At 35.6% G+C, this 72089-nt stretch overlaps 3 protein-coding genes across 4 annotated transcripts in view; 1 reads left to right on the forward strand and 2 right to left on the reverse strand.

Moving 5' to 3' along the window:
• Window positions 1-27287: 27287 nt before the first annotated feature.
• Window positions 27288-42496, forward strand: LOC136807932 (neurexin-3-like). Of its 2 annotated transcripts, none has more exons than XM_067064553.1 (10): window positions 27288-27963; window positions 29376-29473; window positions 31267-31401; window positions 31939-32148; window positions 33988-34099; window positions 34817-34985; window positions 35736-35841; window positions 36494-36591; window positions 38317-38441; window positions 41757-42496. In XM_067064553.1, the coding sequence occupies exons 1-10, from the start codon at window positions 27422-27424 to the stop codon at window positions 42274-42276; spliced, it is 2115 nt and encodes a 704-aa protein (XP_066920654.1). In that variant the 5' UTR covers window positions 27288-27421; the 3' UTR covers window positions 42277-42496. The 2 variants fall into 2 exon arrangements, with proteins under 2 accessions (XP_066920654.1, XP_066920655.1); XM_067064554.1 differs by lacking the exon at window positions 41757-42496 and adding an exon at window positions 41265-41342.
• Window positions 42497-43366: 870 nt separating this feature from the next.
• Window positions 43367-51682, reverse strand: LOC136807931 (transmembrane prolyl 4-hydroxylase-like). The gene is made up of 11 exons (XM_067064552.1): window positions 51504-51682; window positions 50646-50727; window positions 50135-50275; window positions 49374-49453; window positions 48750-48811; window positions 47240-47277; window positions 46531-46696; window positions 46106-46163; window positions 45155-45288; window positions 44324-44414; window positions 43367-44067 (listed from the first exon to the last, which is right to left on the reverse strand). Exons 1-11 carry the CDS (start codon window positions 51618-51620, stop codon window positions 43720-43722), a joined length of 1317 nt encoding a protein of 438 aa, XP_066920653.1. The 5' UTR covers window positions 51621-51682; the 3' UTR covers window positions 43367-43719.
• An 11263-nt stretch (window positions 51683-62945) lies between these two features.
• The window catches only part of LOC136807856 (secretagogin-like), a 10501-nt gene continuing 1357 nt past the window's right edge, over window positions 62946-72089 (reverse strand). The window contains exons 4-8 of the mRNA XM_067064476.1: window positions 66460-66515; window positions 65682-65724; window positions 64896-64952; window positions 63743-63814; window positions 62946-63065 (exon numbers count right to left, since the gene is read on the reverse strand). Of these exons, the coding sequence (XP_066920577.1) occupies window positions 62946-63065; window positions 63743-63814; window positions 64896-64952; window positions 65682-65724; window positions 66460-66515 (348 nt within the window). The remainder of the gene's footprint in view (window positions 63066-63742; window positions 63815-64895; window positions 64953-65681; window positions 65725-66459; window positions 66516-72089) is intronic.

The raw sequence follows: 72089 nt of genomic DNA on the forward strand, positions 1-72089 counted from the left end.
GTTTAACATTTGTATTCAGACTTTCGGCTGGTAGTATATTTACATAAAGTAAGTCTCTCTGCTGTCGTCTTTTAATAATTTTTCCAAAAAAAATTATATAATAATAAACCTATGCCTAAGCCAAATGATTGGGCTGTTCTATTTGATATCCATAAATGGGGGTAGACGAACCTTTTCAAGCCAAAAAGATTCTTGAAAATGTGTACATGCCCAAAAGGGCAAAATTTGCAAAAAAAAGTATTTGGGAAAATTGTTCTTAATATCTTGAAGTGGGGACCGGATCAACTAAAATCCATCTTTTATTTAATTCACTTACTCACGCCCCTTGAAGTTTTAGAATAAATTTTGACCCCCTGGAAAAAGGAAAAACTATCCTCAGACCCCCTGGAAATCCGTTTGGGTTTCCCCCTCAAAAGGTTTGTCCCTTCTGTTTGGTTATAAAATGGAATGGCCCATTACAATGTGAGGAGATTTAAAAAAGATAATCGATCATCCGAGTCCTCCTTAGCACTTCGAGGTACAAATAAGATCGAGGCTGATAATTGATTTTTTTGTTCATTCAATGTGTCCTTTTGACAAAACGTCACTGGGACTAATTTCTTGAATTTTTGATAAGCCACATGTCGTATTTCATTGTTACTTAACCCGTACAAAATCGGATTCAAAGCAACAGACAAATAATTTATCCCGTTTCCAATCCAGGGTGTCTCTTGTGGTAAACAGATCTGGCAAGCAATATTCGTGATCACTAACGTTAGGTAAGGCACCCAACAGAATAAGAAAATAGCCACTAGGATGACAACACGTTTCGCACCCCTTCGAAACAACATGAGCTTGCGTTTCCGTTTAGAACGTTTACTAAACTCTAGATATGTTTTCTCGATACTCTTCTCGTGTTTTCGTGCAATTAAAAATATAGAAATGTTTAATAAGACGACAACACTTATGGGTATAAGAAAATTGACTATACCGTGAAACAATGAGAACCAGGCTGGGAATTCATACAAACAGTGCCCATTGTCTGACGTCATCGCATTCGAATTTAAAAACAAGGGGAATAGAGCTACCAGTAATGGGTGTATTACAAAACGTGGTGCATTTTCACAAATTTTATTTCTTCTTAATTTCCACAAAAATTTTTTTCTCCTGCTTTGATTACCTTTTGGAAAACTATTTTCCACTACAATAATCCAAATAGTTGAAAAATTTTTGAAAATTTTCAATTCTTATGGTGTGCTCTGGAAAGTTTTTATGTCGGACGGACATTTGGTAAATCATAGATGGGTTCTGATGGAAACTTCAAATACCTGTAACTGCATTAGATCATAAGTTAACATCACTAACAGTTTCGAATTGTTCAATGGTTACTTCTGTCGCAATCAAGATTTCGCCGAAAATGCTGCTTCTTATTACAATGTCCGTCCGACATAATAAAAGACACCTACAATATTTTTTATAGAACGAAAAAAACATGTGCATGTCTTACCACTACTCTGGAGCTATCAACTAATAGGGCTTAAAATACGTCTTCAAACATCAATTTTCTAAAGGAAACTCAAAATCAATGCTATTTTCGATTAAATTTTATAATGTCTGTCCGACATAAATATCAAAATGCCATGTATGTTAGTCCTCTGACGGTCAATAGCTCGATTCAGGTATCACTTAAGCTCTTTTATTCATATCGAGTATTAACCCTTAACCCTTTTTACTTCATTTCGTCCTTAGTAAAGATTTTATCAGCTTTTCCTCTGTGTAAAAGTGTCTGTCCGACACTGAAAAAAAGAATAATTACACACTGAAATTTACTTCTGAAGCTGCAAATATTACTTTTGATATTAGTATGTCGCACTTTTGTAAATCCTAATGTTAAAAAATATGTATAAGTGTAGGCCCGCGTAACTCTTTAAACTAATCCTGCCCTTAAATTCAACAAAAAATTTCTGTGTCCGTCCGACATAAAAACCTCTTTTGTATGTATGCTACTTATCAAATCAGATACAATGCGAATAAACTTTTCGAATATTATTTTCAAAACACACGTCACAAACTTGCGAAATTATTCTATTGCACGTGTAAAAAACTCTTCCTTAAACGCGAGTGATTACTTTACTTTTCGAACGTTTTTTAAGTTTCGAACGTTCGAATAGTCTAAAATTGTCGTGATTTATTCGCAAAATGATAGCATACATGATCATTTGAAGACAAACTGCAACGGAAATCGGTCACAAAAATGGGGCGTCCAAGAAAAGCTAATCCGACAACAAATGCTGAACGATGTAAGAAATACAGAGAAAAAGATCTAGAAGCTTCCAGAGCGAACGATGCATTGAGGAAAAGATTGGCCAAGGCTGAGAGCAAAACAAGATCTTGAAAAAACGTAAGGCGACGCTTAAAAAAGAAGCTGCAGCCAAAAGGGAGAGAAGACTACAAAAAAAATTATTACTTGAACAAAACGGTAAATTCTTTCTTTATTCTCAAATTCTTTGTTTTATCTTTTTTAAGTAAATAACTGAATGCAATAAGAGTCTCCCCCTTGGATACCAGGCTAGCAAAAACCAATTCGAAATCAAAATTGAAAATGAAGATTCCTCAGGAAGCAAGAATCTTTTTTCCATCTCGGATACAAAAATAACTTAACTATCTTGTACATTTAGAACAATCAAGTGCCAGCAACGTCAACGACACAACCGACACGACTCAACCACCGCCACCGCCATCTTCACCGCCGCCATCCACCAACAATAATACAGTAGACCCTGAAACTCCAGCCAACCAGCCATCGAACTCATCTTCTTCCATTAATTCGGCATTTAAGCACCGTAGCACAAAATATCGTTCTTTATCACAAGCTGAAAAGAGCCTGCCGCATAGCCCACGAAAAAGAAACGAGATTGTACAGCTGATGGCCTCAAAGCATTTGAAAATCAAGTTTAACAAAAAAGGAGGTCGCATGAAACAAACATTGCTGAAGGCTGAAGAGGAGTGGCTATTAACCTTCTTGGACCGTCCGGACATCTCCCGCCAAACGCCAGGCCGAAAGGACAATGTTTACATTGGGAAGGTTAATGGTAAAAGGGAGTATGCGCAAAAAAGATACCTTCAGTGGACAATAAGGGAGCTACTTGACATCGTGAATGGGAATAGCGAAGTTGAAGGAAGCCCGACGTTTCAGGAAGATTTCCAAAGGGATTTGACATTTAGACAGCTGTACGATTTCCTGAAAAGCGCAAACAGTACAAGTTTTCGAATCAAACTCCTCACGAATCCTGTACGTGTGAAATTTGTGAAAACATTCGCCTCCTCGTAACGGCTGTTAATAGGAAAATGAAAAACATCGACGCAAGATTACCATCAACCGTAAACGACCTGATAGCTGAATTTACATGCCAAAACGCCGGTGAAAATTGCATGAAAAGTCTTTGTGAAGACTGTCCAACAGTCAAAATCAACGAAGAAGATTTCTTGGATCAAGACTCCGCATCGGCAAAATCAACCAATGACGACAACTCAGACAGTGAGACGGAGGAAGATGATGATATCACGTTTTATCAGTGGGTGAACGTAGATGGAAAAGCTGCCAAAACACAAAAGTCCGTCATTTTTGACAAAATCAGAGAAGTCATGGTCTCCAGAATTGAAGAACTGAAGCTTCATATTCACATCCGAAATGAACAATACATTGTTTATAGCAAACTAAAGGAGAATATGCCTGGGAATGCAATTCTCGTGCATGTGGATTATGCTGAGAGTTACGAAAACAAACAACAAGACGAGTGCCAATCGGCTTATTTTGGACACACTACTTTCAGCATTTTCACAGCCGTCTTGTACATAAGGCGAAACAATGAGTTGATCCACGAAAATGTTGTTGTTATTTCAGAAGCAAATGATCATTCCAGAATTGCTGCCCATAGCTGTATTGTGAAAGTTGTCGATGTCGTGATAGCGAAACACCCTCATTTTAATCATTACGATTCAATCGACCTCCATATATGGAGTGACGGGTGCAGCAGCCAATTCCGCTCAAAATTTGTCTTTGCACTCACCTCACTGTTTCCCAAGCGTTTTAACGTAACCAGATATTATAACGAAAAGGCACCATGGCAAAGGACCAATGGATGGCCTTGGCGGATGCATCAAGAACCTCGTCTACCGAGCAGTGATGACTGGAAAAGAAATCATCAAAACCCCAGAAGAATTCGCAAACTGCGCTCAAAAGCTGTCAAAAAATGTCAACTGCGTGTACATGCCAATCGAAGAGGTTATAGCAGAACCTGAAAACATCGAAAGAGCACCGTACACGGCGGACATGCAAATTCTCAAAGTGCATATGGCGAAATTGCAGATTACATGGCTCTGAGTTCCATTGATGAAGCTTTATCGGATCGCGTCAGACAAGGAACCCTTTTATGTTCAATGGTATGAACGAGAGGATGGTACCACTCCTTGTGGCCATTTCGATACCGTTGATCAAGAGGAGATCGAAACCACGTGCGCCAAATGCATCATGGGGGAAAATGGTGACGGCTGGTTGAGATGCCCAATTGTAACCAGTGGTACCACGAAGGATGCTTTCTGTCCTTTAAATACCTTATTTGACATTCATTTAGAGTTCTTTCTGTATTTCTATGTTTATGAAAATAGCTTTTAGTTTTTATGTCGGACAGACATTTGTAATTCGTTTCATATAGAATTTGGGTAGTTCATAATAAAAAAACACAAGCAAATAGTTTCAATTCGTGTCTCAAAGTTCCGGTGTGTTTTGTTTAGCCTGCAAAAATATTTTAGTGAGAATAACACCACTTCTTTCTGATACTGATAGTTTTTTATGTCGGACGGACATTATTCTTTGATTTGAATTTAAAAAAGGTCTGTTCACTTTCACAATTTGGAATTTTGAAGACAGTTTTCGAATATTAGGAAGATGGTTAAAAACTCTAAAGGCAATAATTTAAGAACCATCTATGTTTGTTGTCGCAAATGTCCGTCGACATGTCCGTCCGACATAAAAAAATGACTTGCCTGTCCTATCCAATAAACTTTGATTAATCCATGGCGATAATAACCTAATTTCTTCCATCCTCTAAACAATATACGAATCTTGATAAATCCCAAAAATTGAGTCGGTGCATCTATTTTTGAGATAGCAATGCAAGATTTCATCAAAAAGTAGAAAATCAGTGTTTCTATCGTGTCCGTCCGACATGAAAAAACATTTTTGCAAAAAAAAAATATTCATGTGCTGATATTTCTGTTTTCTTTTTACTTTCATAAAATATAGCACAAGGCAAAACTTTGGCCTTAGTTACAGGTCCTAGGTCCTTTGAGTTCACTTTTAATAGGTTGGCAAAGTATCGATTTGTCCGTCCGACATAAAAACTAGTTTCGTAACAGACCCTAATGTATAAGTCCACGTGCATACCAATGCTAAGATAATGGTGCTTTTCTTCAAAATGTTGGTACGATGAAGTGGACAATGTATTGTAATTACGCGTTCTGCGGTTAATAGGACTAGGTTCGAGATTGCAAGGGGTAGAGACATTAAGAATACAATATGCATTATTCCACATTCGATGATATTGTAACTGAAGTAGCCTTTGACCATGAAATTCACATCATAAGGAATAACAAAACATGCTGTACCCAGATCCACGACTGCTAAGTTCACAATGAAGGTGTGAGCTGGAGAGTGTAGTTTTTTTGTGGTGCAGATTGTGATAATTAATATACCATTAGCGATAATTGATATGATTATAGTTAAAATGAATATGCATGACATAGCGGTTGGAAAGAATCCTTCAAATTTACCGAACGAGTATAAATAAGGGTCGTCTTTGACGGTGTTTTTGTCTGGTTGGATGTGTCGGTGTAAGAAGCTCAATGATGGTGAGATTTGTGAATGTTGTGTTCTGCATTTTAAAGCTCTCTTTCGTTGTTTTTCCTTTCCGGCGATGGTATGTTTGTATTATTTATCCTAGTAATGGTTTGAAATATTATTATTAAGACAAGTTTGAAATTTGGATGAAATTTCCACTTTAGGCTTCTTGAAATGTTTTAAAAGGTTGTTGCTGTTTTCACAGCATGCTATCAGTGGTCACCAGTTCTTTGATGTAATTTGTTTTTTATTTTAAAGGGTTGAATTTTAATTTTCAAAATAAATCGCTTTTATCAAGCGAATTTTAGTAAGGTACCTTAAAAAACAAATTACATCAAAGAACTGGTGACCACTGATAGCATGCTGTGAAAACAGCAACAACCTTTTATAACATTTCATGGGTTGGATATTATCATGTGAAAAAGAGAAAAAAGAGGATAAAGATACATCCCTACAGTGGCGTTGTGGGGAAATTTTTCTGGAGGGGCCAAAGTCAATTTTTTATAAATGGCGCCCCCCCCCAATTTACCAAAGTGGTGCCCCACCCACCAGTTTCTAAACTTTTACTAATTCATTTGCCTAGGCATAATGAGGAAGGAAGTATTTAGTGGGGAAGAGTAGATATATCTTTGATGAATGGAAAAGGGAAAAATAGGCCCCACCATGGTTAGGGCCGACTAGAAAATTTTGAAAATCGACTGCCAAGATACCTTAAATCATTAAATAAAAATAGAAAAATTTGACACTGGCTAGAGTGAAAAATAACTTAAAGAAACAATATGCGAGCGAACCGAGCGAAAAAATTTATGTTTTATGATTTCAATATTGTTGTCAGCAAATTGGTCTTGGGGCGCAGTTAGATTTTCATTTAATAATGCTATATTGTACACACAAAAAACTTGTAAATTAGCTAGATTGCAAAGAAATTACCAATTAACTGTATTGCGAGCGAAGCGAGCGAAAAAAATTGCAATTATCTCAGTAAAATTGGTCCTGGGGCGCAATATAAGGAGCATAAAGTATGATTTTTAAGATTGGAGCGTTTAAAAAAATCTCTTTTGGCGCCCCTTGCTCTTTGGCGCCCCTTCAAAAAAGCTCCGCTGGGGGGGCCATGGCCCCCTGGCCCCCCCCCCCCTCTGCCACAACGCCACTGATCCCTATGTTGGTCACTAAGTGACCCAAACATACGTCAAAAACAGTCAGTTTTTTAAGTCAGCCTGCCGGACATTGAAATAAAGTTCCAAAAGTTTTTTGTATTATTTTATCTATTCCACTTACGAGTATCTTTTCAACAAACACATAATCGCAACCTAATCAAAAGTCTATCATTCAGTCTATCAAAAAGCCTGCCTATAAGTTTGTCTAATGCCGACATCCCTCTTCTAATTCCGTCATCTTCTTCAGTTTAGAGAAAGGAATAAAGGAAGATCGAAATCACTGATTGAAACTAATTTGTAAGCCAAGGCAGATAACATATTTTTTCAGTGATTATTCTGACCTTCCTTTTATTCTTATCGTTCCTATCTCTCTAAAGAAGAGACAGAATTAGACGAGGGGTATTAGACCATAGTATAAGAAAGCCGCGGCTGGAATATGTACCACATTGTCTTCTCAGTTAATTGCTGTTCTATCTCTGTCTCCGAGCTTTATAAGAACATCAAGATGCTCAGTTTATTATTGGTAGATAGTTTTTGAAATTTTTCTCTTATTTGCCTTCACAAAAAGCTTTTTTATTGCTCGATAGCTTTGAATCTGTACCCAATAGAACACTTGAACTAATTTGGACATATTTTAGGGGTATTTTGTGGAAAAAATAGTTTTTCGCCAATTGAAATTATAAGAACTATATTCAAGATGACAACTTTCTTGTCAGTTTGAATAATAAATTTTGAAGGTGCTGGCTTGAAACTTTCACAGTATTATCTAGATGTACTTTTTCATTGATTTCTAAAAAGATTTCACTGAAATATTGCGAAGGCATTCGAGGCACTTTGTTTATTTTTGAGTTCTTTCAGCCCAGCCATTTTGTGCTTGTTTAAATTTCTTATTGTTGCTCTTTCCTTTACAATGATTTTATAATGCAAGTGTATTATCAAGGGTATATCATTAATGTCTAAAACACACTGAGAAGTAAGTATTAACGAAAAACCAATAAAATTTACCTTTAAAGATGCTACACTACTGATCTCTTGATCAAAAAATAGTCATCAAATACGACAGAGATAGAACAACAGAAGTTCAGATGTTATCATTCCAGCCACGGCTTTTTTATACTATGATTAGACCAATTATTACGGAAAGTGGCCTCTAACTAAATTCGCATTTAATACCGAGAACTAACTAGGCTAATTTAAACCGGCCAATAATGTAGTCGACTAGCAAGCTAGACGACTAATTCAGACATAGTAGAAATAAAGCAAAAAGTAATTAAGGGAACAATAAAAACTAAATCCCGTAACAATAATCGTATTATTATATAACGCCTAAACTACTGTATTACACACATTATAAACGACTCTAGTCTACCTATAATGAGGAATTCATCTTTCTCTAAGTTGTTTTTAGTGATTTTAGCGCATATACATTTAAACGATAAGTTAAAAGGCTTTCGTTCATTAGACACATGTCATTATTCTCAAGTAAAAAAAAGTATGAAGTAGAAAATGGTTACTGAATAAGGGGGAAAAGTAGCGTTTAAAACCACCACAAAAAGAGGGAGGATTCGAAAAAGTAAATTTTGAGTTCTTTCTATTATTCTCTTTAATTGATTTTTTTTATCCTTTCATAATCAAATACACTTTCTCCTCGATAAGAGTTGTTTCATAAGAACGCAATTTCGTTATGAGACTCGAAACACCAAAAAATAATTAAAGAAGAAAACTGAAGAAATAAAAAATTGGGTAAAAAGCTTTAAAATACCCCAATTTTGTCCTACAAATAAAACAGAGCAAGAAAAATACGAGGCTCCAAGTTCTGAAAAAAATAAAAAGCCGAGCTTCCACTAAAATGTATTTGATCTTAGGCGAATATAAAAAAATGTAGTGTTTCCGGAAACCGGCCGGTTGAAAAAAAGATTTTTTTTCTGACCCGGCTGCAGACTTTCGTTAGTAGTTGATACATTAGTATGCAGGGCTTACTTCATACTGTTTGTACATAAAAGTTATCTTTAAAGTTCTATTTCAATGATCTTAAGTTATCAAAAATAGCAACAAAAAAATTTTTTTTCCGGCCGGCCGCATGAGACTTTTTTTCCTTCACCCGCATTCCGAAAACACTACATTTTTTTATTTTCGCCTAAGATAAAAACTAATGTATACAGACAAGGTTGGCTACATGTTTTTTTTTATAAGCATACAAAAATCCGAAAACAGGCTCAGAGATGCTTAGGTCGAAAGCTTAATAAGGCTGAAAAATGCTTGAGGGGATATGCTTAAATCTAAAGAATAAATTTAGGGAAATACTGAAAATCCGTAAAATTTCAGCCAAAAAAAGCCAAAATCAGGAAAACAATATTTTTCGTAGGTCCAAGTAATGCTTGCCATATGCTTAATTTTTCCCCATATCTGAACCTAGATATGCTTATAAGTGCAATGCTTATAAAAAACATGTATTTGGAGAAACGATAACAGACGATAATATCAAAGTGGAAGAATACTCCATTTAAAGTTTGAATTAGATAAGTCAACTGTAGCACAACATAATAATAATATGAAAAATAAAAAGGACGATAGTCCATTTGGACCCCCGAACATGTATCTACCATCTTTATTTCAAAAAAAAAACCTATCCATATTCTTCGATAATATAAAAAAAACATAACACCTATTTTTTGAGCGATGTTTTGACCCATATGTTTCTTCGTCTTCGATCATTCATAGTGGGCAACACCCCTCCAACCCCCACCTGAAAAAGGTCACCCCCACCTACATAGGGTTACCCCCACCTGAAATCTCATATCAGCCCAACCCCCACCTTTTTCAGCAACCTCACCTGTAGAAAGGGGCTACACCATACTCCAACTCATATGCGCAAAACGGCGCAATCGAATCACACCTTCGAATTTGGAGGTCTTGTTCCTTTTAGGAACACTAAAGATCCCAGTTAAAAGTCCTGAGGACTACAAACTGGAAAGGAAAAGACTGGAGAAAAAATGAACTCTTTTTAGCCTTCAGAACTTATGACAGTCATTTGTTTATATTTTTATCTAGTATAGTATGTGGAAAGTTGAAAAAGACAAAAAAGTACAAAATCAAACGAAGTTAAATACAGAAAACTTGACAACCCCCACCTGAAAAATGTTACCCCCACCTACATAGGGTTACCCCCACCTGAAATTTCTCATCAACCCAACCCCCACCTATTTTTAAAAATCTGAAAATCCTCAACCCCCCCCTGAATCCAGGGGGGGTGCCCACTATGTCATTATTGGTCAGCCTAAGCTGAGCATTCAAATAGGTAAAATTTTCTTCCAGTTCCTCCATCATCATAAGACGGCAAAAAAAAATCCGATTTCCCGATCGATCTCACTTTGTTTGATTTCTAAACTTTCTTCCGATCGGGTTAACTTTTTGGGTACTTTTAGCGTGCGTTGTTTTTACAGACCATAATGTAGTTTCAAGATGGCGGCTCAAGCGATAGTAAATTGTGATAAGTCAGTGTTGTACCAAAGTATTTCCAGTGTAAATCTGTTGCAAGCTTCAATTTCTGTCATTTATTTTTTTAACTCGGCAAATCAAACACATGATTTTCATCAAGGGGATTCTTTTTCTACATCCTCTGAAGGTTTAAAGCCGTTTTATTTGCTCAAGTTTTTGTTTATGTTGAATTTTCTGATACTTTTTACTGCTGCTTTTTAATAGTTTTTGCAATAAAAACATATTTTTCTTGTTTGCCTCTAGGGGGATTGATGGTGTTATAATGTTATTGGAATTTGATAAAGTTTACAAAAGTACAGCTATTGTATAAATTTGATATAAAGACTGGATGCAATCGTGCTTTTTTGGACTTGGACGTGTTTGTAGTAAAGGCGAATCGCAAAAAACTGTTTGGTTCCCGTCATTTTTACTTTAAAAAGTGGGAGTCGTTCGGCCGGTCAGTCGAAAATATTTTTCTGTTAAGAAGCAGCTATACATCTTGTTGAAAGGGAATTCGTGTGGACTGATCCGAATTTTAAAATTGAGAAACCGTGGATAAACTGGTGTTTTCGGTTTACTCTCCATTAGCATGCGGTTCTCTACTTCGATTTGAAAACTTTTAAACACAGAGCGGGCAGAGGTCGACAGTGGAAATCCAGCAAAGCAGCAGAAAAGCTTTCCGACTCTCCAGCTCTACCTGCTGACCGTAAATCAGATGACGGGAACCAAATGATGACATCACATCTCCTATTATTGGACTTGCAAAATTATGACAAATGATCTTTGGAGTTTCATCATTTATATTAATATGAATATATACAGTTCTTGTTGAAATTGATCAAACTATTTTTCACGCAGTTCCGGGCGCAGATTGTGTTTTTCTAACCTTTTCTAACCTTGGCGCACATTTTGACTGAATGATGGAATGGAATGAATGGCGATAACAGTTTATAGATATCTCTTATCAGACTTGCAGAAAGCGGGCTGCCGTCAAGTTACACAACATGCACACTCTCGTCACAACTTGCACAGCCATAACAAACAGATCAATCTGGTCTTCATTTAACATTGTTTTAAAGTTTAAAAAATACTGCCAGTGCTTGGCACAGAAGAGAGGACTCTCCCAGTTGAAATTAATTGCTACACCGCTGCCCTGTTGAATTTATTATTATGGTTTGTGTGTTTATTCCGCCAAGGCGGTAAATCAATCGCCCAAATTCATAGACCAATCAAAAGCGAGTTTAAAGCAAAACGGGAGAAAAAAGAGCTTCCCCGCATAGTTATGAATTTTAAGTTTTGCTTTCGATTATCATTTGCGACCAGAAAAGTCTTCAAGATGGTTGTGTGCATGTTGTGTAACTTGACGGTACTAAACTACAAAATTTATTTACCCAGACTGGAGGGGCCATTCATATAGTACGTACACAGTGAAGGGGGGAGAGGGGGTTTAGCAAAAGCGTACATCTATTGTTTAAACAAAGTCATTTCTATTGTTCTCTGCGTACAAGGGGGGAGGGGGTGTCAAATATTTGGAAAATCTTTGCGTACGTACTATATGGACAATCACAATGCTAAAGAGAAGTATACTTTGAGCTTCTCGTGGGGGGGGGGTTGGAGGAGCTCTCAGGCTTGTTTTACATAATTTTAAATCAAGTTATCAAATGTTTCACATTTTGTACATTATTCAACATATTTAGTCTACTCTGTTTCAGTGCATCTCTTACATCTGTTAACCCACTTATTAAAGCTATCTAGCTAAGCTCTATTGGCTGACCTTCCAGCCTCGGCTGGTTTATTATCAGATTGAATTGTTTTCGTTTCGAGGTCAGGATAAAGAAAGATACAACCCTCTCATTTTCAGATAAAATCCATAAGGTTTAAGAATACTTGGAAAATATTTTTACCTTCTTGATAAAATCACAAAAACATTTTCTTTTTCTTCAATTTCAAAAAAGTAGATATTGTTAATAACATCTCCGACTTTCGAACCTGACCTTTTTAGCGTTACTTTTAAAGCTGTTTTTATAGCTTTCTTAGACCAAAGATTTTCGGCTGCGGCGCGAAATCACAAAAAAACTGTAATTTTTTTAACCGAATCAATGTTCCGACTTAAGAATTCCATGAACCCAAAGAAAATCAACAAAACGAAGTCTAAGCATATAAATAGGCATAAATTAAGGCTGAAAATTTAGCTAAGCGTACTGAGCCTCGACCCGATTTTCCCGTATGCTTATAAAAAAAGAGCTTATATTCAACTATATATCAAGTTATTAGTTGTTATTTGTGATGAAGCATGGCTACAAAGATTGGATAAGCTAAGAACTTGCTTCCAAATTTCTATTGAAAATTTTCTTAAGAAACTAAGGCGGTACATAGGGATAGGCTGCTGATACCAGTGTCCTCCTCAGGGGGGGGGGGTTCTTAAGCAAAATTGGGTACGGGGATTTGCCGCTGGTCAGGGTCCCTTTTTTAGGCCCTGAAGATATCTGACAGGGTCTACAATTTACTAATTTTCAAGATGTTTATCTGGCAGAGTCGACTTTTGGTAAATTTTGACAAATCTCAGGGTGGAAATTAGAATAACCTTTTTTGTCATTTTAGCCACTTTTCAGGGTGAAAATTGGAAGATTTTTGGATTCTTTTCGAACAGGGTCCCAAATTTACCAGATATTCATACAATGCTGGACAAAAGGTTGTAGACAAATGAAATTTCAGTGAAAAATGATGAGAAATAGAGCAAAATGACTCTTCAATGTGTCTGAAAGGGGATGGAAGTTAAGAAAAACACTTTTGAAGTCGTTGCATTGCTTTTGAATTGCTTTTGAGGGAACCACAAGCAAAAAATCAGCGTTTTGATACTGGTGTAAGCCAGTTGTTGTTAGACTGCAGTGAGTGACTTTGAAAGACTTTGGATGGGTTTGGAAAGCACCCAGAGCCTCTTGGGAACATGTTTTTGATCGATATTAAAGTATTTTGCAAATATTGCAGAAGTCTACAAACCTTTTGTCCAGCATTGTATCTGACAGGATCCATTTTTCAAACTCCAGCGGCACGTCCCCGTCGGCCGTCAAGGTCAGTAGTGCCCCCGGAGTGTCCTCCTGTCACTAACAACGCCATTGGATAGATGAAAGTCATTTTGAGGTTCAATGGAGCTTGAGGTATTATCGAATCTACAAAATACCTTTAGTGAGTTAATTTTGGCGGGGAGTATTTAAAAAATTGGTCATTCGCGGAACCAAATTCTCGATATAACTCTCATGGTTTATGCATAGTTTTTAGTAAAATACCATATGTAAGCTTTAGTCTAACAGAGCTTAAAACCTTTCCATCCGCCAAATCAAATCCACGCCAAAAGCTTAATCTCTAAAATATCTGAAACAGCTTTAGCTTGACTTACCAAAACCATACATCGAAGAAGAAATGAAATTGAGAATATAGTGTTACCTATTTAAAAGATTCTTTTGTTGTTTTCAAGTCATTATGCTTCTTGAGGGGATGAAAAAAAAGAATGCAGGTGCAATTCACACCGTTTATTTTATAAGAACAATTTTATAAGAACAACGATGATAAAAACGCCAAAAATTAAAGTACGAACAATTTTAGAACAATTTTGAAATTTAAATAGCTAAGGGTTTGATGAGAACAAAAAGCGTTTAGCTTAAAAAACACCTCAATTTTGTTCTTGAGAATAAGAACAAAATTAGAATAATTTGAGGCTCAAAGTGCTAAAGAATAAGAACAGTGGTTCTTATAGGTTACAGAAAGAAGAATTTACCATTACCATTATCTATTGTTTCTTTCTTTTCATTTTTTTTGAGGTTAAACTTTGATGGTATTTTTTCTTGTCTTGTCAAAACCTTTTTTCCTTGATTGGAAAGTAAAAGGTCTTGAAAATAACGGTCTTATCCAAGCAGTTGCTCGTCTTCTCAATGATTACTAATTCTTTTTTTACTTGCTATTTTTCAACCAATGCTTCAAATTCAAATAAATCAAATACCGTTGGAAAGATAATTCAGCACCCTATAATTTTCAAGAAATATAATTTCAAGCCGTCTATTTTGCTTTTAGTGTGATCCGTGGAATCAGTCTTTTTCGCGTACTACATGTATTAAGAACGTACAAATTTTTGAAGCCTTCAGTTGTTCATAGCTTCAGCCAGGTTTCTAGCTCCCCCCAACAAAGTAAGGTCCCCCCAACAATTTAGCTCCCCCCAAAAAATTGAATTGTGCTAGGTCCCGCTAACACTTCAGATAAACAAAAACATTGTTCTCCCGCCCCCGTAGAGAGAAGTGAATAAAAGATATATGCGAGTACTGATAAATGAAAACTAAATTTTACTTGTTTTAATATTTATTTATAAGTCTTTTGCTTTTTATATTTGATTTAATATAAGATAAGATATCTTTTGAATTTAGCTGAACAGCCCCCAGAGTCTCAGTCAGATCATCTAGGCTCCCCCCAACAATCTAGGTCCCCCCAAATATTTTGGTAATTTTAGCCCCCAGGCTCTTTAAAGGCCAAAATATTTCTTAGCCCCCCCAAAAATAAGGGGGGGGCTGAACCTATGTTGTTCTTAGATTTTTGAATTTTAAACCTGAAAATGTTCTTATTTTGACCATTTTGTGAGTATTTCTGTGCAATTTCCTAAGAAATAGGTGTTTTAAGCTCCGCAAAGCCTTAAAATGTTGTTAACTTGCCATCCAAGCTTTATGTTCTTATATAGTTTGTTCTTATAAAAAAACGTGTAGAAGATGAACAGAAGAAACCCTTTTTATTTTTTGTTTTAATTCTCACACACATAAGCTATCCTGGGGGGGGGGGACTGGGTATGCGAATTGACGTTTTTTTCCCGAGCGAGGTCCGTATTTGCTTATTCTGAGAAAGTGCAGTCGTAGAGCATCCTGCTACGATTCGCATGGTTGTGGGTTCAACCCAAAGTCGAGTCATATCAAAGATTCTCAAAATGGTACTTGATGCCTCTCTGCTTGATGCTCAGCAACTAAGAGAAGTATCAAGGGTTACTGGAGAAAGAGTTTCTAGGGAGAAAGAGTGGCACCCTCCCCTACCTTCGAGTTGATAGCTATTGAAAGAGGAGCCTTCGGGTAACCTCCGACTGCGGTCGCAGACTTACTTACTACGAAACTGATAACGGTATCCTGTAACCTGAGCTGCGCACATCCCGAGAATTATACCTGTAACATAGTCTGAGTCTGGAATCTCAACAAGCCCTTGGTAATACAGTAGACTCTCTATAACTCGAACACTAAGGGGAGCGTAGATTTGTTCGAGTTATGGAAAATTCGTGTTATGGAAAGTTCGAGTTATAGAAACGTGTTTATAAAGCTTTGTCGTTTGAAGGAACCTGGAACTATGTTCGAGCTAAGGAGAATTCAAGTTATGAAGACTCTAGCTGTATAAGAAGGGCGAAATCCATCGTATTCGTTAGAAGATGCAAGCCAGCTCTAGGAACCGTAATCGTTGCAATCGAGAGAAAAAGTGAACATAAAACTGAACATACGCCGACCCTTTAGCCAGTATATACGTATCCAGGTAGCTAAACAAAGCCCTTAAACAGAAAAAAAACACAGCCTAAGATATTCAGTCAATACACAACTCTACAACTTTTCATTCAACAGAGCTCAAAATAAGGAAAGAAGACTTCGCGGCGTCTATATCAAGTATTTTCAAGATTGTTTTACTGTTCGTGTCGGTTCTTTTAGTCAAAATAAGTTTCCACAAAACTTTTAACAAGATTTATAGAATAGGACTCTCTATCCTTAGTCTACTCGAGAGCATAATGTAATCTGTGCCTTACAATTGGGCCAATACTGTAAATATTTTTAGACCAGCCAAGAATGTCCCTCCATAATCTGGTCACATATAAACTTTCATTAAGCAGGCCCTCTACCTCTTTTTGACTACCAAAAGACTAAATCTTTTCGCCGGGAATCTGACGACCATTGCCGAATAAAGTTAAAAAGTTAGTGTCTCATTGAGGGGTTAGCCTTAAAGATCAAGAACAACCGAGGTAACCGAACTAATACACATTTTTGACCGTAGTCGCGTGGTCAGGCGCGTTTCACTTAATTATTTAACTATCCCCATAAACTCGAAAAAAGGACGGGGACGGTTTTAGTGGGACAAAGCTGGACAAAGCGGACAAAAAAATACCTGCGTGGCAATTGGCAGCTACGGTCAAAAAGGTGTATTCTAGTATAGTTTATAGGCAAACATGAAAGCATGTGAAGTATAAAGATTGGCTCATGGTATTTTCTTTTGTGTCTTCGGCTGGAGATATTTCAAATTGTTGAATAAAGACCTGCTTCAATATATGCACTTTAGTTGTTGAGAGGACTTTGTAATATCCCTCCCCCTCAAATATCATTTCGGACCTTTTCATAGAAGGGTAACGATCAACCTGAAACTACGACTTATGACGGCTTTGTGCTGAAAGGTCTATAGCTCTAAAGGTCTGTTGTTTAAGGCGTGTTTCTTTCTCTGTTTAAATCACACGCACGGCGACAGAATTTTTGTAATTTTGTTTGAAAACGTCATCAATATATCGCTTTAGTTTCAAAAAATTATCGTCAATCAAGCAAATTGTATTGTTATTTATTTTTTTTCTTATGGGTGAATGTCCCGAATGAATGTTATTTTGGGAGTAACATTACTCAACAAAAAGAAACCAATAAAAGTCATAAAATAAAGTCCTAATTTCATTAGATTTTTTTAACTTCATTATCTTGATGTAGTCCTTTATCACAAAAAAAAGATTTTTTTTTACTTTTAGGGAAAGAAAAAAAGCCTTAAATTTATTGTTTGAAGATTTTTGATATATTCTAAAAAGATAACGATTAAAAAGATTTGATGGAATTTCGGTTTTTGCTTATCTATTGTTTGAATTTTATTATTTTCGTTTTTTGTGGTAATTTCTCATGAAAAAGAAGAAAAACCGATACAAAATATTTAGATTTTGTATGGAATACAACGCTTGGTTAAATGATACCTGTTCAGGAAAATAACTAGGGAAAACAGTAACGGTCATTAAGAAAAATACACGTTTTTTTGTAAGAGCATCCAAAATTTTAAAGGCCTTCAGATGTTCTTAACTTTTTGGGTTTTAAGCCTAAAATTGTTCTTAAAATGTTCTTAATTTTCTGACATTTTTCACTTTACTTATTCTTAACATTTTGGCCATCGAAGCCTTATGTTCTTATATAGTTTGTTCTTATATAAAAACGTGCTAGTCAATATTTGCTGAGGCTAACGTTTTGCCCTTTTCCAAAAACCTGTTATTTTGAGCCATATTTTTGAAGTCCTGTTATTTGGACATGGAATCTTCACTTGGGGATGGGCCCTTACCCACAGAATGATGCTAAGCGTACGAGATTACTAATTAAACACTTTCAATACGCGGCACCTTTGACTTAATTTTGGCTTTTTGATTTTATATTATAATTCTCAACTTTAATTGAGCTTAGAATCTGACATTACCCATCTGTCTTTCTCTTTGAGAAAAGCATAGCGTCGCACTTCAAAAATGGCCAGATTTGGCTGAAATTTTGATCTGTTGTCCGCCATTATACTTTTTTAGGTAGAACGATTCGAAAAGAATTGTAAATGTAATCCTCTCCTATCCTTTCAATCCATTAAAAGTGAAGTCAGCTCTAAAAACAACTGGCCATCCTTCCATTTTGAAAATTATAGATCAGATCTTTTCAAAAAAAAATTCGAAAGTAAGAAAAACTATCGCCGGCCAAATCGGGTCCATCTAAGACTCTAAGCTTGGTTTTAGAATACCATTTTTATGTCACCTCAAAAATCTTAGGCTCAGACTATTCTTAAAATGTTCTAAAGTTCCTACTATAAGGTCCCGAATAAATCTTCGGAATCCTTTCTCTCCTTTGCAAGCCAAATTGCTCTAAATAGCCTGGTTTCTGCAGAGGTATTCGGACCCCCCTACTATTCGGGACCTTAGAGTATAAGGTTTGTCTCCCACAAAATTATTTTCGTATAAAAAGCGTTCAATCTCAGATATTGAGAGATGGTGTGGGTTTCCAGATTTTCCAAAAAAGTGGTTTAAAATCCTTTATTCATTATGAAAATGAAGAACACATTTTTAATGGTTAGTTTTTTTGAGGTATTTTATTTATTACGCTTGTAAAACAGATTTAACCCGCAAACCCGAGTATTTTAAAAGGTAAAAAAAATCACATTCAAGTTTTTTTTAATGTTCAAATTTTCGTGTGTGTGTTTTTAAGTGAGGCTGGACACGACCTCTTAAAAGTTCTGTAATGGTTGGAACCTTTGTTGTGATTCAGGTCGTCTTGATTCCTCTTTTTGTATATCTGGCAGAGTCCAAAATTGAAGCAAACTAACCCGGGGAGGCCTTTAGGCAAAATGGGTACCAGGTATGTGCGAGTCCTTTTTCACACCTTCAAAAGCCCCTCAAAGGGGTAGAAAACCCAATAAAAAGCAAATTTAGTCTCTATAAAGGTTCCAAAACTACAAAAATCGAAAACTGACTCCTTCAAAGGGTCATAAATTCTTGAAGTTTAGAGTAAAATTTGAAAATTTTGTCTGAAATTTAGGGGAAATAGTCTCTCTAAGGGTGGCAAATAAAAACGTCAAAAAATGGACATGGAAATTTTCGCAATTCAGTTTCCTTAAAGGGACATAACAGTACTTGCGAAATTTGTAAACAAACTGTTGCAGCGGATACAAAATCAAAACAAATGTTACATGTCAAAATAAGAAATCAAACCAAATATGGCTAATTTTGATTGTTCAATTGTTTTACAAGTTTATTTGGACACGTGATTTTAATTGTTCTCTTTAATGACACGTGGTTCGCACAATGTTTACATTTTACTACTTTAATGTCCCTTTAAAGGTAGATTTTCAAACTTTGGGTCAGAAATACCCGTTATCTCGCAAACCTAGTACCCCTCCCCCCGGAAGCTGACTAGAATATTGTACTATTTTACACCCCTGTGTCACAGACCCAGTGGGACCCAACTCCACTGGAAAATTAAGCCAAAAATTTTTTTTTTTATCCTTTAATTTCTGTCCCACTAACAAATTGAATTTTTCCTTCATCCTGTTTGAAAGGTCAATGGGATAAAAGTGCACTCTAAACCCCTCCCCACTGGATTTTATGAACTGAGAACAATAGAATATCTATCCTTCATAGGATTTTGATAGACTTACATCCCCAGTTTCAGAAGCAGCCAACGGAGAGATTTAAAAAAATATGTGTTCTTATCTTCTAGGAGACCACATGTTTAATATGACCTTCAATTGTCTTCTACAAAGGATGTGTTCTAATTTCTAGGAAACCTTTATCGCACTATTTGTCTCCCTAAACTTATTACTACTTTATGGTTAGATGTGTTCTAAAATCTAGGAAAAACACTTTGCCACGATATACTTGTAAGATATTTTTAAAGATGTGTTCTGAAACTTTCTATGGTTACTAGGCAACAACATCACATCAATTTTCATCTTGATTATACCCCTGTCTCCTTAAATATTCTGAAACTTTTAGGGTCACCTAGACAACAAGAACACGTTTGATGAGTTTGATTATTATACCCCTGTCTCGTCAGAACACAATATTATTTCTAGCTGATTAATTTTCGGAAGATCTTATCAGAACAGATCAAAATTTCTTGCTGAAACATACAATGCCGGACAAAAGGTTGTAGACAAATGAAATTTCAGTGAAAAATGATGAGAAATAGAGCAAAATGACTCTTCAATGTGTCTGAAAGGGGATGGAAGTTAAGAAAAACACTTTTGAAGTCGTTGCATTGCTTTTGAATTGCTTTTGAGGGAACCACAAGCAAAAATTCAGCGTTTTGATACTGGTGTAAGCCAGTTAATCAAGCCCTTGTGGTTTGCCCTTGCGGTTAGACTGCAGTGGGTGACTTTGAAAGACTTTGGATAAGTTTGGAAAGCACCCAGAGCCTCTTGGGAACTTGTTTTTGATCGATATTGAAGTATTTTGCAAATATTGGAGAAGTCTACAAACCTTTTGTCCGGCATTGTCTGAGAATTCTGAGACTCAGTGTATTTTCCAGCTCAAATTTTTGGGAATATCAATGGTAGTTTCAGATTGAAATTGTCTCTATTGTAGTTGAGGATCATTCCTGAGTCTCAAAATTTATTTTTGCTGATTCAGCATTTTCTATTGCTCCACATTTGAGTCTATTTGAGGGGGGGGTGTCAATACTTCTGAAAATGGCTGATTTTTTGATTTTTTTGGTATAATTCCTGCTGTGATGGTCGAAATAATTAGAAATTTCTTCTGGTTGTTCGATTTGAGATACTTTGATGGAAAATTGCCACTTCAGAGAAGACCCCTGTTCAATTTTTTCTTAAAAATTCAGACAATGCCGGACAAAAGGTTGTAGACAAATGAAATTTCAGTGAAAAATGATGAGAAATAGAGCAAAATGACTCTTCAATGTGTCTGAAAGGGGATGGAAGTTAAGAAAAACACTTTTGAAGTCGTTGCATTGCTTTTGAATTGCTTTTGAGGGAACCACAAGCAAAAATTCAGCGTTTTGATACTGGTGTAAGCCAGTTAATCAAGCCCTTGTGGTTAGACTGCAGTGGGTGACTTTGAAAGACTTTGAACAGCTTTGGATAAGTTTGGAAAGCACCCAGAGCCTCTTGGGAACTTGTTTTTGATCGATATTGAAGTATTTTGCAAATATTGCAGAAGTCTACAAACCTTTTGTCCGGCATTGTACTTTCAGAACACATCGGATAAAAAAGTCGCCTCGCCGGCTGCTTTCGCAGTTTGGGTAAAAGCTCCAACGGAGCTGTGAGATCGGGGTGTTTTTTTACAAGACCAAAGAGTAAAAATATTCTTAAAAAGAATTTATGAACAGTAAAATGTTTTGTTTCTATGACTCTTCTTGATGACGGGGAAGACAGGCTGGATGCTGTGAATATTATGTAAACATTCCGTATGATAAAAATCTTTCAACAAAATGAGATCAGTCATCAATTCTTCTTATGAAGTTCTTGTCCGCTGTCATAGAATTTATTCAGACCAGATTCCTGGAATCCTTATATGACTTATATTTTAGGGCCTAGAGAGTACTTGATTTCCAAAAATTATTCAGCCGTGTAAAAGAACATTAAGTACGTTATTATGTGTAGTTATTTTAGTAAGATTTTGGCAGTTTCAAACCTTGAGTGACGGTTTTAAAGGCTGACTTATTCTTTGAGCACCTTGTTGAAAACTACAGTGGAATTTAGAACAGGGACAGAATCACTTTAATTAATAATTATTGTAAGAATTAGTCATAGTTTCAAGTCCTCCTTAATATTTGTAATGACATTTGTTTACGTGTTTCACAGTCCTTTGATGAGTGATTTTTCATTGTCAATTTTTTTCCCACTCTTATTCACGATGAAGAAAATTATTCTTTCTTTTCACAAATTTTGTTTTATTTGTATTTTATCTTTTAGAAGAAAACATCTGTTAAAAAAAACTAAAAAAGAAAAATAATTAAAATTTATTTCAAATTTTTTTTCTCTAATTTAACTACGAAGAAAATATTTCAAAATTTCCATATTTGGTTATGGGTGATCCAAATATGGAGTTGTTATACCCTCAATGGAAATTTTTCGTTTCGTTAGACTTGAATCTTAAGACAAATGAAGATAATTTTATCCAAGTTTTCTGACATGCTCATCCATCATCACTATTATTATACATCATGAAGTATTTTTTTAGATAATTGGTTGACATATTTCGTGTGACTTTTGTGCGAAAGGATTCTTGGGAATTTTAGTGACGCCGATGAATAGACCTTATCGGAGTTTTTGATTTTTCTAAAAAAGCGATGCATTTTGGGATTGTTTCGAGTGTATTACAATAGAAGTTTCTTAGGAATTCCTCGAGGGAATCCCACAATGCATCACTTTTTGAGAAAAATCAAAAACTCCGATAAGGTCTATTGGTTTTTCAATTTTTTGATACTTAGCTTGTAATCTTTTTCTTAGATTTGGAATTGATACACAAGTTAAGCTTTTTTTTTACAAATTCGAGTCGTGGTTGTATTGATTGGATTAAAAAATCCGAGAAATGAAAGACCGGAGCAAGACCTTGGTTATTATGAAAATTAAGGCAAACTTTTGAAAAAGTGCAGCAAATTTTAACTTAACTCGGCGCTATTATGATCAAAATAAAAAAATAGTATTTCACAATTTTTTAATCGCCTTCATATCTATAATGTTAAAAATAGCATTTTTTAATGAGGGCCTTAAAACATTTTCAAGTACTATAAAGTTCTCTCCAAATACTAAAATTTTAATGAAACTGAAATTTTGTACCTCCTTAAATTGCCGTTTTTGAATTATTAAATCGCCTACGCCGAAACTTAAAATCTTATTGTTTAAGGGCTCTGACCATAGTCAGAAAATTGATTTTAGTATCTGAACATAAAAGTTATGTTTTAGATTCTTTAACACTTTTAACAAAGAATTGCCTTTATGAAATGCCTTTTAATCAAACCCCTTAAGAGTAATTAAGAACTTTATTGCAAAAATGACGTTATGAACTTTAAAGAGACGTTAATAATATGTTGCATCACTTTTTTTTATAAAAAGTGCTAAGTTTCAATGGGTAATTAACCTTTTTGTTTCGAACTTTTTTCAAACTGTCCGCAAAGAATTGAACTATTTTAAATTTTGCGGAAAATTTTTCTAAAAAGATGTGACAAAAGTTATGACTGTTTTTTTAAGCAAAATCCAGATGAAAAATTGATGAAAAACCACTATTTTGAAGATTTCGAGACAAAGAAGCATTTACAAAAATTTTCCGCAAAAATTTTTATTGTTCGATAAAAGATACACCAACTACTGTGAAAAAATTTTCAAAATGTTTTTTCTTCGCCGAAACTAAGCTCTTCAAAGTTGAAATACTCTTTCTCGCAAAAGTCTTCATTTTCTTCTTCATCAAATTTTTTCAATGCAATTTTTGAATTTTCAGATTCAGGAATAGTTTGTCTAACAGAAAATGTATAACATGCCATAGTTTTGCTGGTTACATCAGTCAGAAAACACATTTTAAACACGGCAATTATGAAAAATTCACTATGGTCAGAGCCCTTAAGTCTTGAAACAGGAGTAATTTAGAAGTGCTTATGTAGAGTGTATTTTACTGCTCGCTTCTACAAAGTCAATCTCTGATACATTATTTGCAATTGGTTATTTTACATATTACTAAGAGAGGAAAAACAGCTTTTTGAGTGTAATTTTGGCCGATTTAACCCTCTAAATTTTGAAAACAACAAAATAAAGTCCCCTAAAATGCAGTTTATAAGAACATAAGCTTGGATGGCCAAAATATTAAGAATAAGCTAGGAACACTTTTAAGGCTTTACCAAAACAAAGTTTTGGGTTCTTTAGCAATCTTTTCAACCAATCATCAAATTTTAACAAATTAAAGAGCTTTTTGTCTTCACCCACATTCCGGCAAGCTCGCAATGTATGGGCCAGCGAAATCGTCGGATTTTCAAATGCACGTCACATTCAAATTTGACGGTGTTTTTTACAGATAGTGTATATTGCGAGCTTGCCCACATTCCGGAAACACTACATTTTTTTTATTTTTACCTGAAATGAAATTTTTATCTTTAGATGCTAGAAGCTTCATTACACGTTTTTTTAGAAAAACATCCACAATTTTTGAAGCCTTCGGATGTTCTTAACTTTTTGATTTTTAAGCCTAAAAACGTTCTCAATTTATTCTTATTTTCACCATTTTGTGAGTATTGTTTGTCTATTTTTCTATGAAATCGGGTTCTTAGAGTCCGCAAAGCCTGTTCTTAATATTTTTTCTATCGAAACCTTCTGTTCTTATGTAGCTTGTTCTTATAAAAAATGTGTATTTGATATATTATTATTTATATTATAAGAACAATTTTATATCAACAACTAAATAAATTCCCATACAATAGTTCTGTCAGAAATTACAGTCATCGAAAGGTTTTTGGAGTCGAAAAAGTCAAAAGAAGTGTATTAGGATCCCGGGGGACGGGGGGGGGGCAAATGGAGGGTACGGTATGTGCCGCCCTTAAGGGTACCTTTTTTGGACTTCTAAAGTCCCGTTAGGGGTCGAAAAAATAGAAAAGGGTCCAAAGTTTGAAAGTCGGGCAGCACCCCCGTCAGCTCGCAACCCTAGTACACTCCCCCCCCCCCGGGATTAGGATATCGATTTCAGAAAAAAACTGTTAATAAGATTGATTTTTGTCTTTTTTTGAGGAATTTAGGAAAAAGTGCTTTATGCTTAAGATTTTAATATCTCAACAAGTACAAAAACTATTTCGGTGATTTACGTCGCCTACATTGCCCACTGTTTTTTCACTTAAAAGACTTAAATTACGATCTTAAATCTCATGACCTGAAAATCACTTTGAAATGGCGAAAACATCCAAAGTTTATTCATCTAAAACTCCCAAAATATTTCCCATTATCAAATTTGGCATCGGAAGGAAAACTCAACTTTTTATTTTTGGAAGTATTTCGTTCATCCTGGTTAAAAAATCGCCAACCTTAAAAAAGGGCTTTTATGCAATCATTTGTTATAAGAATAATTTAATAAGAACACAATGATGATACTGTGATTTAGACAAAACATAAGGGCTAAATTAAGAATATCACGAGTCTCAGATTTGGAGGCCCGGAAAACTCGAGTTAAAAAGCCTCGAGTTACAAAAACCTCGAGTTATGACAAATGTGACTTCTCAAGTCTCTGACGTCTAAGTTAGGTAACTTGAATATTTATTTTTCATTTTTCTTTTCGAGTTACGTAACTCGAAAACAAAAATTAAAAAAAAATTCGAGTTATATAAGAACAGTAAATAACTTTTTCGAATTAAGAAGTCTCCTTAGGATCATAATTTGAAACTTATGACGTCACATTCATCGTAATTTGGGTTTTTTAACTCGGGTTATTGTAACTCGAGTTTTTTAACGCGGGTTTTCCGGACCTCTCAGATTTGAAAAACTTTTGAAATTTTTCTTATAAGAACGTGGATACTATACTTTTTAACATTTTCTTCTATCACCCTATGATTCTGATAAATAGTTGGGAAAGGTTACAGCCTTTCGATTCAGGTCAAATTTTGTAAATTTGTTTAATTTTTCGGGAAATAAACTAAGAATACAATGGAGTCTCCATTACTCGAACACGCACAGGGAACACAATTTGTTCGAGTTAGATAACAGTAGCGTGTTAGCAGGGGGCCGTGCCCCTGCAAGTGGACGATTGTTTGTGAGGGGGGCTGAGAGATAAGGGGAGCAAACAGGCATCTTCGGTCACTAATTTCGGCGCCCCTTTGCTTTTTACACCTTAAAATTAGCAGTTTTCAGCAGAAAATAGAAAAATAGCCCAAAACTTTCGTTCTCGCTTCGATCGCCTATTTTTTTACAAACATATTTCTATTTGAATAGGGGGAGCCAAAATCACAACTTTCAAAAATTGGCTCCCCAGTTTGGCCCAATTTTGGTCGACCCATAACGCTAATAAGGGAGACATTCGAGTTATAGAGGTTTGATTTGAAGAGTTTCCACTGTATTAGAAAGAACAACGTGCGATTAAACAAAGGAATTCATAGTTTGCACCCCCCCTTTTTAATAGGGGGGGATGCCAACTTTCTGGAGGGCCTTTGTAGGGGGGGTACCGAGATCTGCCGAAGAAACTAGGGGGGATGGGAATGTAGGGGGGGATCAAATAAAAAAGGGGGGGGGTTTGGAAATTTTGGTCAATTTTCTAATCAAATACAAATTGTCACAGTTATATTCTGTCATTGTTGGCTCGTGACTATAATACTTCATACTCTTTCTTGTTGATAATTTTGCTGGTAGGTGGGAAAGCGAGTTTCCTTCGAAACGGATTTTCTGTAAAAAAAGGGGGGGATAAGATTTCATTACAAAAGGGGGGGATGGGTATATAGGGGGGGATGAAATAAACCTAGGGGGGTTCATACCCCTCTGCAAACTACCTATGGACTTTTTAACAGAGAACGACTTTTGTAACCATTGGAAAATTTTTGAGTTTTGAAACAGGTACCCTTACCGGTAAGGCATTTCCGATGTTCCTTTTGCATACCGGAGTGCCCTCCCTGTAAGTGCAAAATGCTCAAAATTTTCTTCTCGCCAAAACTAGTACTAAAAATGTAAAGTCTGTTCACGATAAGTGTGCACTCATTTTCATTTTCACTGGAGAGATTCTTTGATCTTAGGAGGTCATCACTGTGAAGAAATTTCACTAAAGTATTTATTCAATATAAAGTTATGATACAAAGTTAATAAGTGATTGACCCCGAAAAACCGCAGAAAACAGCGTTTTTAGACGTCAATCAGCTTTTAAGCTGATTATGTTAAAACATGTTTGATATCTTTTGACTGAATGATTATTTTTGAGAGAATATTTTTCACAGTGATGACGTTCGATGATCAAGGATTCACTTCAGTGAAAATTATATTTGTAGCACTTTTCTACAAGATCTTCATATTTTTCTTCTTCATTTTCATCTTCATTTTTAGAATTTTTTTGAAGATTCTTTTATTTCAAATTGTTCCACTCACTAATATCTTTCCTATGATACCAAATTTAGAAAGATTGAAGAATTCCTTCAAAAGTTATAGGTAAAAGAAAAAAGAGTGCACACTTATCGTGAATAGATTTTAGATTAGAGAATTACCAAAAAATACAAAACTAAAATTGCTAAGTTATATTTCTTTTTAGGTTTAAAGAGAATCGAAAACGAAATGAAAATGAAACGACTAGAATAATGATTTTGAAAACCACAGACTTTTCCTGGAAGTAGATATTGTTGCTCTATCTTTATTTAGAATCTTGCTTGGGAAATAACATTAACGAATTATGAGTCTTACGTCTCCGATAGTCACGCTATGTTTAATGATCAATATTTTGGTGGCTGATAGCGCCGCTCCACCCGGTTACACAATGAATGCAAAATCATATATCGTACATGAAAAGTTAACATTAAACGGACAAGGCTCGATAGTGTTTAAATTTAAAACAACACTAAGTCAAGGATTATTAATGTATATTGATGGCAAGAAAACGCAGAAGCGAGATGGAAATTATCTATTAATTCAACTGGTACAAAGTAAACTAGTTGTTAAGCTACAAATTGGTGTCAGGCTAGAAAGTGGTCTACTTGATAAAACACCAACAGATTTGAACATAACTTTAGGAGAAAACTTGAATGATCGAATGTACCATTACGTAGAAGTTGAAATTTCAAAAGGAAAGGTTACTGTGATGCTAGATCATCAGTCTAGATCGTATACAGATCAACGAGGTAAAACGCTGACATTGGCTTCTCCTGTTTATGTCGGTGGAGTTCCGGTCAAAGATTTTGAAGAAGTTGTTTTTACAAGGACTTACCTCGAAGAAAAGTATGCGCTCTAACTAACTCTAATTAAAGGCCGGTCTCCACTTTTGCATGAAATGAGTGAAAAATTTCTTACGTTTTTGTTCGGTTGAAAAATGAAGCAATTCCATTGGTCAAAATCGACGTAACGGTTGAAAAAAGTTGAACTTCCTTCAACTTTTTTGTTAGCGCGAAACTTTTTTATGACGCAATCTTTTCTTTAGGCAAAAAAGGTTGAGAAAAAAACTGCCTTCCATTTCGCGCGACAGTGGAGACCGGCCTTAATACACGACGTAACTTTGACGTTCATATAACGCTGGGCGTTGTTTTTACGCTAGGTCACATATATCATACGTTTTAACACACTACATAGGCTATAACTCTCACAGATTTTCCGTGGAAGTATCTCCAGTTTCCACCATGTTGTTTTTAAACCAACTTAGATATTCGAATTGCGCTGATGACAACCATAATTGAAAACAAGGTGACGGACTAGTCTGCTCTTAACATGGCCCCCGGCGTGCGAATCGAATTGAGGGGGCCAAAAAAATATGTCGCCCACCGGCTGGACGACGAAGAAAATTTTCGACTTTTCACTCTTCTTTCACTCCTCTAAACGGAGATTTTTTTAATAAAAAAAATTACTTTGCAAAATATTGGGGGGGGGGCATGGCCCCTGCACCCTGCCCCCCCCCCCGGTGACGGGGGCCATGCTTAAACTGGACACGCTTCCGTTTATATGGGAAGTCAGGGATCAGTATAAATGAACGTCGAACCTAAGCCGTGTGTCAGCTTGGATACCTAATACCGTAAGTTGGTCTAATGTTGACATCCCTCTTCTAGTTTCGTCACCCGTCTTTAGAGATAATAGGAAGGTCGGAATCACTGATTGAAACTAATTTTCTTTGCTGAGCAATCAGTTGAGGAGTCCATCAGTGATCCCGCGCTTCCTATTATTCCTACCTCTAAAGAAGGATGTCGAAATTAGAAGAGGGATGTCGGCATTAGACCAACTTACGGTAGACAAGCGGTCTTGTTCGTTACGAGATCTTAAAAGCTTTTTTTCTTGAATTACAACTGACTATCGTTAATATAAAACTAAATCGATAATTACCGGAGGGGCCTGGAGGGGCCAATGTTCTAAATTGGCACACAACGTTGTAAACGTTCATCTAACGTTTATAGAAACGTTAGGGGGTTAGATGGATGTCAAAAAAACGTTGCCGTGTGTCTGACGCCCCGTTTATAATGTGGCTAGACTGCGCGCATCCCCTATATCAAATCATATTAGAGGGGATGCGTGTAGCCTATAATGTTGCTTGGCAAATTTAGATTTTTTAATCGAAATTTAGCCTTTACTTTCCCTATGCTTTGTATATTTTTTGGAAGGCTGAACTTCGTGAGTAGTTGGATATTAATTAAATGTTTTTATTACAGATTCGTCGGGTGTATTAGTTCGATCGGATATCGTCATGGGAACAGAACAAGCAAACAGAAATACCTTAAAGTTGTCAAAACACAAGAATCAAAGAAAGGTACATTCGTCTCTACTTTTTAATACTTTAAAAATGAAAAAGAAAAAAATTGAAGATGAAAAATGAAGATTTTCTACTGGTTCAAAAATTGTGACATAAGACATTTTTGAATGTTTGAACCTTGCTCTTCTCAAATCAGAAGGTTGTTGGACCTACCTGGAGGTCCTATAAATTAACCTTTGTCCGTCCGTCCGTCCGTCTGTTACCAGCTTTTCTCGATATTGGCTCATTAGTTTTTTCTGATTTTTGGCACATATTTTTTCCGGCCGAAAATGCCGAAAATGCCGAAAATATGCCGGAAAAACCGGTTTTTAGGCATTTTCTTGAGATTTCATCATTAGTTTTTTTGATTTTTTGCACAAAGATGCGTATTAACAATGCCCAAAACATGGCCGAGTCTGATTTTTGAGAAAAAATTTTTTCCAGTCGAAAATGCCGGAAATATACCGGAGATCGCCGTTTTTCTGGATTTTCATTGGACTTTTTCCTTATAATTGGTTGTTTTTTCATTCAAAAAACATAATTAATAGCAATGCCCACCATCAAGCATGTTTTAATTTTCAATGAAATTGATTTTTGAAGCCTGAACTATTTAAAAGTTGCCGGAACAACCTATTTTCACCGGAAATACAGTATTTCTTGAATTTCTCGAGCTGTACTTTATATTTTTTATGAAATTTTGCACACTGATGCAAAATGACAATACCTAAAATATGACGGAGTCCGATTTTCGAAAAACATTTTTTCCGGCCGAAAATGCCGGAAATATGCCGGAAAACCCGTTTTTTTGGCATTTTCTCGAGATTTCACCATTAGTTTTTTCTGATTTTTTGCACATAGATGCGTAATAGCAATGCCCAAAACATGGCCGAGTACGATTTTTGAGAAAAATTCTTTTCTGGCCGAAAATGCCAGAAATATACCGGAAATCGCCGTTTTTGCAGATCTTCATTTGACTTTTTCCTTATACTTCGTAGTTTTTCACACAAAAACAATATTAATAGCAGTGCCCACCATGAAGCATGGTTCAATTGTCAATAAAACTGATTTTTGAAGCCGGAACTTACTAATTCGCCGGAAAAACGGTATTACTTGAATTTCTCGAGCTGTACTTTATATTTTTTTATGAAATTTTGCGCGATGATTCAAAATGGCAATACCTAAAATTTGACGGAGCCTGATTTTTGAAGAAAAAAAATTTCGGCTAAAAATGCCGATAATATGCCGTCAAAACCGGTTTGTTGCCATTTTCTCGAGATTTCATTAATCGTTTTTCCCGATCTTTGCACAAAGATGTGTATCAGCAAGGCCCTAAGAGTGGCCGATTCGGATTTTTGAGAATCATGTTTTTCCGGCCGAAAATGCCGGAAGTATGCCGGAAATCGCCGTTTTTGCAGATTTGAATTGGGCTTTTTCCATATATTTCTTTGTTTTTTCACTTAAAAAAATCATTGCTAACAATGCCACCATCAAGCATGATTCAATTGTCAATAAAACATTTGCAATTTTGCAACCGGAACTTTCTATTTCTTTGTTCCCTAAACCCCCCCCCTCAATCAAAAATGAATGATGAAATTTAATGCATTTTCGCTAACTGCTATATTTTCTTAATGATTGTTTTTTTCCTTATTGCTATCTAAGTTTCATCATCAGGTAGGTCCATTCAGCATATTGCTTGTTTATGCTGTTTTGGTCGTTTTTGGTCGTTTTAGGCCTACTTCAATCAAAGTGTTGTCACTTAACAAAGAATATTAAAAATTTGAACACAGATAATAGTTCTATTGTTCTTCCAGGCTGTCACGATCAATGCTTAATCCAACCAATCCTACAGTGTAAGAACGGTGGCAAATGTTTGAATTTGTTCAGCAAAGAAAACACGGCATGTGATTGCCGAGGGACTGGTTACGCTGGTCCAACATGCAGTACAGGTACCTTTAAGTGTTAACTTGTTACCACAGCTTTCATCAGATATTTTCCTAGTCTAGACCAATACTGAAATTTTCCAACGTATATGAGTTCACATGGCTGCCACGCTAGAGTTTCGAATACAGCTAGCTTTACTTTAAACTCGCTTTGATATCAAAACCAGACTATGCTATAGTCTAAGACAAATCACTATCTAAGAAATAATCCCAAAGCCGAAGAAAATTCGCAATCGTGCTTTTTGCTGAAAAGGGTTTACAGCCAGTAGAGTTTGCCAGTCTTGCCGTTTCTTCGAAACTCACCCGCCGATTTTTTTCCGTATGCCGCCATAACGCCATACCGCCATATTTTCCCGTCTTTACTATCACTGTAACGGAGGATAACATCGTCTATACCAAAACCAGTTAATTAACTTTATTTCTTAAGTAATTGCGTAGTCTAAGACTTAAAATCGCATATAAAAGTGCGCCTCTAAATGTTAATTTTTGATACATACCTTAAAAGTCTTTACTGATTAACTTCTCTCGACTGTTTTACCATAGCATCGCAACCATTACACTTTACATCAAACTCCTATCTATCATATACCAACACAAAACACTACTATCCAGTCTCCAGCAAAGTGTTGATTCGCTTCAAACCTGCATCAAACTCCGGTATCTTGATTTACGCTACCGGCAAAAATAAAGACGATGAAAGCTTATTGGTTGAGTTGCGGAAGAGAACTTTGGTTATCGTTTCAAAGCTACCAGGTTTGTGAATCTTTTGTTTCAAAATTTACCAAACAGATACAGTTGATTGTCCTCTATAGGGACGAGATGGAGTTTTTACAAGCTCTTATTTGATTTGGTTGGTCGTAAACCAGTAATAAAACAATTTTGTTACTTTTTCTAAAGAACGCGTCATTTTTGTTACTTCAAATCACCAAGTATCTTCTAAAAAATCCATCTCATCTGCCTCTATAACTCGAATGTCTCCATTACTTAAACGATTTTGCGTGGTCCCCTGAGAGAGAAATTAGGCTTTTGCCTCTATTACTAAGACAGTTTTCTAGTCCCCTGATCGAGACTTTTGCCTCTTTAACTCAAACTCAAACCAATAACACGAATACTGAGAGACTCGACTGTATGTGTATCAAGATTGTTCTCACTCATTAACCTTTATATAAGAAACTTTAATTTCAGTTAGCAGAATGCAAGTTTTTTATAAGAGCCATTAAGCCCTTTTCTCAGCCTAAGCTGTTCTTTCTCTGGATTTTAAGCCTTACATGCTTCTTAATATGGTTATAAAAGACCAGTCAGGGTGGACGAACCTTTTGAAGGCAAAAAAAATTATTGAAAATGTGTGGATACCCCCTTGAAAATGGTAAAATTTCCAAAAAAACCCTTGGAAAAATTATTTTCATACCTAAAAGTGAGAGTAGACAAACTAAAATCAGCGCAATAGATTATTAAAGATTAACTTGAAAATAGGACTCTAAAATCGGTGTTTTCTTAACACTGGCCTTATGTTGTTCTTATAAAATTGTGTTCTTATAAAAAACGCATGTATTTCTCCTTTGGTTACTCCCAGGATCTTCCATTTCCCGTTTCTTTCTCCCTTTTTGCTCTGTGCAAGGATTGAAAGTTAGTTTCAATGAAATTAAGAATCAGGAAGAGAAAGTTCAAGAATTTTCTCAGTGGGAAAACTCTAAAAATGTTGGTTAAAAGTGTATTTTCCTGATCAAAGTCTGAGTAAAAACCCTATTTTCATTATTATATCCAATTCGTAAGAGATCAGCAATTTCTCGCTCTTCTCGCTTCCGTTGAGAAAAACAAATCTAATCATGGACTCAACATGGGTAGTGGGCCCGGGAGACGGGTTTTCATACATCTACTTTTGAGCAGCTTTTAGAGAAAGACGGTGCCATCAAATTCCACCATAAAAATCTTCAGTTGTTAGCAATAGAACTTTTCAAATGTAAAAATAACATATCAGATCTAACTAAAGAAATTTTCAAACATGATGAAAATATCAAAGTAAATCGCAAAACGCCTTACTTCAGATCAAGAGAAATAAACTCTGTTTTTCACGGTTCAGAGTCACTTTCATTTTTAGGGCCAAAAGTTTGGGAATTAATTCCGGATGAGTATAGAGATATAGTTGATCTTAGTATTTTTAAGGAAAAGATTAAGCAATGGAGGCCTACATCATGCCCGTGTAGAAACTGCCGAACCTATATTGAAGGTGTTGGCTTTTTGTAATCACCTTACAAATTGTAAAGTAGCGTTGACTTTTATTAGCCTTTGTTGCTACCTGTTCGTCAACTTGAAATAAACTATTACATACATACATCTTGCAAAAATGTTTAGAGTTCTTCTGTCTCAAGATCTTTCCAGATGAGATGGAATTTTTATAAGATACTTTAATAATTGGGCATTCGAAGTAATAAAAATGATGCGTTCTTTAGAAAAAGTTAAACAATGGGTTTATTACTGGTTAACGACCAACCAAATCAAATAAGAGCTTGTAAAAACTCCATCTCCGTACCGATTTTTGTCGAGTGATTGTAGAATGAAACATTTTCTTATCATTCTTGTTGTTGCAAACAGGTTTGAAGGAAGAGGTGATCAAGATGGGTGAACAGAACATCACAGACATTTCATGGCGATTTGTACAAATGATCGTTGACAGCCGCAAGACAGATGTCCGATATTTCGATGGGTAGGTAACACAGAATAATACAGTTAACACTCTCTAATTCGACGTTAATAAATGTGATGTTGGTATTAAGGCGTTACTCTCTTTTTAGAGAGTCTTTGCTCATTGTGGATTAATTTTGATCTAATTCGACGTTCTACCATTCGATTCGCTCCATTATTCGATAACATTGAAAGCCAACATCGACAATAAACTCGAATTAGAGAGAGCATCAAGTGTACAGTCAGTCATCAGATCAAAGGACAACATACTAAATTTAAAAAATATGTCCCCAATACACCTTTAGGACATTAGCCGCCAATAGCGGTCATTTTTTTGTCTGTTTTACCACCCTAAAACCGTCACAGTTTTTTTTTCGCACCTATAGACAATAGGTAGAAAAAAGTGTAAAAAAAGGATTGGATCGAGTTTAGGGTGGTAAAACGGACAGAAAATGGTGGTAAAATGCCCGCGCGGCAATTGGCGGCTACGGTTGAAAAGGTGTATTTAATGTGTCTGCTAGATAATAGTTTCTGAGACAGTTTAAAAAACTATAGAGAAGACAATTGGTTGCTAAAGGTTTGAAAAAGGTACGCAAAGTAGTGTTAAAGTGTTGAATATTGTCTTTCGGTTTTCTTTATCTCTATTATAATTCTTTCTGTATAAAACTGGGATTGGTTCGGCCCGATCCCTTTGCAGTATTTTAGCATTAGGTAATAACGTATCTCCTTTATATACTAGAATTTCTGAACGAAGATATTTCCGAGAATCAAGATCCACTAGTGAGCTGACCCCTCCAGAATCATCGTTCCATTTCCAAAAGATTTACGTTGGGGGAATTCCACCAAACCTTGCAGCAAAGTCAGAAAGTCAATTCGCTGGATGTTTGGAGGATGTTGTGATTAATAATGTGAGTTTGTCTGAAATGATGAAATTATAAAGATTGCGACCGTAGTCGCAGGATAGTCTGGAGATCCATACTCTCTATTCAAACTTACACCACATAAGCAAAAATATATTATATTCATTTTAACTAAATGCTTTACTTCGAAACCACACGAACAGAGTAGACGGACCCAGCTAAGTCGCATTATGATAGACTATGGTTTTTTAACGATTTTGATATCTAGCGACTTTTGTCAACCAGCTATAACCAAGTTGTAGAAGCGCTACTCTTTCGCTCTGTATTGCTACATTTACCCCAACCTTGTTCCTTGCGAATTATTATCAGCTTCTTGATGCTTAGATAACGCCAAATACTTCTCTAACGTCTACTAGTAACGTAAATAAAGCCTGGAATACACGGTTGCTGAGGAACCAAAGGCCAAACCAAATTTGTTGTGTTGTGCTTTTACAGTACTTGGTCATTTGCTCAATCAACGAATACAAGTTTTTTTATAAGAACAAACTATATAAGAAAATAAGGCTTCGATGACCAAAATCTTAAGAACAAGTTAAGAACATTTTAAGGCTTTGCGGGCTTTGCGGGCTCTAGAACACCGAATTTCTTAGGAAAATGGACCAAAATACTCACAAAATGGTGAAATTAAGAACATGTTAAGAACAATTTTAGGCTTAAAACTTAAAACTTTTTGATGTTCTTATAAGAAAAGAACGTGTAGCTAATTAAAGAGTTTTTTATCTTTTTTTATCCTTCCAGCTGGACTTTATGAAGCTGCACAGAAGTCGTAGTGTTAAATCATCACTGTATTCCAATGGTAACATTGATGAGCAATGCACTAATGAAATATTCGACGAGATCAAAGGTTTGAAATTTTAGATTTAGATCATGTTCACACACTACGGTTCCGTTTAGCACTACACATCTCATCTTTTAGACCATGTTCAGACCTTATGGTTTTGCATCGTTCCGAAACTAAAAAAAAAGTCAAAAAAAAGACGCTACAAAGCAAAACAGATTGAAACGGTTTCGCTCCAATATTTCCATCGGAATGGAACTGCTCCGAAACGCTCCGAAACTAATATGAATACTCTTGATCCGTAACGGAAACCATACGGGAGCGATAAGAAGCCGTATTTCTGAACATGGTCTTATAAGCAATTTCATTATCGGGTCACCCCTCGGGCTGCTTGGTATTCTAGCTCATTTTCTGAAAAATAACGTTGACCACCCCTGATTTTATACCATAGTCACGCGTCAAGGGCTTTTGTATGCCATAGTTAGACTATCTAAAAAACTTTTACCTTACGAAAATAGTCGGCAAATTTGAGCCCTCGAGCCTTATCAACTTGATTGCTTATAAAAAAATGTGTACTAAAATTTCTCAACCACGACTGAACGATTGTGACAATAATGAAAATAGTAAAAATTTTGCAACATTATTCGAGTAAGACAGATGGCCCAAATGCAGTAACGAATTTTGAAACAAGCTGCTTTTCTCAATCCTTTTTTTTTAGAATGGAGTAAAGAAAGAGAAGGCCAATCTGTTTTCGAAAATAGCAATCATGTCGAAAGTGGAAGCTCCAATTTGAAATCGATGTCCGGGAAAACAAAGGTATCATTTTGCAGTTTCAGAACGTCCAAATAACATTCTGCAAATGCCCCTAACATCCATAAAAACTTTAAAATCAGCTGGACACGGTGTGAAAGGAGTCAAAAAAACATTTTGGCAATGAAACCCTTTAGAAATTTGTTTCTGGTAAAAAGTTTTAGTATCGTGTATCTAATGTAATTTGGATAATTTGATAGCCTCAAAAATAGCTTTGAATATCTCCGAAACAACTAATTAAACGATAATCTAGGAGCCCGAAAGTTGGCCTGTCCTACCTACCTTGTCAGTTTTTGGACCTACCCCGGTGGGGTAGAGGTCCTATAAATTAACCTGTGTTCGTTCGTTCGTTCGTCTGTTACCAACTTTTCTCAGGATTGAATCATAGGAACCCCTTGATTTTTGGTACAAAGGTGCAAAATGGTGGTGGGCAAAATGTGACGGAGCCCGATTTTCAAAAAAAAAATAGCTAAAAAACGGGTTTTTTGGACTTTGTGAATTTTTTTTGCATAAAAGTAGATAAAAGATGGCTCAAGCTGATTTTTGTAAAAAAGAATTTTTCAGCTCAAAAAACGCATCTTTATATCTATAAGAATCACTATCAATAAGCATACATCAATGTTCTTAGCCAAATTACTGAATTTTTTGATGAGATAGATGTTTTTTTTTGCTCACGAAGTCTTGAATATAAAAAAATATTTCAAGAGCATGAAATTTTGGTTTCTAAACGTTTTTTTATAAGAAACAAACAACTAATTTTAATAGATCGTCACTATTTGTGTTTTGAATGATTTTTTAATGGTCACGCTCACGTAGATATCAATTATATATGTGTTAAATGCATAACCAGGTAGGTCCATAAAAGTATCACTTGTTTTTTCAGAAATTATTTATTATATAATTCAGTTTCTCAAAATATCTTCAAAAAATCGATCTTCCATTTCGCTTTCCAAACTCGAATCCATTTTTATCAAGAATCTAAACTCGGCTAATCTCCAAGCAGATTCTGATCGGGGGGGGGGGGCTAATACTAGGTTTGCGAGGTGACGGGTATGTCCGAGCCAAAAATCCTATAAGAGAAACAATGGGCATTTTTAGGACCCTAAGAGAAACTTTTCTCAAAATTTTTGTCGATTCTCACTCGATTTTTGTCCAAATTTTTGAAAATCACGACCCTTTGAGAGAGGAAATTTCGATTTTCGTGAGTTTAGGGTCTACCTTACATGACTCAATTAGCTTTTTAATGTTTTTTTTTACCCCTTTGAGAGACTTTCGAGGGTGTGAAGCAATGGGGTTTTGAATATTTTGGCTGAACAACCAGGTTAGATAGTCACATTCGTCATATCCCTTTATAGCAGAGCGTGGTATGCGCAGAATGGATGATCTGTTACAAGATTAAAACTCTGCTGGTACGCAACGTAGCCTACGGTTCTAACGTTAGATAAACGGCTCACTTTTGGTCCTGCTTATTCTAATTGTGAGTTAAAGTGAGCAAAAAATTAGCTGTCCAAAGTCAATGCATTGGCCTCTTTTGACGTCAATGCAATGTCTTCTTCCAATCTACTCCAAGCAAATGTTTTAATTACCAACTTATTGCCCACTTTTTGCCTACTGTAATAATTAGAATAGGCAGGGCGAAAAATGGGCCGTCTAAACTAGAGCATAAACTTTGCTTTGACGTTTAGTGCCAAAACAAGTGATCTCTATACACGCTTTTCTTTTGTCATCTAGTACGAAGATTCAGCGAACTCAAGCATGTGGATCATCATCGGCGCATGCGTGGGAATTGTTGTCACCACTGCTGTCGTCATCATTGTCATTCGCGTTCGCAAAAATCGCCGACGAAACGCGCGAAGGTATGCCTTATTCTAGTCTGTTTTATTTACCTATACAATTGACGCTTTCTAATTCAATTTTTAAGGGAAATTGCATTTTCATATTTTCATTGAATAAGAGAGCATATTGAATAGTAGAGCGTCAGTTTTGGAGAGTTTCTTGTTTACGGTGACTTTATCGAATAGCGGAGCGTATCGAATAATAGAACGTCGAATTAGAGAGCGTCAACAGTACTTTCTTTTGAATACACATTTCTCGACATAAATCAGGATCTCCTTGGGCCTCGTTTTCAAATTGAATAATCACTTCAAACGACATTTACACATGATATATGTATTCCTAAATGACCGTTTTCAATTTTGATACAAAAATGCAAACACTAGAAAACATTAATCTTGTCTGACGACGTTAAAGTACCCGGCATCATAATATTCAGCAACTAACATAGCATCTGACGAGGATTTACTACACAGATAAATCACCAAGACCACAATAACAATCTTATCTTCAAGAATTTATCTTTCATGTAACTAATGTTTCAGAAATCCCAAATATTTTCCTCGCATTTTGGCAGATTTTTCAAAATTTATTTAAAACATTCATTTGTTCATTCGAAGGATTTTAAAATATTTAAGCTCATTTCTTCTACAGAAATTAATCCTGTAATCCTTCTTTATAAGAATAAAGAATATCTTTAGAATTAAGTGACTGGCTTTTTTTCAAATTTAGACAGGAAAAAATTATGAAATTTTTAGGCAATTGAAGAAGTTTTCCCCAATGAAAACTTTTATAGCCTTCTTCAATAGGGCTGTGACGAAGTTTTCCCTCAAAAAGTTTTCGCCGACAAAGTTTTCTCCTTAAGGCGAAAATAAAATAATGTAGTGTTTCCGGAAACCAGACGGGTGAAAAAAAAATTCTGACCCGCCGGCCAAATACTTCGTTAGTAGTTGATAAATTAGTATTCAGGGCTTACTTCATACTGTTTATACATGAAATTTATCTATAAAGTTCTATTTCAATTATCTTAAGTTATCAAAAATAGCAGAGAAAATTTTTTTTCTAGCCGGCCGCATGAGAGCTTTTCTCCTTCACCCGCATTCTGGAAACACTACATTTTTTTATTTTCGCCTAAGGTAGACTTTTTCTGTTAAACAACTTACCTTTAAATTGTAGCTCTTTCTTAAAATGTGATAAACCAGACTCAAACCCCTTTTTTGTTGAGTCAAAACGTCTATGTACCAAAAAGCAGGATATGATTAAAGAGATCTTAGTATCGTATAAAAACTCTATCCACCAACATTCTTATTGATGTAAAGCGCTATTATAAACGACTCCGATCCATTTTCTGATCGAAAAAAAATCCAAGAAATTATTTTCCTTCCGTTAAATTTCGAAATCTGATTTAGGTTAGCTATCAAAACTACTAAAGATATTGCTTTCTCCAAAATCCTAAAAACATCAAAAACACATCAATTATCCATTTTACAGTGCTTTTCGTGGAAAAAATTATGAACTAAACGATACTTTCGGTAGATAATACGTTTTTCTTGGAAGAACACACAAAGTTTCGATACTTCCGGATGTTCTTAACTTATTTAGTTGTAAGCCAAAATATGTTCTTAAAATATTCTTAATTTCACCAATTTGTAAGTGTTTTTGGGATTTCCTAAAAAATTGTGTTTTATAGTCCATGAAGACCTAAAAAATATTCGTAACTTGTTCTTAATAACTTGCACTTCGAAGTCTCTTGTTCTTCTATAGTTTGTTTTTAGAAAAATACGTGTACCGTCTGAGAAATACTTAAAGATGTTTTTCCTTTTGTGAGGGTGGTTCTTCTGTATTGAGATCTATCTGTTGGGATTATGAAATCATTTTAATTGAAGATCGCTTTACGAGATCTGTAAAGTAAATCAGTAATTTACTCCTAACCCTCTATGTATTTACCATAATTTTTTTCCACGAAACGAGAATATTTTTGAAGAACTTGAAAACGACTAGGCACACACTAAGTAAAACGACTTATGCAATACTTGAGAAAACGTACAGTTATTATATCGAGCTATCTCCTTGATGATACCCTTATTATGTACGGGAACCCAAAGTCCTCACTTCCTTCCATTATCTCAAAAAAAAAACTCTAAGCAAAAAAAGAAAAGTTTAAAAATTCTTATCATTACTCAAATCAGAGACCTCTCAGTGGAGTCACGCCATCACACCGAAATGTTTTTCTTATCAATCGCGCATCATGCGTTTTGAAATCATAGAACACGTCATCACGCTCAAAAAATGCCTAATCAAGCCATCACGCAATCACACAAACCGCTTGGGGGTCATATTAGTTCGAATGATTTAGATAGAGAAATGATACTAGAGAAATTAAAGGTTTCCAGGTCTTAATTTAACTCATTAGTGACTGGGAAACAAGAAAATGGATGCAAAGTTGAGTCGTTTGACTCTGATGGAATATATTCTGTAGTATTCTATACAAGTGTGGCGGAAATATTGGAGTCACTCCTAGAGGAAGTAAGTTCATGGTGTAGTATACCCTTAATTCAGAGGGCGTATACCAGAGGCGGCATAGCCTTAAAACAGAGGGCGTATACTAGAGTCTCTGTACAAAAGGCAAGACAGGTGGTGTGAACATCTTAGGTCCTAAGAGAATCTAGACGTCACAATCAAGTGACCAACCGCCAAACCTGTCACTATCAGTATTCTAAGGAATGCGAAAGCGGAAACCGTCAAGGGTACAACGAAGGGAACCGTTTGTCAGTAAACTAAACAAGGCCTTAAGTGGAGTGTATGGTGAAACGAACGCTTACAGTAAATGACCGTATTACCAATAGAATAGACGAGCACACTGCTAACAGACAATACAATACAAAACAATGACACTTGAGCAAACAGAAGATAAGTTATTAAAATTCATTCTCAAATTTGTCTTTTTTGGTTGTGGTCAGACGTAGCTTTGAAGATGAAGTTCACTATTATTGTTTTGTATTCATGATATTCATTACGTAATGGTTTCTATGGAAACACCCTGCCTATTACCAGTAGCGACAATTTTTAAACAATTTTTTATCTAGCTCAAATTTTCCACTCGTGGCAAAAACTGGGATGTTTTCGTAGAAAACATTACTTCACGAGAATCATGAATTTCACACATAATACTTGTATATTGATAGATTTCTGCTGAGTCGCAATGGCACAAATCCATGAAAGACCATAAACACAATCTAATTCACTCGACATTATTTCATTGTCCAATCCGAAATACCATAGAGACACCCAAAACAAATACTCCCATAATAATATTGTTTCTGCTTTGACCATTTTAGATACAGTGATCACTATCTCCGTCAAACAGCCATGACCTTACAAGAGGAAGACACATTCCCAACAGAACAAAAATGTATCCGTGAAGAAATTGCTAAGAGACGTCTCTTAAAAACCTTCAGTCCCGTACGTAAAGAGTTTTACGTGTCCCCATCAAACGAAGGCTCGACCAGGACGATCCCACGAAATCTCAATGAACCCATCTACCAATCACACGCTGTCTTACATCATGATCATCCGTACATTGGTCAAAATTTTATCAACCCATTAGCGCGGAACCATACACCTCAACAACATATCGGGACCTCGATACAGAACAACTATAGTTCGTCACCCTTCCACCATCCGTTGCCGCAATCAGTACCGCAACAGCGCCGCCATGACAGCCAGAGCGACACAATGTGTAGCCATAATTCAACCAGGTATCAAGTTCCTGTCATGGTGAGACATGATTCGATGAAAAGCTCCATTTCACAGCAATCGAGCTCTTTCTTTGAGAGATCTTTGACGAATGGTGAATGAAAGGTTTACATTGTGTATAAGTACAAGATTGAGCTAACTAGAGACGAGAGCACTCTCTAAAATATCCATTAACACAAGCGCTAAAGGCTGCATAAAAGAGGTTGGTACATGGGTACTTGAATGAACATAACATTATTTTCATATAAATTATACTTTCCTTTTTCCCAACGCACTATAAATTTTAAAGGCAGGTTCGCGTTTGTACCTTAGGATGGCTAAATTTTTTGATACCGCGCAGCACTTCCGTTGAAAGTGGCAATAGGAAAGTTTGCCGGGAAAGTTTAGCTATCCTACGGTATGTTTTAAAGGGACATTAAAGTAGTAAAATGTAAACATTGCGCAAACCACGTGTCATTAAAGAGAACAATTAAAATCACGTGTCCAAAACAAACTTGTAAAACAATTGAAGAATCAAAATTAGCCATATTTGGTTTGATTTTTTATTTTGACATGTGACATTTGTTTTGATTTTGTATCCGCTGCATACAGTTTGTTTACAAGTTTAGCAAGTACTGTTATGTCCCTTTAAAATCTTTCAACTAATTCTGAAGATAAGTAACATTCAAATTATCGACTTAGTTGAAACGAATGTTTTCAACAACCAATGGAAGGTGTACTCCCGAATGAATACAGCATCGTATCATTAGTATTGAGGTGGCTTTTGGTAAACGGATTACGAAATAGAACACACATCCACGGCAAAGATGTCTGACGAAAGCAATTTCGTACCGTACTTACCTATAACAATCCAAAATTTCCCTTAACAATCGAACGCTTTTTCTTAACACTCATTGGTTTCATTTGGGTCAAATACATCATAATTTAGGGTTTCGACCAATCAGATCGATTTGATTGTTAAGGGAACTTCTGGATTGTTAGGGGTAAGTTAGATAAATCATTGGTGATCTCACCGCTTTTATTTGGACACTCAAAAATAATTATATTTTGTAATTATTGTAGGAACAAATTCGAAATTTAGATTAAATCATATTATTTCAAGACACTGTTGATATTAAAACACTCATTCTAAACCGTCTATCGATTCATAAGCGTAGCCCAAAAAGGCGCAAAACGCTTGAAAAAGAGCAAATTTTTAGTAGTAACGATTCTTTCAAGTTATGAATTTATAATGACTTGAATATAAAAATCGACTGGCCTGCCAAATTGAGTTTAAAGCCTTGAAGGGGCTAGAGAGGAATCTTCAACATTACGTTAATAAGTAAGAAAATGTGAAGCCTTAAGATTTGCACCAGATTTAGGTCGACCAATCGAATTCAGCGCTTATTTTGTTTCCACGCGGTTCCCGCGTTTTAGATAGATGGGTAATAAGTGGCTTCATTTTAAACCGAAGAGTTTCCTCTCTAGCTTATTCAGGCCTTGAAACATAATCCCTGTACATCATGCTCTGTCATAGCAAAGCTACTTGAACTGGCGTCTGAGTGTTTATAATTCTTCTTTTTGTCGTTCTTCTTTTTTATTTTGTTCCTTGAATTTCTCTTCAGCCATTTTAAAGTCTTTCCTATTCAAAAATATACTCGGTGTTTGAATATCTTTCCCAAAGGGAGCTGTAATCCACATGTTGGAGATCCATTTTTCCCCACTTTTCACATCACATCCACCATGCAAACTAAATGGATCTAACTCGCCCATCCATCCATCGGTTTGGTTGACCAAATGGTTATACCATAAAACAGCTTTTCCTTTCTTCGGCTTGACAACTAGATTAGCAATCTTGCAGCCGTATGAGAGATTGTATTTATCAGTACTTGCGTTACCGTGTTGACGAATTTGCTGTAAAAAAAGATTTTCACAACGCCGATGATAATAAGTTAATGGAAGTCAAGTGTCAGTTATTTAGTCCTCTGGCGAACAATGATTTTTGCCGAAACAAAAAAAACTTTCTGGGATAATTGCTTAGCCAAATTTTCCCCTATTAATTGTTACCTAGACATTACACCCAATCCATCTTATGAACATTGTATGGACGTTGTGACGGCTTCATATTTGTAAAAAATGTATCGTAGCTTAGTATCTAAAGTAATCTCACGTCAGTATCGAAGACTTCTTCATGAGCCATTGGGAAAGCAGTTTGTCCTCCATCTTCCACATCATTTAGATACATCATGAATGTCAAAAACCTGTCAAAAAACAAATTATATTTTCAGTTATAATCATTACAAGCTCTTCAGGTCTTATGACTATAAACCAAAACAGGAGTAAAACATGGTAAAACTTGAGCCTGACAAAACAATGTTCTGCCATAATTAACATGTCTATTTTAGTAAGGGGCGACCCTGCGACCCTTAGGATCTGTAACATCATAAGATGCAACCACGTGTTGTGAACAAGAAAGTTGCAAGAATCTTCTTCAGATATTTTTGGGGGTCACTGTTTTTTTAGCCTGATGACTTGGATAAAACGATTTAATATTTCACAATGATGGAGTTATTTTAAGCTTATAAAATTCAATGAGAAGTAGCCCGATACCAACATTTGCACAAATTTAGCTTTAGACTACAAACTTTTTAGACTTTAAATGTCCCAACTAATATGCAACGATGTATCAGTAGTGTAAACAACAGGAGGGGGCAAAATTTTTGTAGCAGAATTGATGACACAGCGATGATCTCTTTGTATTACGAATAGATAATTTTACGGGATGAGCTGGAGCTTTTACAAGATACTTCACTAATTGGTCAATTAAAGTGATAAAGATGACGCGTTCTTTAGAAAAAGTAATGAGATTCTTTTATTACATCTTAACGACCAACCAAATCAAATAAGAGCTTGTAAAAACTCCAGCTTGTCTCAATTTTACAGTGCAAAAGAAATCCTCTCTCACTTGTCGATTACCCATGGGGAAACAGACACTACCTACCTGCACAACTTGCATTCACCAGTGCTTCCCAGAGTATCACCAGAGTATTGATGACAACAAGGAACATGATCGCTTAAGTGTGTCTCACTATCGTGGTGTGCATGATAATGACCGTTTGTCGTGTAATGTACCACCTGTCATAATAAAAAGAACGTATTTTATTTTATTGGTTTTTACCCAATAGACCGATTCCGTGTGACGTCATTTTCACCCACGATCAGCCATCTTTTCTAAGAAATGGTAGAAAGAATATCTACAGGATGATTTAGTAATTCCTTGATAGCTCAAAAATCTTCAAATATTTCCCGTTTAGCCCCGTTTAGTTTTATCGTTTTGTGGGTGAAACTTTTGTCAGTTAGGAACAGGCAGCTTGCTTGAGGTTTGTTTGGAGTCCCCAACTGGATTTTGTCGAATCGATCTATAGGGGGGGGGGGTTGCTGAATTCCGGAATCCCGAAAATTGAAAAAATAATAACACCGTCACACCGGCTTGTACAGGGCAAAAATGTGCCTAAATACCGTCACCGTCTGATTTTAAAATACCATTTTCCCGTCTCTTTTTTCGTCAAATCCCGTAATACCGTACTAAAAAAGGGCAAATCCCGTCACACCGTAAAAGTACAACCCCCCTCTATACATATTTACAACCAATCAGATGCAGTGTACAAAGTTCTTCCGTCTCAGCGAGGTACAAAAAGAGGTTTTTCTATCTCCAAATTCATCAGAATTGTGAACAATTGAAAAACTTTGCCTAATTTCTTGTTTAAAGTCCCATCTGAGACAAAAACTTAGTAATAAAATGACGCAATGTCAGTAGTTATTTATTGCAGGGTTGCATATCATGAATAGACTTGCAAAAATGACATTTAAGCATACTTTAAAGAGATGAAATTTCCCGGAACTCATGGATTTAAGTATCATCTACAAATTTCAAGTTTCAACATAAAAGTACCTGTAGCATTTCACCACCGTATATAATTTCTCTTGGTAATCCACTTAATCGTACCAATCTAAAAAAATGTTCAAATAGTTTGTTTGTTCATTACATTTTCAGGTGGAAACTCGTCAATTTTTTCTTGCAAATCTCTTTTTTATATAGTGGTTTTTCCTTATGAATCTGGAGCTTCATTTGTAGTAGCTGTTTCAAAGTCCAGTTAGGGTGAACATTGCGGTAATGAGCTCATAGGGTACCAGAGACCTCTGAGACATGAGATACCAAATACCTGATATATAATTGCTTTTGGTTACCTAAAATACCGATTCTGGAATAAATGCGTGATCCCTAATCATTGGTATGATTGAAAGAATTTTTGAAAATACTTTCCAAAAAATTGGTTACTTAAAGGATGGGTGGCCAGAATTTAAGATACCAAATACCTTTCTCTGATGTTATGCACTGTAGGGTCAAGCCATTGTTCCATGAATAACCATGCTTGTTGACTGGTCCTTGGTTTGAAACGTGGATGGTTTTGCCATAAATTGTCAAGATATTTCTCAACTGCTAATGTGCTCAACAACTGAAATTCTTCTTTTGTAATTATATCTATGGTATGGAAATCAAAGAATAAAATGGGTCAATTTAACTATGGATTGTGTAAGTAGAAAATGTTCTTATGAGCATAAGAGCGCCTGAAGGTTAAAAAAATTAGAACGGTCAAGCTTCAACCAAAACTATGGATTGGTTGGTTGATAATGATAGTCTCAGGAGGGGGGGCAATTACGCAATTTTCCCCCAATTTCCGCAAACCGTCTAAAAAGAACCAAAATTCCGGCACCGAAAATTCATTCGAAATTCAAGGGTTTTGTCAAAAATTCTTCGAATTCACTTTAAATTTTGAATACTTTTGCCAATTCCGAAATTGCGCCAATTTGTTGGCTAAATTCCCTTTTCCGCACTAAAATTGGCCAATTTTCCATCTCCGATAGAGGACCCGATTACCGAAATTCCGTCAACATTTTCGTCTAATTCGACCACTCCGCTCAAAAAAGGGCCGATTCCGCTCCTCTGCCAACCGTGAAACCCGCTTTTTAAATGGCAAAACTGTGTACTAATTTGTTGGCTGCACAATAGTGAATCAACACTCACCATCATCTAGGATGCTTGGTTGTCCAACAGCTTTAAATCTAAAATGTTTAAAACAAAATAGTTACAGTATATGGCCCCCAAAACGGAGACGGCCCCCAAAACGGAGGTTTTCATTAAAATGAAGATTCTGACTTGTAGATTTATCAGAATTAAACGATTTTTGTTTATTTTGAAAGAATGATAGTTATATTTAAAAATGAGCATGTTTTTGCTGGTTTGAGACAGATTCAAAATAACATATTTGCGTCTAAAGGAAATATTTTAACACCAAAATTAGATAAAAATTGCATATAACTCACTCTAGCTCTTTGGATATTGAAAATAAGTTATGAAAACGGGGTATAGGAAACTTTCTACACCTAATGCCGTTCAGAAAATGCAAATACATCTGTGACTTTAGAGGCTGGGTAAAAGATATAGCATCTTGAAGGTCAACCAGTATTTTGGAGCCCTAGAATCAGCATTGACAAAACCGAAAATTCTAAATATGAGAAAAAGCAAAAAATCTTGGAATTCTATTCCTATCACCTTGAGTTGATAGTTTATAACAAAAAATTAACATTATATAAAAATTTTTTCGCTGAATCAGCAAAAACAGCAAATTCTGTCATTTTTTTGCAAAATATATGAGAAAAATATCTTTAAAGCTTAATATTTTCAGTTTCAGTTAAGCTTTTTTTCTAAAAGTTTCACAGCTTATTCCATACATGAATGGAACTATTTACAAAAGAGATTTGTTTTCAAAAACTTGATTAAGACGTTGTTAAATCAAAATTGTCATTTTGAAAATTTCTAAATTTTCAGTTTGGACTTTGCAATATCGAAAATCTTGAAATATTTCATAAAAATCATAAATTTTACATCCATCGGCTCGTAAATTTAAGGGAAAACACAAATATGTTCATAGTTTTTCCTTCTATTACCACTGGGCTTAATAATTTGATTTTAACTACACCTCCGTTTTGGGGGCCCCAAACCTGCATTTTGACAACCAGGGGTATACTGTAAAAATTTTATCAAATAAAGCTATGCCCAAAACCCTCTAAATCATATTTCAAAACTGTGGTTAAAATTTTGTATTCATATCTTAAAGATATCTCGAGAAATCGCTAAAATTTCAAACCTCCGTTTTGGGGGCCACTAAAAAAGAGCTACCTATCTTTAAGCGATTGAAAAATATTGTTGAAATTGAAAATTTTGAAAAAGAACTTCCAGGAAATAAAGAAGAGATGTTAAAGGTTTTCATGCAGCAAAAATTTTTGTAAAATCTCTTTTCCTCTAGATTTGAGAGAAATTTCAAATTTGATCGCCGTTTTGGGGGCCACATACTGTAGGTGAAAAAAAATAAGAACATCTTTTAAAAACGATCTAGGTAATGCTTTGTGGACTCTAAAACTTACTTAAAATACAAGTTTCGTACGAAGTCACATCAAAATACTCGAAACTGTTTATAACTGGGGACCTAAATTTATTCACATCCGAAACTTTTGGTATTTTAGAATCAACTTACATATCTCGAATATCGGGTTCTTCCATGACCAAAGTCTTTGTTAAATGTGCAATCGAGATGATCTGAAATTAATTTACCATGGTATGAACATGCGCATTGTTAAAAACCACATTATTACAAATACTGCGAGATAAATACAGTTTCTAGGCCATCTAGCCACAGTTTTTAACTTCAGTCTTAATCTTTTACAAGCTTATTTGAATCGTGAAGGCCTACTTTTAACTCGATATAGCTTTCGGGTGTCTAGTGTGCTCTTTATGGGGAGGATTTTTGTCTAAGTACTGCATGATAAGACCGTACATAATGAATGTTTTGTCAATAATGTTTTAGACAAGAAAAGGAAGATCTTAGAAGATTAGAATATATATTGTTATATCTCGCTACGTCTATGGTTTTTTAAAGGGGCATAAAAGTACTGACGACATTTGTAAACAAACCTTATGCAGCGGGATACACAATGCCAAAGTAAAAAATCAAAACAAATATGGCTAATTTTGATTGTTTCAATTGTTTTACAAGTTTGTTTTGGACACGTGATTTTAATTGTTCTCTTTAATGACACGTGGTTTGCGCAATGTTTACATTTTACTACTTTTATGTCCCTTTAAGGTTTGGATTGGCTACCTCTTCGATTGTAATGTTTCCATCGCCATCCTTATCCCAACCTTCGTAGCGACCAAGCCATCCTAATGATTGACCATTAACTAAATAAAAAATAATTAACAAAACCTTTAACATCTTTATCGCACTTTTTAACACCATTTGAGGTGGTCGAATTCTCGGTTAGGCGGCCGCCGCAGTATCTTTCTGATATGTTAAGGGATGAGTGCACCCAAAGACTCGATTTACTTTTGAACGGGAGTTGGTGGGGTAGATTCAATTTTGAGTCTGAGAAAAAGCCTTAAAATTGTAAAATTGAGAAAGCACATAAAAAGTTCCTGTTAAAAAATGCTTTTCTGAGAAAATTTAGCAAAAATTTGGCAAAAAGCATCTCAGAGGTTTTCTTATCTTCGTTTAAAATGGTGGTGAAATCTTAGTAGCCACATTGGGCTTTTCCAGAAAAAACCGTATACCCCCTGTTGAGGAGGTCCATTTCCGTTCCAAGGGGGTAAGGTTTGATATGTGGCGGAATTCTATAGGGAGATACAAAAATCTGTCAAAAATAACTGGAATTCCATGGGGGTAGCCTTTTAAATCCTACTAAAATTCAGAATTCCAGAGGGGTTTAAGCCTGAAATTGCCTGGAATTCTAGGGGCTTGCAGCATTTCCAGCCACAAAATGATGGACCTCCTCAACAGGGGGTATACGGGTTTTTTTCTGGAAAAGCCCATTGCTGAAAATCCTTTAGCTGCAGAACCATTACTTTCTTAAAGAAAATATTCACCTCCAACAGCTTTGAGTGTTTCATTAGAAGTCAATCCTCCTTTAGCCTGGCTGTCGAATAATTTAATTCCACCTTCTTGTGGATCCAGGGCTCGTTTGATGATATGATCACACTCTTCTTCAGATAGAAAGTCTGGAATCTCTGTGCAAAGAAAAATGTTGAATGTTTTGTTAAGTTACGTCATTTCCGCCATGATGCTTTTTTCACATGCACGAAAAATAGAAATTTTCGTCGTCCCTGTGGGACGAAGTTCTAACAGGTCTGTGAGACAGGGTTGTTTTTCTATACCAAATCTACCATTTGATGTGAGTATCTCTATATTTTCAATGGACCCTCCCAAAATAAGTTTATTAAGTAAATAAACTGATGATAAAATGGTGATTCAGGATAAAGATTTTGACCTTCAAATGCCAAAATTTTGATTTAAAGGACTTTTTGCTGTGATTGTAATATATATTGATTTTTATATGCAACAACAATTCTAACAACATTTTTCCAAGTAGCAACTTACCAAACAGTAATGGCTTCAATGCTTTGGTTATAACTTCTACTCGTTTTCCATTTCCAAGATCGACAATCTCTTTGTGATCAAGCTGATAAGAAATATAACGGAGTTTTTAGTTGATAATTTGCCAAAACATATCAATCGTAAAGAGTCCAAAGTTCGAAAAGCTTTTGGATTGGTGTGGAATTTTTGGAATATTTATCCCCATTGGAATTTCGATAAAAATTCCATCCCACTGTGGGAAACAGTTCCACTATGAGACAAGGTTGTTGATAAATCCTTGAAAATCGTCAACTTTTCAATTTTTGTTCTTTCTTTGAAGAAGATTTGACAGAAATTGGAAATAAAAATTGAAATCACTTGATACCTCTTGATACCCTTCCCTTGTATGGGATATAAACGTTTTTTATAAGAACATTTTGTTAGCATAAAAGGCATAAAATGTTCTTAAAATGGTCGTATTTTCACCATTCCATGGGTATTTTTGTACTATTTTATAAGTAATTGGGTGTTTTAGAGTCTGTGAAGCCTGAAAATGTTCTTAACATGTTCTCAATATTTTGGCCTTCGAAGCCTTATTCTTATATACCGCCGTTTTTTACAGTTTCCCACTTTTCCCAGATTCCTTTGCCACTCTACTAGCGGAAAAAGACCAGGACTTTGGGTCGTTGAAAAATGAGCTTCGGAAAGTTAGGCAGTTTAGTAAGTAAACACAAGATTTTTCGTAGAAACAAACCCTTTCCAATCTAATGCCGGCTATCCTTGAAAAAATAGCGTAAAGATTCTGAAAACGTGACAAGAATCTTAGCGTGGAAACAGAAAACTTATAAAAAACACGACGATAGTTTGTAATTTGTATTTTACCTCGACTCCCTGTCTTCTTGTCAGCATCCCATAACCAATGTCGCTTGTTTCTCCGAACACATACGAAAACTGTTCATTCCAAGTGCAAAATATCAACAAAATAATCGCCCCATACATGTTTTCAAAACTTATTTTGATACGTTATGAAAATGTATAATTTTTCGATTTGGTGAACCTGACTTAACATAAAAGAACAAACAAATTTTTCAAGCCGCAATATATGATTTGGAGTAAAAGCGCTTTAGTTTACTTTGGTAAACGTTATACCTTAAGGGTAATAATTTTGGCGAATTTGGTGAGTTTTGACAAAATTAGCAAAAATCAAAATAATTGCTACCTCGCAATATTTAGTTCTCGCAAAAATTAAAAAGTTTCGTTTCTCGCCAAATTTAATTTTTTCACGATTTTTACCCCGATTTTTGTTTGCGTCAAATTAGTTCCATCGAGGTAATAAATTTCATTATTCAGAATACTTCAGATGCGCGGCTAAAACATGTTCACTCTTCACTGTTGCTAAGCCCCCTCTGAAATGGTTAAGACTACATTATATATCACATTTTGTAAGTTTTTGTTTCAGATGAACAAAAGTAAACAATTTTCATGATCTATCAAACAGAATGAAAAAAATGTTTGAAGTTTACTTTCGGGATAATTATCGCATGATGTTCTTCTTTTTTTCCGCTATAATATCTTAAAAGGTTTACTTTTTTAGTTTTAGGTATTACACTATTATTTACAAGAACATCCAAAATTTGTTGAAGCCTAGAAGATCAATTCTGTTTATACAGAGGAATGTACGCAAGATTTTGGGTTGTGTAATTTAAGATGCACGATCTAACGATTTACGATGCACGATTCGCGATCCGTGCATAAAATATGTTAATTCATGCGTAATCATGCTAATCATGATAAAATATTTAGACAGTTTACAAACTTTCATTCGCTGTAACTCAATTATTTTTAAAAACACCATTTCATTCACCTTCTGTACTCTCTCTATTTCATAACTTGAATCAATATAGGGGAATTGTTTACCGAAAGAAAATTCTTTCTCATAACAGAGACCAGTGGCGGCCTTGCAGGGGGTGCAGGGTGTGCAGTGCACCACCCAGAAAGACTTGAGAGGGGCGCCAAAAAAGCTTTTCAAGGGGGCGCCAAAAATTTTTTTGATGTTTGGTTGGGCGATTTGGCGCCCTTTGACACGTTTTTTTTCGCCTGCGGCGCTTCGTTTTATTTTAAGAATTTTTTTAAAACTACTATCAACATTGAATTGCGAAAATTCAAAGCAAGAGAAGTGTTGTGTATCCACCAGGGATTAAAGAGGATGCTCATCCCCAAAATGAGAGATCGATCGAAACTGCTCGCTGTGGTTTTTGTAGTCTTATGCAGACTAACTTTCTCCTTTTTAGAATATCTTTTAAGCTGTTTGACCTTTCTTACACCAATTTTTTTGCCTGCGGCGTCAAAATTACAAAGAACCCTTATTCCTGCCAACTTTCGAATTTTTGGGGCCTTTCTGCCATTGATCTTTAATGGAGAGTAAAGAAAGACCAGGAAACAACAAGGAAATAGATATATCAAGTTATCATTACCACCACCTTCGTCTAAATAAAAGTTTGTTAACTCAGAGATTCCGAGCGTTACTTTCAACCAGTCACTGCTCTTACAGTTTAATATTTCCATTTAATGGTAGAGGGCGCAAACGATGACAAAAATACCAGGGGCGCCAATTTCATAGTTTGCACCACCAAGAAAATTAAGCCAGGCTGCTACTGACAGAGACCCGTTTTTTTGCTTCGTACATTACGGTACGCAAAACATATTGTTAGCCAATATATTCTTTTATTTGCTTTAAGAAAGAAATTCCTATATTCAATTATAATTGTTAAAACGAGTCTACTAAATTGCGTGGGTTGCGTGGGTGCGTGAGTCAATATTTTTGCGTGGGTCATTATTTTGCGTGGGTGCGTGGGTCAAAACATTTTTTGTGTTGGTCAAAATTTTTGCGTGGGTCATTATTTTTTGCGTGGATTATTATTTTTTGCGTGGGTTAATATTTTTTGCGTGGGTCATTATTATTTGCGTGGGTCATTATTTTTTGCGTGGGTCAGAATTTTTGCATGGGTCAAAATTCTCTCTGTAATTCCAAAAAATGTCTTTCCCTTGAAATTCGAATTAGCGAGAGTCTACTGAAGATTAAATTAAGGGCGGTGCAGAGGAAGAATAGATTTTTTCTTCTTTATAAGGAACAGGAATATAACTCTTGAGAAACAGAAACTCAGTGTCAGTAATGCAGTGTCTTCTTTTTATTCAATGAAAAAGCCCGACTATCGAGTGTTACTTGGTATCGTGATTACTTTCTCTTTCACGCAATTATGTAAGGCGACAGGTTTTGAACTTTGCACTCTCTTCACACTCTACACAAGAAAAGAGTTTTGAAAACAATGCACAGCTGCATTATGTGACTGCATTTTGCTTTTTCTTATATTGAATTTGATAAATATAATTTCAACCTTCTATCTCTCGTACTGTATCGATTGCACCTTGTCTTGTCATACATATATTTTTATATTTATATACCAATTACTAATTAAGTTTTGTTTAAGACTAAAGGCTAAGTTTGTTTCTCATAAAGAAAACAATTACAAAAAAGTAATATGCCTATGTTCCTGATATTCATTGTAAAAACTGTCAATACCGATCACTAAGTTTCATTCAAGAGTTATAATTGGTTATAAGCTTGTTTCTTATAAAGAAAAAGCTTACTAAAAATTAAAATGTTAATTATCTGCACTGCCCCGATTTGACTGTCAATACCAATCACGAAAAATAGTGACCCACGCAAAAATTTTGACCCACGCAAAAAATAATGACCCACGCAAAAAAAGTGACCCACCCAAAAAATTTGACCCACGCAAAAAATAATGACCCACGCAAAAAAATTGACCCACGCAAAAATTTTGACCCACGCAAAAAATAATGACCCACGCAAAAAATATTGACCCACGCAAAAAATAATGACCCACGCAAAAAATATGACCCACGTAAAAAATATTTTGACCCACGCAAAAAATAATGACCCACGCAAAAAATATTGACCCACGCAAAAAATAATGACCCACGCAAAAAAAATTGACCCACGCAAAAAATTTGACCCACGCAAAATATAATGACCCACGCAAAAAATATTGACCCACGCAAAAATTTTGACCCACGCAAAAAATAATGACCCACACAAAAAATATTAACCACGCAAAAAATATGACCCACGCAAAAAATATTTTGACACACGACCTTTTTCTGAGGGTGGTAACTTTTGATCGAGTAGAAAGAATCATCATTCTTTTAAGAAATTCTACAAATCTTACATCAAGCCGCTCAACATTATCTTTCCAATACGAGGCTCAGCAGCAATGTTTGAAAAAGTACGGATTGTCCATTTTTTTAGAACAGACTCTATTTAGTTTTCTGTTTGTTTTTTCTTATTTTATTATTTTGTAAATAATTATTAATTAAAAATTAAAATGTCATTTTCGAATTTGACTCATTTTGGATTTATTCAGAAAAATAAAATATAAAGCTAAAATCTTAAATAAGAGTATATTGAATTCTATGATGATATTAATTTTACTATACATTACTCTTACAATAATTTCTGCATATATGTGAATTTAAGGTATTTGAAAAAAAAAATCTTTCCAATAATATACAATAAAAATAAAAACCCAGTTTTGACCCACGCAAAAAATTTGACCCACGCAAAAAATAATGACCCACGCAAAAAATATTGACCCACGCAAAAAATTTGACCCACGCAAAACAAGGACACTTGTATAGCGTACAATACAAGTGTAAGTCTCCTTGTTAAAACTGAGGAGAGCAAAAATATTTCTTGTGCATTGTTTACTTTCACTCTCTGTCTATTGTAAGATGTTCACAATGAGGAAAAGAGAAAAATGAGCACTTGGGTCTTCCAGAAAATGTTCGTACACATGGGTAGGAGGATATAGTTTCTAGGGGGGGGGTAGTTAAAAATCTACAAAATTTGCCTTGTCTGTTTGGGGCAAATTTGCTCTGTTTGAGGGTAATTTTGAATGTCCAGTGGGTGAACCACAGATATCTGTAAAGCCCGAAGGGCTAGATTTGCAGCTTTTATCAAAAAGTGAAGCTCATCTTTGGAAGGATTTCCTACCAGAGTCACGTGACTAAAATATGCAATTTCACCGGTTTGAGAGATGTGAAATAGCGTTTGTCGGCTACGTTTTTTGATCTCGCGCTCCGAAAACAATTAAAATGCTAGATCCTATCCATCGGCACGAAATTTAAAAAGTCAAATTTTAGCTTCACTTTTTTTTGCTGGAGAGAGCTTAAAGTTGCAAATCTAGCCCTTCGGGCTTAGATATCTGTGGGGTGAACTGATGCTTGTCCGGGGGGTTAAATTTCCAAAAAATCCTCCCCCCTCATATTCATTCTTTTTTGGAAAATCCCCTTGCTGGGAAATTTGTAGGTAAAACTATAAAAATGTTTTGAATGAAACCGCTTTTTGAAATATAGTATTGATTTTGTTCCTTAATGTTGTTGGCCTAACAATGACTTTGGATTCACCGGACTAAAATTAGCATGAAAATGGAACAAACTGAATAAGTGTACATCAATATTTTACCATATTCATTCATCATAAACTGTTGAGATTGTCATTTAGTTAGTTTATCTAATGAATAAGCTCTATAAAACTAGGGATATTTTTCGTGATATATTTGTCAATACTGTTTTGAAGTTATGAAAACCGTTTGTTTTTTCTGGAAGAGCACTAAAGAACATTTATTTTGATAGAAGGGCGGAAGATATTTTACTTTCATCATTGATTAAGACTTGATATGGATATTATAAACCTGTTATTGACGCTATTGGCTCTTTCGTTCGTAAAATGCGTACGTTTTATTTCGGATGGTCAAAAAAGAAACATCCAATTATCGGACGGTACATTGAACCTTGGTAAAGGACATAGCGATATTCAATGTGCTTTAAAATGCAATTTGAAAAAGAAGAAACAATTTATGAAAGATGAAGAAGGAGTGTGTTTCTGTGATAATGAATTCGTGATTCTGCCTTTGGTTGGAAGTTCTTCTTCAGAAAGTCCTGGCCACACAAAGGCAATTGTTCATCAGGTACCGTGAACTACGTATTATCTTTTTTCTGATTCCAGAAATAATCCGTACCCCCCTGTTGAGGATATTGGACATCCAGTGGGTTTAATTCTACCTGAATATCCGGTGGGTAAGACCCTATAAGAGGGAGAGGATGACTAAATGCTTAGATATCCTCAACCCTTCTACCCCCTTTTTCAGATCGGATATCCAGGGGGATATTATTTTTTGGCTTTTAAGTTGGACATCCAGGGGGACTGTGGAACTTGAACAAGACCGGGATATGGGAAATTTCTAGAAATATCCAATAAAAATATTTCATATTTAAACCGTAAACGTAAAGTTGAAAATATTTTATTGGGTGTCCAAAAAACAAATTTGTTTTATCGGTTCAAAAGTTATACGGTTTTTAAGTCAACTTTAAAAGTCCAAAAACTTGGTGAAGAGGGAGAGGAGGGGGGATTTTACAAATCTTAGAAAGTTACTTGATCATTATTTGTTGTGTTACATACGCATCAGCATTGAGTATTGATTGCACCACTTGTATTGGTATCAGTAGTATCAGTATATATTTTAGACCCGACAATCCATCAACAACCGGACATCATGTAAATCCATAAAAAAAGACCATGGTTGGGCAAGAAATGGTTATTACTGGGTCAAGTTTGACAAATATGTCCACGTTTATTGTGATATGGAAACGGACGGTGGTAAGGAAAGATTTATAAAGCCTGAAGGGCTAGATGTCGTGCTTTAAGCCATCACAGGCAAAAAAATTGAATATCGCATAAAAGTACGCACGACATCTAGCCCTTCGGACTTTAGAAATCTATGATTTTATTTAGCTTCAAAATAAAATAATTTTTTACACCTAAAAATTTTCACACATTCAGTAAGGTGTCATAAAATTGACACACTTCCAATACAAATTTATTTTTTACATTTATTTATTTTTTGATTTATTTCCAATAAAAATTTATATTGTTCAAACCCGAATTTATTGAATATTTAAGAAAATTTAGCATTTTGAACTCGGAGAATTATTTCTAAAAACTTTCTTAAAATATAATAGCCATTTGTAAGAACAAACGAAATTTTCGGGGTTTTGCTCACTTTTGGCATGATGCGTGACGTCATCAAAAATGTTTTTTGTCAAAAGTTGGGAGAAAGTGTATCCCCTTTTCTATTTGCGCTAGACCTTGGAGATTATATGCTGATAATAAGCACCACAACTAATATCAGCTCCCAGTTTCTTCACTAAGACCATGTTCGCACGTGATGGTTCCGTTTCGCTCCGAAACGGAATGATACTTACTACTTACTTACTGCACGGTTTATCGTCCATTGTTCCCAGCAGCTGGGGTTGGACGCCTTCCTCTTTTGATGGCCGTACGCCATGCAATGCGATCGTTTGTCAGGTCGATGTTGACATTGAGGGACTTCATGTCCGCATTGATATTGTCCGACCATCTCTTTTTTGGTCTGCCAACATATTTCCCTTGCACTACATGAGTGAGCATCTTTTTTTGCCAACAGTCGTCGTGCATACGCTGCACATGCCCGAACCAACGAAGTCTACCTTGGGAAACTAAGTCTTCAATACATGGAATACCAAGTCTTTCTCTAAGCTGGGTCATCGAAATCCTATCAGCCAGACGAGTTGAACAGATCCAACGAACCATCGCGTTGTCATTTCGAACAAGCCTACTACAGTCATCAACCGTGACTGCCCAGGTCGGGCTTCCATGAAGCAAAACACCCCTTACGGCCGAAGTAAAGACACGACCACGACATTGCAATGGGATGCTCTTATTAGTCAAAATTGGCAACAACTGTCTAAATTTATTCCACGCAGACTTCACCCTTGAGGTAATTGCATCAAAACAGCCTCCATTGTCCCCAATCATATCACCTAGGTAACAGAAGTGGGGTACTACCTCAAGATCTGAACCGTCTATAGAAAACACAGGGGAGGGAGGTACAATAATAGGATTTAGACAAGCAGGACAAACATAGTTAAAATCTTCCCTTAAACGCCCTTTTATGCCCGAGCATCGTTTATGAATGTAGTTTTTACATTGGCGGCATAAAATAGAGTTGCTCCCTACTCCTTTGTAGCAAACACCACAAGGCCATTTACTTGTCTTTTGCCTTTCCCTCAGACCATGTTTGCAATGCATTACTTTGGTCTTCCGAGTGTTCACACGTAAACCCTTTGACTCAATGGCCTGTTTCCACTGGGTTAGCTTGAACAAAAGCTCCTCTTTAGATTCTGCAATAATAACCAAATCATCTGCGTATAGTAATTCCCAAGGACAACCGGTACGAAATGACCGAGAGAGAGCTTCCATGACAATTATAAATAGCAAAGGACTCAGGACTGAGCCTTGATGCACACCAACGTTTACGTCAAACTCGTCGCTGAATTTACCATTGATGCGAACACGAGATCTTGGAGAATTGTACATAGCCTGAACCGTTTTTACAATCCATTCAGAAACACCAAGAGTTCGCATGGCCCACCACAGCACTTTCCGTGGTATACGGTCGAAGGCTTTTTCAAGGTCAACAAAGGCAAAAAAATTGTCCTTCTTTTTTCCAAGATATTTTTCTTGAAGTTGTCGTAAGATGAATATGGCATCTGTTGTTCCACGACCAGGCATAAAACCAAACTGCATGGAGTCGATTAAGATTTGCTCTCTGACCTGACTTTCCAAGATGCGCTCCAGTACCTTCTGCAGTACTTCTAACAACTTGAGACCGCGATAATTACCACAATCAAGGGAGTCACCTTTTCCCTTATACAAACTAATGATGTACGATTCGTTCCATTCATCAGGTGCCTTACCTTCGCGAATAATCAAATTTATAAGGGTTGTGAGTTTCGGGACAACACTATCGCGCGAGACCTTAAGCATCTCAGAAACTATGCCACTTGGCCCAGCGGATTTGTCAGATTTCATCCGATTAATGGCTTTGAGTACCATTGCCTCAGTTATCTCAATTGAGGGACCCATGATGGGATCTGCGTTTGGAAGAGCAGATTCATCCCAGGCAAATTCAGAGTTTAGGAGACCATCATAATGTTGTTTCCAGGCCTCTAACTTTGAAGCATCATCATATACAATATCCCCTTCTTTGTTACGAATACACTTTTCACCAACAATGTCTTGATTCTCAGACTTCATTTTTCTAGCAAGCTGGAAGACATGGTTAAGCTTATCTTTCTCATTCAAATTACGAAACCTTTCAACTGAAGCATCTTTTTTAGCCTGGTAAACTTCAGATTTTGCCCTGCGTTTAGCAGCCAGATATGGCTCTTTCTGACCACCACGTTTCCAGATCTTCCAAAGTCTTCTTTTTTCCTTAACAGCAGTATCAACCCTTTCATTCCACCACCAAGTTTCCCTGCGTCTTTGATGTGGTTTTGACCAACCGCAGGAAGTATCAAAGGATTCAAGAATAGAGTTTTTCAAATTCTTCCAGGATTCATCAATATCATTAGAAGCAACAACATTTTGCAATTTCGCATTAACACTTGCACAGAAATCCTCACATATAGCAGGCTCTTTTAGTTTCCATACGCGTCTGCGTCTGGGAAAGGCTTTGAGAGTCACCTTGCCTGCATTCAGAATAATGTCACCAACAATCAACTTATGTTAAATTCTTCTAACCAATAGAATGATGCCATTCTATTGGTTAGAAGTGACGTAACACTTGAATGCAACCAATAGAATGGCTTAATTTCGTTTTGGAGCAAAACGGAACCGTCACGTGCGAACATGGGCTTAGAGGAGATTACCTATATGCTATTTGTTTGCTGAGTTTGCGGTGACCCGGGATTGCAGAGCAAATACAATACCGACTTTTCTACCCTGTCGCCTTATTTACTTGAATAAAACAATTAATTCTTATTATAGGGGGCTGGATGGCCATCACAAACTTGGTAACAACTGCACAAAGTCCACACCCTTATTTAGCAAGTACTATGATTACTGACATACATCAGCTCGGACAAATCTCCAGTGGTAATTTCATGTTAAGAGTCGACCAAATCAAACGACTGCAGCAATACATCGGTGAGATCACACAATTTCGTTTTTATTGCACCGAAAAATGGCATGGAAGAACTGTACATTTTACTAATAAATTGAATGTATTTGGAATGCGATTCCGCGATGCATGTCTTAATAGAATTAATTGGTTGAATACAGGGAATTGTCCAGACGCTCTGAAAGTCTACCCTGATGATGATTCTATTTGGATCAGTGATTGTCCTTACGCATATGGAAATCACATGGGAATGGATGACTATAATATCATATATGATCATCTTATATATCATAATAGTCGAGCGACGCTTCTGTTAAAAAGACTTGAGTGCGATGATTTATATTCTAACAATGGATATACAAAAGAAGGACATTGGTTTTATTTTGTGCGATGAGATGGATCCACTTTGTACATTTGGCTGTCTTTTACCAGATTTAGAGTGAAATTGACTGATTGGGCTCTTCCAGAAAATGTCCGTATGGGGGTGGAGGATATATTGTCCGGGGGGTAGCGAAAAATCATCAAAATTTGCCTTGCCGGGGGGGGGGTAAATTTGCTCTGTCCGGGGGTAATTTGGGTTGTCCGAGGGGGTCAACTGATGCTTGTCCGGGGGGGGGGGTAAACCCGTTGTCTGGGGAGCCAAAAGTCACTTTGTCCGGAGAGTAAATCACTGAAAATTGTTATATCCACCATATTCAATTTTTTTCTCGAAAAGCCCAACTCGGCTTTCAATTAAAAAAAAACAATTTTCTGAAACTTTTTTTAAACCCCGCCGATTTCAAAGGTGTATTTCTTTTTTGGTCAAAAATTATAGCCGGTTAATCTTGACCATTTTTAGCAATTTATGGCCCATTCCGACCTTTTTCTGAGGGTGGTAACTTTTGATCGAGTAGAAAAAATCATCATTCTTTTCAGAAATTCTACAAATCTTACATCAAGCCGCTCAATATTATCTTTCCAATACGAGGCTCAGCAGCAATGTTTGAAAAAGTACGGATTGTCAATTTTTTTAGAACAGACTTTAGTTTTCTGTTTGTTTTTTCTTATTTTATTATTTTGTAAATAATTATTCATTAAAAATTAAAATGTCATTTTCTAATTTGACTCATTTTGGATTTATTCAGATAAATAAAATATAAAGCTAAAATCTTAAATAAATGTATATTGAATCTATGATGATATTAATTTTACTATACATTTTACTCTTACAATAATTTCTGCATATATGTGAATTTAAGGCATTTGAAAAAATAAAATCTTTCCAATAATATACAATAAAAATAAAAACCAGATTTAAGTTAACGCTCACAATAACAGAAATTTCAATAATCAGGTACTCTTCTGAAGCGAAAAAAAAACCAAAACTTCGTCATATATTTTGTATATTCCACTTTATTAGCTCCTCGATTGTGTTTATGATCAGGATACTAATACCCTCAGAAAAATATTATAGTAATAAATTATATACACCTAAGTTAATAACGCAGAGAGTATATAGACCCTTGAATATGTTAAATATCTACAATCTTTCTTAGTTTCATTTCTAGAAACCTCCGAAAAATGAAAAGGTTAGTTATCCGCTTTAAAAAGTAAACTTTTAAACAAAAAACAAACTACAAAGTGTTGAGAAAAATCCTCTTGCTTTTCAGCATTTCCCTCTCAAAAGTTTGAAGTTTTGTAACTTTCTATAATGGGCTTTTCCAAAAATAGTCTGTTGGGGGGGGCCTGTTGAGGATATCGAATATCCGGGGGGATAACGATTTTTTGTTCAAAAGTGGATATCCAGGGGGTAAAGTGTGTTTTCAAATAAAAAATACGATATCCAGGGGGTTAGCATCGTTATAAGAGAGGATATCCAAGGGGTTGAGCATTTTTTAGGAGTGGATATCCAGGGGGTCTTTACTAATAAAGTAGGATATCCAGGGGGTTCGGTACTTCGAAAAATCAATATCCTATCAACAGTTGGTGTAAATTTTTTTTCAAAAAATCTCAAAAAGGATCTCGCGTGAACAAGTTGAATTCATTAAAGTGCTTGAAGCTATAATCGACTCCCTCTATTTTCGAACCTCTATTACTCAAATATTTCTTTAATTCGAATTAACAGATTGGTCACCTCAGCCTGGAAAGTCGCAAAAAACACTCTCTGTTATCCGAATCTTTCTACCATAATTCGATGAAATTTTTTGGTCACTTGAAATGAGAGCTTCGTGTTCGAAGAACTTTTTAGTTTTTTTTCCACAAATTATTTGTTTGGGATTAATAGAATTTTAAGTTCAGCTTTTGATAGTTTTCCATCATTATCTTTATCTGAAATCTCCAAAATGCAACTTCGATACATTTCTAAATCTTTACTGGTTGGATCCTGAAAAAATGTGGAAACAAAATTAAAGAAGAAGACTTTAAAGTCAGACAAAAATTTAACGAAAAGCTTAACCTCGCCAAATTTATTACTAAAAGCTCGAAATATGAAAAAATTTCCCGTGGTGGTTGGTACAGGCTTCAAAACTCTGCTTTATAAGGATGCGGTAAACGTATTTTCCTGGCCTCTAAATCTATGCATTATTAAATAATTCCGCTTAAAAGTATCAGTGAATAGTTTTTATTCAGGAATAGAATGCGCAAGTTAGATAATAGGGGGTGATTGCGGATATTTTGGGTGTTTTCCATAGAACAAATGACGTCATCATGACAATGGCTCATTCCAGATTTCGATATTTTTAATGACGTGAATAAATCCCAGGGGGGCACTCGATTCAAAAACGACCGTACGTGCGGCCTTTTGAAATCGGACCCTTACAGTGCAGAGAAAATTTTGCAAAATTTTGAACAAATTTGGGCGAAAAATCGACCCTAACAGTGCATTTTCTTGAAAAATTTTCAGGCAAAATATGGTCAGATTTTCTCATCTTTGCTGATTTAGACCCTAGAATACACTTTGGAAAGCTTGGAAAAATATACCCTTAAGGGCTGCACGTATGGTAGGTCATTTACCTTGAGTGCCCCCCTCTCCGGGGAATAAATAATCAAGTGTTAACTCACCCGTCGTTTATTTTGCAGTAAATCTCTGAGGAAGGCGAGTAATTCAACATCTTCAATGTAACCATTACCATCCTAGTGAAGGAAATTTATTCATTCAGGTAAGAGTTTTAATTTCTAACGATAATTTCAATTCTTAATGGGATTATCAGATGATTTTTGGTCCGTTATTTACCCCCATATTCCCTCTTCTTTGCGCCGACATTTTTAAAAGGAATTATCAGAGGATTTTTTATATTTGGCTTAGAGATACCTTTTATGGTCCTAAGAAACACATCCAAAGTTTTTGAATTATTTTCAAATATGAGATATTCGACTTTGAATTTTCAAAGTTTTTACTTGAAAACAATAGAAAGTCTCATTTTTAGAGATTTCAAAGTCAAATATCTCAGCTTTGGAAAAAATTGGGTCAAAAGATTTAGAGGTGTCTCTCTGGACCATAAAAGGTATCTCTAAGCCAAATATCAAAAATCCTCTGATAACTCCTTTAAAAAATGTTGGCGCAAAGAAGAGGGGATATGGGGGTAAATAACGAACCAAAACTCGATGGGGATTGATATTCCCATGTTTTATGGCTGGGGACATGAATTCCATTGTTTTCTAGCCAGAAAATTCAGCAGGGGGTGGAAAAAATAGCACAACATTTTGCAGTAAGAATTTAAATATCTGGTTATTTTCAGCGAGAACAAAAATTAGAGTATAATTTTCCACTGGGGGGACGATATTTTTGCCAATTCTTCCAGTGGGAAGGGTTCCCAGTGGGTCTGTGAGAAGGGGGTTTACGATAGCGAGTGTGTGTATCGTATAGAAAACACTATGGTTTAACTCAAAGTTTTGTTCACTAGTGCACAAGGTCAATAAAATGTACAAGATCTTGTAAGTTCTGATAAGATCCTGCATAATTTTGTGATATGTCAGGTCTTTTCAAGTCCTTACCAAGATCTTGCCAAGAAAATCCAAAATCCAAAATTTTGAATAATAATATTTTAATATTTTACAAGAACATTTTTCCAAGATCATAAAAGAAAAAGCAAGACTTTACAAGACAAGATCTTAGAAAGTCTGACCAAGATCTTGCCAAGATCTTATCAAGAATTTAGACCAGAGAAGTTGTGGGATTGCGGTAAAGAATACGAAACAATGATGCATTCCTTACTGTATCATAATGATTGAATATGGCATCAAATTGTTCTGCCGATAATGCATCGTTCTCCTAAACATATCAATAAATATTGGAACCTTTTGAGGGACAAAGGGTTATAGGATCTGTACATTGATTTTGGAGGATTTAGGATTGCAATAAATATTCTTGATATGCACCACTACAATCACAAAATTATTAAAAAATTTTATTTCATCCCTAAGCAATACGTCCTTTGCAACCAGTCTGTTGTTGTAAAAGTAATGTCATATCGAAAGACATTTTACCCAGGAAAAAGACATCTGAAGCTGGGATAAATTTTTGCGGTGATTAAATTTCGCGGTTGAGCTCATCTGCAAAATATTGAGATCTCGCGGGAACTTAATCTCGCGAATGACACTATTGGAAGACAATATTTTCATGATTTTGTTCCTTTTAATGTCAAACCATGCATGTTGGTTGTTGAAGTATACGCATTTTTAGTGCTTCTTTGATGCTAGTAAACATTTTAAAAGTAGTTATTTGACATTTTTTTTAGTTTTGTATAAAAATATTTCGCAGATTACGCCCTTCCAGATTTCCATTGGGACCTAATTTCGCGAATGACACCAAAATCCCCGCGAAAATTTATCCCATTAAAGTACCAGTAAATTTTAGTCCAGACTCAGCTTAGGAATTGGTGAAACGGAGGGTGCTTCAACACAATAGAATAAGAGTGAATAGAATACATCCGAAGACGCTAAAAATTTTGGATGTTTTTTTATATATAACAAAAAACGTGTAAGATGCATTGAAACTTACGTTTTTGAACTTCATCAGAAAGTTATCTTGCACATTTAAAAACCTAAAAAAAAAAGAGGAAAGGAATCAATTTGTCAATCGCGTAAATCCACTGTCAAACCTTCTTTAAAAATTCTGTTTTCCGCTGCATGCGTCCATAGGAAGGAAGGCTTTTGATTCGTAGTATCTGCACATCCTTGAAATCTTTTGAAAACTTTCAATTACCTTATCGGCCCTTTTACGCCGGCCCTAATTAAACGCCGGCCCTTATTACGCCACAGCCTAATTTTGGGCTTACGCCAATTAGGGCCGTTAATAACGCCAAAATTTGTAAAAATGGCTACTTATGCTTTATATTAAAATTTACATTAAAATGTCATTTTCAGTAGTAAACTGTTGAAAGTTCCATCGAAATTCACTTTAAAATCATTTTAAAATATATTAAATATTTCACTGAATTTTTATATATGGAGTAAAACAATGGATAATTTTCGTCTTCGAATCATACGTCTTCAAATCCTTTAAATTGAGAAATAATGATAGACAATTAACACCGCTTTTAGGTTCAAATTGCAAAATCTTGGCCCTTTTTACGCCAGCCCTTATTACTACACGAGCCCAAAAATAATGCCAATAAGGGCCAGTGTACAAAGGGCTGATAAGGTAATGCAATTTTCTGGAAATTTTATTGATATCATATATATAATTTTCCTCTCACAAATATATTTTTCAACGAACACAAACTCTCTTTTATTCGTCTATCAGAAGTTACAGTATCCCACTGCAGATTATAACTTACTTTGCAAGCTCTGAGATTTCGATTTTTCCATCTTTGTTTTTATCAAATGTTTCTAGCTAAAAAATGAAGATAATAATTTAATTGGGTGCGCCTCACTACACGCTTTTTTTTATAAGAATACACTTTATAAGAATGTCCATGATGAAAATGGCTAAAAGATTAAGAATAATGCTAAGAATATCACCATCATAGAATTTTGTTACTCAAGCTAAGAATGCCATTTTTAGAGCATTTTCAATTATAAATTGTCAATTACCCCCAAGTAAGGCTCACTCCTTTCACAAAAATGTCATTTTGTGCTTGAGACGTATGTAATAAATGTTAAATCTAGTCTGAATTAGGATCGTAACTTAAGAATGCTGTAAGAATATTTTAGGATGATTTTCCCAAAAAAGCTAAGAATATCCATGATGAAATGGATTTACACCATTCTTATAAAAGAAAAAGCGTGTAGTCCGACAACAAAACAGTCCGAATCTATGAATCCAGACAAAATGCAATCAGCGCGGAAGTTTTGTCTACTTCGACTGCTTTTTTTTGTCCGAAAACAGTCGCACAATCTTTAATGAGTAATAATGAGTAATAAAACTCTCCAAATTGTTGACATTGGATCTTTTAGCTGATAATCAAACAACTAGAAGAAAGTTGGCCCTAGCATGAATTTACTATAGACACTGGATAAACAACGTATAAAACGGTGGAGAGCGAAGCATTGTCTTTCTTTTGTTTAAGAAAACAATCGAGGATCTAGCTTTGTCCGCAAAGGACAACTGTCATGGCGGCTCGAAGTTCTCTGATTTTGAAAAATGATTAATAATCTCATTTCTAAAAAGTCCTCTATCTTTGGGTCAAGCTGGAGTTTTTACAAGTTCTTTGATGACTCTGTTGGTCGTTAAATGTCGAGACAAACGATTTTATTACTTTTTCCAAAGAACGCGGCATCCCTTTGTTTAAAAATGACCAATCATTAAGCATCTTGTAAAAACTCCAAGGCATCTACTATCTTTATTGGCCCAGCGCTAGCGAGTGGGCCTTTAAAGAGAGTGTCACTATTTTTTTTCCGTGTTTCCTTCTGTGTGTCCGTTTTGGTAGAAACGGCGCTTTATACCAGTAACACACTTTTTGCCGTCTGGAGAGGGAAAAGCTTGCGAAAGTCGGGTACTGGCTAAAAAAGATATATTTTCTGATTTCGCGCTCCTTAAACAACAAACGTTTTCAAAACAAAACAGATACAAGATGGCGGTTGAAGCGAGGAGATTGATTTCATGTGTTGATTCTTACTTTCTTGAACATTTTCTTTGCTTTAGTGGTCAAGAGACTTTCAAACCAAAGAAACTTTGTAGTGATTTTTTTTTGTAAACTTTTTCAACATTCTGTCATATGTTATAGTTTTCATAAAGCTTTCTGAGTGAAAATTCTATACCTTAAATCAATTTCTGACTTTCACTTTTAGTTTCTTGTTTTCAAAAAGACTTGATTCTGGAATTTGCTGATGAACACTAAAATGGAGTTCATGTGTAAATTATAGCAAGATTGGAACTTTTTCAATCATACTACATGTGAAAATGGTTATTTCTAGATCTGTCTCGTTTAACGAATTGGTGGCTTGATTTTTCAAACTCAACACGGAATTATTTCAAATACCGATATTAAATGGAATATGGCAATGGAGACTAAAATGCAGCTCATGTGTAAATTTGAACAAGATTGGAACTTTTTCCATGATGCTACGTGTGAAAATGGTTATATATTTCTAAGTCTGTCTCGTTCAACGAATTGGTGGCTTGATTTTTCAAACTCGACACGGAATTATTTCAAATACCGATTAAATGGAATATTGCAATGGAGACTAAGATGCAGCTCATGTGTAAATTTGAACAAGATTGGAACTTTTTCCATGATGCTACGTGTGAAAATGGTTATATATTTCTAGATCTGTCTCGTTCAACGAATTGGTTGCTTGATTTTTCAAACTCGACACAGAATTATTTCAATTACCAATTAAATGGAATATGGCAATGGAGACTAAACTGCAGCTCATGTGTAAATTTGAACAAGATAGGTAGGAACTTTTTCCATGATGCTACGTGTGAAAATGGTTATATATTTCTAGATCTGTCTCGTTCAACGAATTGGTGGCTTGATTTTTCAAACTCGACACAGAATTATTTCAAATACCGATTAAATGGAATATGGCAATGGAGACTAAACTGCAGCTCATGCAGGGGGGGTCAAGCCTCAGGGTACTAAAGCATAGCCTAGAGAGGGTACTTATCTAAAAAATTTTTTGACTCATACCACCCACCCAAATAAGTACCCGGGTACTTAATGACTTTTCCCTTCTAGACCCTATACCCACCCAAAAAGTACCCGGGTACTTTTAAGGACTTTTCTCTTCTAGACCCCATACCAACCCAAAAAGTACCCGGGTACTTAAGGACTTTTCCTTCTTAGACCCTATACCTACAAAAAATAAATTTATTACTTATTAATCTTTCTCAATTCTACACTCATCGAAATTAAACCCACCCTTATAACTGTTAATTTAAATTTTCCTTTACTATTAGCCCAACTAATAAGCCAGGCGTAATTTACAGTAATACATTCGGGTATATTGATTGCCTTATTTTTTAAACATGAAAACAGATGAAAACAATGTAAAAGCACTTTTTCACAATCTTACAAAATCTTAGAACAGTTTTAACAAAAGATCTAGTTTCTGAAATATCTCGAAATATAAAAAGTATAAACCAGAGTAAATTAGCAAAACTAAACATAAAATAAGAAACTAATATAAACTAAATATAACCAGTTGCAATAGACCCAAGTAAAATTCACTTTAAAAACGAGAATCTGTAACACTTTTAATCTAAACTTCATTGAGCTTTGTTGTGAGTGCCCACTCAGAATGTCTTTGAGAAGTTATTATCAGGTCAAAGCATGCAATCAAGCAACCTATTGTGGTAAATAGAAACAAAATAATATAATACGAAAATGGCTAAAAAAACAAGAAAGTTTCTAAACAGGTTTTTTTAATAAAGCTGAATAAAGAAGTAAACCCACAACTATAATGTAATAACGTAAGAAAGCTTTTGAAATAAAAGAAGCCAAGATAGGATATAAATCAGAATTTTTGAGTTTTCTACTTTACCTGGTGGTATCAAAGTGTAGAAATCTAGCCCATGTGACTATTTTGGCAGAATTTAGGTGACATTATCTCCCAATATTTTTTTGAAAAGCTGTAATAAGTCAGAAAAATGAAAGAACAAATTCAAAATGCTACCCAATTAGTACCCGGGTACTTGTTTAATTAAACAAACTTGGCTCCCCACCCATCCAAAAAGTACCCGGGTACTTATCAAATTTTTTTTGGAAAAACACCCACCCCACCGGCTATGCTTTAGTACCCTGAGGCTTGACCCCCCCCTGGCTCATGTGTAAATTTGAACAAGATTGGAACTTTTTTCATGATGCTACGTGTGAAAATGGTTATATATTTCTAGATCTGTCTCGTTCAACGAATTGGTGGCTTGATTTTTCAAACTCGACACAGAATTATTTCAAATACCGATTAAATGGAATATGGCAATGGAGACTAAACTGCAGCTCATGTGTAAATTTGAACAAGATTGGAACTTTTTTCATGATGCTACGTGTGAAAATGGTTATATATTTCTAGATCTGTCTCGTTCAACGAATTGGTGGCTTGATTTTTCAAACCCGACACAGAATTATTTCAAATACCGATTAAATGGAATATGGCAATGGAGACTAAACTGCAGCTCATGTGTAAATTTGAACAAGATTGGAACTTTTTCCATGATGCTACATGTGAATATGGTTGTTTCTGGATCTGTTGTGTTTTACGAATTGGCGGCTTGATTTTTCAAACTCGACACAGAATTATTATAGGGGCTCCCCCAGGGGCTGGCGTGACGCGTGAATGACCCTTTTTTCTGTCGTGAATACGTGAATTGGACTTTTTCAACGCGTGAATATGTGAATTGAGATATCCGCGTGAACGTGAAAATAAGATTTTACCAGCGTGAATTCGTGAATCGAGATTTTGAGCGTGAACGTGAAAAGCAAATTATTGTCTAAAACAAAACTGAATAAACCTAAATATGTAAAATTTTCTTGCTCGCTTCGCTCGCATAATCATTCATATCATATTGACCAATTGCCATTGTAAAGTTATTGAAAATAATCAAAAATTGAAACAGAAACAAATATTTTTTCCTTATTTTTCTAAGGACGCATTTTGTGATGCAAATATTGCATTCAGCGAGAGTGGTTTGAGCCAAAACAAAAAAGTCTAAATGAGAAAATATTCTTCGTCGGCGCTAATGATGGTCGTTTTTCTGTAATCGCTTATATTGTTACTAAATGCAGTACACAAAATGATACCGCCAGTGAAGGGTATTTGATTCGTCGATAATTTACAAAAGTAGGTAGATAGTTCTAAAAAATTCTATATGATTGCATCATCGAACATTCAGAAAAAAACTCTTGTGACGCCGCACCGTGTAAGGCAAGTACGCCACTCGCCGTACCAGATTTGTAACAGTAAATGGTCAGTGTTGAAAATAATCAAAGATTCTGAATGAATTGTTTGACCAAACAAGGCATATTAGGGTAACAATAGTGTGTTAAGGCTGCTTTCTCAGCAATGAAAGAGTCAAAGTTGTCAAAAAATTTTCTCGCTCGCTTCGCTCGCTTTTTCCTTTCCACAGCTTTTCTTCAATGAGACAGGGGGTCAAACTTTGAAATTTGCGTCCTCTGGTTGTACCACCTCTTTGAAGCTCGCGACTTTCCAGACCATGAATTTGGGCCAAACCTTGATTTAAATTTATTCTCAAAATAAAATATATTTAGGGCCTGCGACGAAGAAAATTCGGGGGGAAATCTTAAAGCTAAGCCTTAACTTTGCACTTACCTCCCTTAAAAAGCAAATTCAGGCAGGGTTTATACCACCGTACGTCAGAGAGGTAGTTTTTGTAACTTTGGCGTGATTGACGTGATAGACGTGATAGACAGACCTTAAATATTGCCCTATGAAAGCTCCAATAATTGTAAGAGGTCTTAAAAGGTCGACGCTGTCGAGAATAAGGTCAAAAAACTGCAGAAAACTTTTTATTGGCCATAAAAAGGTCAAATTTAGCCCAATAAGGTCACAATCGTTTAACAAAAGAATTAAAAGCAAAATCAGCGCGTGAACGTGAAAATGGTTTTTTTCGCGCGTGAATACGTGAATTGGCAAAAAATTTTGCGTGAATACGTGAATTGAGGGTCGACTGGGGGGGCCTCATTATAAATACTAATTTTAAATGGAATATGGACATGGTAAATGTAGACTAAAATGCAGCTCATGTGTAAATTTGAACAAGATTAGAACTTTTTTCATGCAATGATGTTGTTTCTTATGGAAGTTGAATTTAATGATATTTTGAATTTGATTGTTTACCTTCGGGTAGAAAGTTTCGAGCTTTCAACATTCAATTTATTTTTGATTGACTACTGTACATTATGTTTCGTTTATTTTTTCACTTCCCTGTTCTAAGAAATGAAGAAAGGGAGAATTATCCTTGTCGACTTATTTTTCATTTTATTTTGCTCGACGCAGTAAAATT

The sequence above is a fragment of the Clytia hemisphaerica genome, unplaced genomic scaffold, assembly GCF_902728285.1.
Source record: "Clytia hemisphaerica strain Z4C2 unplaced genomic scaffold, Clytia hemisphaerica genome assembly, whole genome shotgun sequence".
In the NCBI taxonomy this organism is placed as follows: domain Eukaryota; kingdom Metazoa; phylum Cnidaria; class Hydrozoa; order Leptothecata; family Clytiidae; genus Clytia; species Clytia hemisphaerica.

Excerpts from the sequence above, each read along its gene's own strand:
- LOC136807932 (XM_067064553.1), top strand. The coding sequence starts at position 27,422 with ATGAGTCTTACGTCTCCGATAGTCACGCTATGTTTAATGATCAATATT. Across the intron at positions 34,100-34,816 it reads GATGTCCGATATTTCGATGG|AATTTCTGAACGAAGATATT; the intron begins GTAGGTAACACA and ends TTTATATACTAG. Across the intron at positions 35,842-36,493 it reads AATATTCGACGAGATCAAAG|AATGGAGTAAAGAAAGAGAA; the intron begins GTTTGAAATTTT and ends CTTTTTTTTTAG.
- LOC136807931 (XM_067064552.1), bottom strand. The coding sequence starts at position 51,620 with ATGTATGGGGCGATTATTTTGTTGATATTTTGCACTTGGAATGAACAG. Across the intron at positions 46,697-47,239 it reads ACCAAGCATCCTAGATGATG|ATATAATTACAAAAGAAGAA; the intron begins GTGAGTGTTGAT and ends TCCATACCATAG. Across the intron at positions 44,415-45,154 it reads GGTGAATGCAAGTTGTGCAG|GTTTTTGACATTCATGATGT; the intron begins GTAGGTAGTGTC and ends GTTTTTTGACAG.